The 72,089-nt window shown below is 36.5% G+C and overlaps 4 protein-coding genes, 1 long non-coding RNA gene and 1 pseudogene across 7 annotated transcripts in view; 3 read left to right on the forward strand and 3 right to left on the reverse strand.

Moving 5' to 3' along the window:
• Window positions 1-9,039: 9,039 nt before the first annotated feature.
• Window positions 9,040-14,471, reverse strand: LOC142641595 (cytokinin dehydrogenase 3-like). Its single transcript, XM_075816047.1, has 5 exons — window positions 13,852-14,471; window positions 10,938-11,065; window positions 10,413-10,679; window positions 9,620-9,891; window positions 9,040-9,491 (listed from the first exon to the last, which is right to left on the reverse strand). Exons 1-5 carry the CDS (start codon window positions 14,447-14,449, stop codon window positions 9,197-9,199), a joined length of 1,560 nt encoding a protein of 519 aa, XP_075672162.1. The 5' UTR covers window positions 14,450-14,471; the 3' UTR covers window positions 9,040-9,196.
• A 6,098-nt stretch (window positions 14,472-20,569) lies between these two features.
• LOC142638655 (indole-3-acetic acid-amido synthetase GH3.10) lies at window positions 20,570-24,482 on the reverse strand. 3 transcript variants are annotated; one of them, XM_075812707.1, is made up of 5 exons: window positions 23,896-24,481; window positions 23,383-23,484; window positions 22,986-23,209; window positions 22,389-22,685; window positions 20,570-21,259 (listed from the first exon to the last, which is right to left on the reverse strand). In XM_075812707.1, exons 1-5 carry the CDS (start codon window positions 24,246-24,248, stop codon window positions 20,724-20,726), a joined length of 1,512 nt encoding a protein of 503 aa, XP_075668822.1. In that variant the 5' UTR covers window positions 24,249-24,481; the 3' UTR covers window positions 20,570-20,723. The 3 variants fall into 3 exon arrangements, with proteins under 3 accessions (XP_075668822.1, XP_075668821.1, XP_075668820.1); XM_075812706.1 differs by having other exon boundaries at window positions 22,389-23,209; window positions 23,407-23,484; window positions 23,896-24,482; XM_075812705.1 differs by having other exon boundaries at window positions 22,389-23,209.
• Window positions 24,483-25,760: 1,278 nt separating this feature from the next.
• On the forward strand, window positions 25,761-33,694 carry LOC142637994 (uncharacterized). Its single transcript, XR_012844950.1, has 2 exons — window positions 25,761-26,026; window positions 33,260-33,694. It is a non-coding gene; the product is annotated as an uncharacterized LOC142637994 (long non-coding RNA).
• A 10,438-nt stretch (window positions 33,695-44,132) lies between these two features.
• On the reverse strand, window positions 44,133-45,810 carry LOC142638652 (uncharacterized; annotated as a pseudogene).
• An 11,583-nt stretch (window positions 45,811-57,393) lies between these two features.
• Window positions 57,394-57,852, forward strand: LOC142639866 (uncharacterized). The gene has a single exon (XM_075814003.1). It carries the CDS (start codon window positions 57,394-57,396, stop codon window positions 57,850-57,852), a length of 459 nt encoding a protein of 152 aa, XP_075670118.1.
• An 11,265-nt stretch (window positions 57,853-69,117) lies between these two features.
• LOC142637963 (uncharacterized) overlaps window positions 69,118-72,089 on the forward strand; it is a 3,898-nt gene continuing 926 nt past the window's right edge. The window contains exons 1-5 of the mRNA XM_075811950.1: window positions 69,118-69,664; window positions 70,178-70,318; window positions 70,414-70,527; window positions 70,610-70,783; window positions 71,475-71,590. Coding sequence (XP_075668065.1) covers window positions 69,230-69,664; window positions 70,178-70,318; window positions 70,414-70,527; window positions 70,610-70,783; window positions 71,475-71,590 — 980 coding nt within the window. The 5' untranslated portion in view covers window positions 69,118-69,229. The remainder of the gene's footprint in view (window positions 69,665-70,177; window positions 70,319-70,413; window positions 70,528-70,609; window positions 70,784-71,474; window positions 71,591-72,089) is intronic.

Consider the following 72,089-nt stretch of genomic DNA (forward strand, 5'->3'; position numbering starts at 1 on the left):
GTCTTTACTCTAAATGTATTAAAGACACCAAAAATTAATAAATAAATAAATAAATAAAAACAAAAAATTTCGAGATGAAGGCTGAAGCCGCGACTGTTAGAAGCAGAGCTGCTTCCTTAATTCTACATCCTGTCTCCATCTCTGCTGTAATGTCTTGTATTTACTATTTAGTGCATTGTCTATTCCGTCCTTTGCTTGACAAGTGTCCTACAACTACATGTGATAGGAGGGTCCATTGATGGGCTTGAAATTAATAATCTCAATTCTCCAGCTCATTTTTTCAGTTTCAACGTCGACCATTACATTTTATGCATGATATGAAGGGCCTGTTTGTGATGGTCCAAAATGTATAGTAAGGTCAATTTAATTGGCTCTGCCAGCCTGAGCCCGGAGATGCAGTGGAAGAAAGAAAGAAAGGGCCACTGCATATCAAGTTGACTGAATTGTGCAATGTCATATATACATCAGTGTATTCATTATTGTACCACATTTGTACAAGTTCTTTACTCAGTTATCAGAACTTGGACAGCCATACATATTGACCAAGACCAAGTGCACAAATATATTCATTCATTTATTTAATATTTATAATTTAGGGTCCGTCTCCCCTCCCGTTCTCTCCATTTTCTTTTAATTTTTATGAATGACACGTGGTTAAGAAGTAATTTTTTCAAACAACTATTTTTTAGTTAATTACATGTATTTTCACACACTTTTTTTTTTTTATGTATTTTCACAAATATTTTCAAACAAAAATTTTTAATTTTTAAACACATGTACCAAACGGACCCTCAAATCTCTCTATTTTTCTAATCTTATTTTCTTTGGCTGTCCTCTTCTCTCTCTCCATTTTATATTTTTATAAATGACACATGGCAAAGAAGTAATCTAACGATTAGAAAAACGCCAACTTAGTGCCCGTTTAGTATATGTGTCTAAACATATATTTTTAGTTTTTAAACAACATTACATGTATTCTCACATACTTTTTTACTCACACATATTTTCAAAAAATACAAACAACAATATTACTAGAGCAATGTTACCAAATGGCTCCAATCTCTCTATTTTTCTAATCTTCTTTCCCTCACCTCTCCTCTTCTCTCTACAACGTAACCGCCGTCACTGGGCATCTGTAAGAGGTTGGGCATAGTGCTTCTGATATGTAGTAATACTATTATTCCCTCTTTTTTGTGATCTATATTATGTCTTCAAATAAATTGATATTGGTATTGTTTTCGGATTTTTATATTGTTATATTTAACAATGATTAATATTCATAGATTTGGAAGGTTGTTTTCGCAGCAATTTTTTTTTCTTTTTAATTCTTGTCCTTCTGGGTAAAAGATCTAGAGAAGAGAGAGGTACTGGATTTGATTTGCTTTGGAATCTTGTGTTGAATAAAGCTTCCATTGATGGGTCTCTCATGCTTAGGTGATGGCGATAATTTGCAGAGAGAAGAGGAGAGGTGAGGGAAAGAAGATTAGAAAAATAGAGAGATTGGGACCGTTTGGTAACATTGCTCTAGTAATATTGGTGTTTGTATTTTTTGAAAATATGTGTGAGTAAAAAAGTGTGTGAGAATACATATAATGTTATTTAAAAACTAAAAACATTTACTTAGACACATATACTAAACGGGCACTGAGTTGGCGTTTTTTTAGTCGTTAGATTACTTCTTTGCCATGTGTCATTTATAAAAATATAAAATGGAGAGAACGGGAGGGTTTCAAATTGGAGGGGAGCCGGACCCTAAAATTTATCCACAATAAATTCATGTGAATTGGTTGTTTTCACTAAGCGTGTGTTTGGATTAGGCGTTTTGCTTAATTTGCACGTTCAGTGTTTTTTTAGTAGGTCTCATGGATACTATTCACGTACCACCAAACTCACTTTTTTTTTTACAGATTTTTAGGTAAATTTAGGTCCCACAGCACTATTTACACCTTGAAAAATTATTTTGTTACAGTATTTTCGGCAATAAATTTTCAGTTTTTAGTAAATAAGTGGTATCCAAACATACCCTAATTCATCAAGTGGCACACACTTTTTTCCCCTTTAACAAACAATTGAAAATTCACGTAAAATGAATGAGTTTATACCATTTTAAAACTAGCTAGGCCAGAAGTTTTTAATATTGTCAATTAAATCTCAAACTTATGAGACACTTTTAATTAAAAACCTTTGTCCATTTCCATTATTTTGGGGAGTAATGGAGTAGCAAAAAGAAAAAAACCGTTGTTAAAACTCTGCGTTCATGTAGTTAACCAATTTCAATTTTTTAGCATAAAGATTCATTTTCACTTTCTCATTCTAAACCAAACTCTTTCTATACCGTTTATATTATTTTTTTAGTTATACCATTTATATTTAATGAATGCTAAATTGGTTTACAAACAAACCCTAAGTGATACGAATAGTTTTATCAAGGGTTTTTCACTTTTTATTTGTTTTTTTTACCATCCAAAAATATAGAGATGAATGGAAGTTTCAAACTGAAATGATTTTACTTTAATTGAGAAAACAAAAAACTTTTGACCCAATCTGAACTATGGTGTAATCTTCAAGTCTTTTAATTTCATGATTGAAAAGAATGAAAATTAAATGAGAGAAACAAGGACAATTTTACTTATTGAGCATACTCAGCACTTTATTATACTGATGTTATTTTGAGGATAAAATAAAGGTACTAAACTCAGATGATATTTTGAGGAAGGGAAAAATTTGGGTCTAGTGTTCACTGGACCATCATGATGGTGACGCATGACGGGTCTAAAATGCACTGAAACACTGGACCCTAGCCAAATACTTGAAGTAAAAGAAGACATTGCTCATGCATTGTGCTATTGTAAGCCATATTGTGCTAAACCTGCATATTAGGGGCAAGACTTGCAGAGTTTGGGTCCAATGTTTATTGGACCATATGGTGACCCATGATGGGTCCAGGGGCAAGATTTGCAAAGTTTGGGTCCAATGTGTATTGGACATATATATGGTGACCTGTGATGGGTCCAGTGCACTGAATCACTGGATCTCTGCCAAGTCCTTTGAAAAAAAGAAGGAACTGGCCATGTACTAGTGTAAATCACACTTGGTGACTTGCGCCGAACTTGAATATTTACACAGTTCATGTTGAACTAGGCATCTATGCGCACGACCTACAAAATTCGGGTCCAATGTACAATGGACCAGTCATAGGGGTGACATGTGACGAGTTTAGTTTACTGAAGTATTGGACCTAAGCCGAAGTACTTAGAGAAAAATAGAAGAAGAAGGAACTGGTCATGTGCTACTGTCGCGCTTGTGACTTGCACCAAACCTGCATATTTACACAGCTCATGTTGAACTAGGCATCGATTAATATTGACCCTGTTGGAGATGATGGGACGGGACAGAAGAAAGGGTCCACCATGACCACTAGAAATTTCTTTTTAGTTTAAAAAGCTAGCTAGCACTGGCCCAGGATAATGTTCACCTTAGAGGACTCACAACAGTCTATTTTAGACTCACCAACACACAAAAGCTATTTTTTTAGCTTCAGGCTTCCGTACGAGGATTCGTACGGTTGGTGAAGCTAAAAATTGGATATATTATTTTAATTCCAACTTTTATTATATATACTTTTTCTAATTCTGCCCGTTCCTTATCTCACTTGCTCTCCTCTCATTGTCATCCTCTCTCCTCAGCTCTCATAAAAACTCTCAAACTCTCTCAAAACAACAAGCAATCGTCCAAAACCATTTCACAAGAAGCACAGTTTTTAGCCTTTCAAAAAAAAAAAAAAAAAAAACGATTTATACAGATATTCATAAATACCAGTGTTGAAGAGTAAAGAGAGAGAGTTTGAGTGTGTACAGGACGCCACGCCACTGCTGCCAAATTTCCGATGATCATCGTGCAGTGACGCCTCCTCAGCATAGTCGTCCGATCTGCTTCTCGCGTATTTGATATTGCTTTCTGACTGTATTTTACACTGTAATCTGTATTTTGTGATATTGGTAAGGTTAGTACTTCCAAGTTTAGAGGGTCTGGTAACGTGGGCGACATGGCGAGTGATGTGTGGGTATGTGACTGTGTAGTCCGTGTGCATTGGGTCAGTGGGTTTAGCCGTTTTGGAGTAATTTTGAATTATAGCAAATATATATTTTATTGTGAAGTTTATATTATTCTATTGTATTAACCGTTCAAATAAATTTACAAATTAATTAGATAAAATAGGTACAATAACCCTTTTTTTTTTTTTAGTGTCGAATAACTAAAAAAAATAACTCAAGGCGATGTTCTTTCATATATATATATATATATATATATATATATATATATATATATATATGTGGGTCCCAAGTGCTGGCCATTCATGTAATGTGAAGCCACCGGTGTATTTATCTTCTTAAGTCAAACAAAGAAATCAGAATCAACCCATTCGCCGCATTAAACTTTTCATTTACTACATGATATACTTTTTCGTTGTCAAAATTTATCAATACAAAATATCTTTTTTGGACAGATTTGATTCTTAAGCCATAACATGTTGGACTCATATAATGATCCTCGAAAAAAGGGGCAAAATAGGTATGTATTTTTAATTTTAAAACTTTGTAGTAAAATATTTTTTAAAAAACGGGATAAAACCTTAAGCATAAACGTCCAGGAAATGGAGGAAGAAATACATGCATATAAAAATATTTAAAATCCATGAATAGACACATCTAGCCAAGACAATCCAATATTTTGGACGAGTTGAACGTGAACGTTGAAGACGTCTTGTCTAAAGACAAACGTAAACCGTCCAGCCCATGGACGAGAAAAAGAACTGGCTAAGTCAAATCTCTGGACGATCAAAACTGGTAAAACCAGTGCCATTTGTAATTTGCAAGACAAATTATTCATATAAAATCTAAAGGATGTTTTTAACATGGACGAGCTAAGGGTCCTCATGAGTGGACGAACTACACTTAGAGCCAGTATAATAAATATAAAAAGTGAGGGATTCGTCCATGCAATAATATTTTCAATATTAAATAAAAAGTAATGGAAATAAAATTTCATTCATCAAAGTTTCATAAAGGGTAGACGACCACCATCCAAAAATCCTTGTAAAGTAAACGCCTAAGAGGCAATTGTTTGGAAACTCGTCCTAAGTATTATGGACGAGTGAAATGTACTCCAATGATTTTGAATGGTCCTAAACAATGGACCTCATAAAAAGAGAGAAAATTAAAGGTAAATTTTATCTTCAGTGTAGGGGTTTTTTTCCAACGTTAGACTCGTCTTGGGTAGGCTTGGTGGTGGCATCATCCTCAATGTTAATATCTTCTGAACTCGTTTGGAGGAGGGAGCTTGTAGCAACATCAAGGTTGAGCTTAATGGGGCTAAAGTCAACCTTGGAGAAGTTTTCTATAGCGTCCATTCTGAAGTCTTCAAAGTCTGCTGCATAGTTAGTGTCTAGCAGATTAGTAAATTGTTTGGAGGCTCTGAACTCTACCATAGCGTCTTCTTTAGCCTTCTTAAGAAGGGTACTCAACTCATCATTTCTTTCTAAGAGGTGGTCAAGACGAGTGTCCTTCTCAATGGCATCAGTCTTCAACTCCTCAACCAGGTGCTGCAACTCCTTGGCCTTGTCTTTGACCTTAGCTGCCACCTCAGCCCAACCCTTGCAGTCGTTCTTGACCTCTTGAATTCTCTTCTCAAGAAGGATCCTCGTCTTGTCCATCTCCATGGCCTGCCTATACGCAGCTATGAACTTCGACATGGCCTACACAAGTGATTAAAGAGTTCTGTTAAGAATAATAATAAAAAATGAAATTGCTACTAGGGCAAGACGAGATAAAAGTATTTACCTTGAAAAGATCATGAACACCAGAGTGCTCAAATTCTCTTAAGGACATGTCGTAGCACACAGCCACGTCTTCACTAGTTACAGCCTTTCCAAACCTCTCCCAAGCCAAGTCTTCATTTTCTAGAAGGTTCATAGGGACCCTCCGGGAAGGTTCAGACAAGGTGGGGGTAGTGGTCTTGGTCGGAGTGACATCAACGGGGATAGACGAGTCAACATCAACAATTGGGATGGACGGTTGGGAGGAAGGAGGATTAGGCTTAATAGTCTCAGGCCTAGACGATCCGTGCTTCGCCTTTTTCCATCGACGACTAGGAAGGTTTCCCAAATCTAGCGTCTTGGGCAAGGATTTTCTTTTACCTCCAACAGAAAGACGAGGCTGGGATTGAGCCTCAGGCCTGGGTGCCTCATCCGCCACCTCCTTCCCTTTATTTTCCTTCATAGTTGCCATCCCTAAAAGAAAAGCATAGTGTTAGAAAGTGTAAGTCAAATAATACTTACGAAATTTCTAAGTAAAAAAGAAAATTCACGTTTGCGAACAGTAAGCTCGTGAGTAAGGGCTTCAGTAGATGGCCCAGGACCAGTCCCCACGTAGATAGACGTTGAAGGGTCACCAATGAGTGGAAACCCCTATCAGCGTATAGATGAGCTCGGTGGACGCGGTCACGGTAGAATTTACTTAAAGAAGGTCGTCTAATAGCTGTTAAAAAAAAAAGAAAAAGAGAGAGAGAGAGAATAAGTTTAGATGATTACAAGGAAAAGATAAAAACACCTAAAAAAAAAAAGGAGAGCAACAAAGCAAATCAAAGCATACCTTCAAGACGAAGGTTCCCTAATTCTCTAGTGTGAGGGGAAAATAGATCCTTACCAACCTCAACAAGATGCCCATTCCAAAAACCAGAGACGAAGAAAAACTCTGTTTTCCAATTTCTGTCAAATGTAGCCAATGACTTAAATCAATCTACAGTCATTGCCCTTAGCCGTAAATTGATAAAAGCCCAAGGATTGACTAATCTTTGAAGGTTTGTAACAGTAGAGAAACTCGTCCACAGTAAGAGGATGGTTCCCTTCAAATACTTCCCTCCACAAAATTTGCATAGAGACGACGAGTCTCCACGCATTAGGGTTAAATTGGCAAACTCCTAAACCTAAGCTAGTAGGTAATTCTCTAGAAAAGGCATTTAGGGGTAACCTAAGTCCCCCTAGAAGGTAAGCCTCATAAATGTCTATCCCAAAACGGGGCTGGCAGCACCATTCCCCATGGACGGCTAACCTAGGGTTAAGGTCGGCTGGGATTTGGTATCAACTCCTAAGGGCAGCCAATCTCTTCTCGTCCATCTTGGAAGGAATGCCTACAGCATAACTTTACACGATTTCTACTTCGTTTGAAGGAGGGGATGAAGGAATACTCGTCGAGGTGCCAGCCCCAGAAGTTGCCCTCGTTCTAAGATGTTCCTAAAAAACCTAGAGAGGAACTCTAGGAACACTAGAGGTGTACTCTTCCGTGGTATTACCACTATTTATAGGCGTTGAAATTAGCATCTGAAACGACGTGACCAACCAGAGAGCGCCGCCTAGCGTTTTTCTTGAAAAACTAAATCGACACGGTAGGTCCCAATGAAATCATGACACGTGGCACGATATGGGATGATAACTTCAACCATAGAAATTGTGATACATGGAATGACGTCCAACTACTAGTATAAAGGCACACGTCCAAAGACAACAATAAATTCTCCAGCACTCTGGAAGACCCTTGGACAAGGGGCCAACTGATGGTGAACTAAAAATTAAACCAACTCCAATTCGTCCATAAGAGTCGTCCATGAAGTGTCCCAACGTAAAAAGGTTGTCCATAGTAGGATGGTCGTCCATAGGCGTGAGGGTCATCCATGAGGAAAGCGCATGGACGACCTCCCCCGCCCCCCCCCCCCCCCCAACACTTGGGAAAATTCTAGGAAAATTTATCCACACAAAATAGCAAATCGAACCACATGTCATTATCCCAAGGCACGAGTAAAACCCCGGTTCATCACTATATCTTTTAACTAAGTACTCAGCTTCCAATGACAGTTATAGAAGATGAAGATAAAATATAATTCCCATGGTGGTTGTAGAAGTTATCCTTGAATCCTCTGACCTCCTCAAAAACAGGGGAAGTTACAAATTAAATTACTGCTTCGTGAGCACTCTATAGGTATTGTTATTTGTTTAGAGTTGTTTATGTGAGACATTTTGTTTGTTTTTGGTGTTAGAACTTAAAATTTGGTATTTGTGCGTTGTAACTTTTAAACTTTGAACTTTGTTTATATATTTATAATTTGGTACTTTGCATTTTATTAGTAATTTGTGTCAAGAACTGATTTTATTAATTTCTTTTAATATATATTATTAATTAAAATTATAGATATTTTTTAGTATATTTTTTTTAATAAGAAAGTTGGATTTTATGATCCTTGTGCCGATTCTACAATTTGATCGCCAGAATCCTATCACCGATCCCGTGTAGTATCTCTATCCTTATAACTTTGCTCATGTGAGCCACGAGAAAAAAAGAAAAGAGAAGAGAAGTATCTTCGTATTGAGAAACCCAATAGGCCCCTTATTACACTTCTTTTTTTGAGGGGGACTAAACTAGTCTTTTTAATCATTACACTAATTAATTTCTTTGTAAATTAAAACTAGAATCACACGAAACATGACCTAAGGAGGCGTTTGGTATGGAGTAAAATTATAAAATCCTCAGGAATGTTGAAAGATTTCCTAATTAATATTCTCATATTTAGTTCCAAATCACACAAGGAAAAAAGTTATATTTTTTTATAATTGGACAATTTTACCCATTCCACGTTACCCTTTAACCAATAACAATAAAATTTAAAAATAATGATTGTAAATTGACATTTAAATAATTGTTTAAATATTATATTTCATTAAAAAAGACCTTTTAAAAAAAATAAAAGACTTAATATTATGTTTATGAATCGGAGAATATTTTGAAAAAAAAAAAAACTTGCAACATTTCTAGAAATAAACCAAATATAAGGATCTTATATTTAAAGGAAATTTATTAGATTCATATTCAAACTAAAAATAGAAATATTCACATTCCCCGACTTTCGAAATTGTGAGGCATCACATTTCTAAGAATTTAACACTAAGATTAATGTGGATTCATCCAAATTAAGAAAAATTATTAGGTATTTTTGAAGTATTATAAATGCGTACTCCCTCCTCTCACATAAATGGTGGGTCCCACCATGAATTTAATTAGTAAGACCCACCATTCATGTGAGATGAGAGAGTACGCATTTATGGTATTCTGGAAATACACAATAATTTCCTTCAAACTAAACACCCCTAATTGTTATTGAATATTCTCTGTCCTGGAGATAGTATCATTTTAGGGTCGAACAGAGCTTTTCGTGCTCTAAAAGATTCCCATTTCGAGCCAAAATGATTTATCCAATCTTCCTGTGTTTCATAATGTCCAAGATACGGCTTAACTTTAATACCGGCATCATCACAGAATTGTAATATCTCTTTGTTTTGGTTATCATATGCCTCCCATTTATTGAATCCACTTGAATGCAGCATACTTACAACGTAGAAAACATCTTCATCCGGTATAACCACAGACATCTTATCATCCCACCTACAATTAAACATATAAAATTTACTTATATAATAATCAAATGAAAAAAAAAAGAGCAAAATCATACATATTTTTTAGTATTTAAATTTTAAATAATAGGTGCATATATAGTAACTTAAAGATCTTACTTGTTTCGGTTCATGGGGTAAATTAGGACAATTCCTGCGGGAATTTTTTGCTTAAGAATGATGTTCTTCAAAACACCCGAATTGAAATCCAAGATACGAGATTCAGGTACAAAGAGATTCAACCATGGATGAGGAACTTCCCATTGTCCTTTTGATCTAAGAAATAGCTCCGAACTTCTGACTCTATTCAAGAATTCCATGTATGTTACATCTTTCTCGAACATAAAATCAGGTTGAAAGCCTAGGTTCCCTTTGAGCAAGTCTAGTAGCTCCTACACAAGAAAGAAAGGGAATAAATAATAGTGATCAAATCATTATATAACTTTTGGGTGTTTCTTAGTTTCTTGCATGAGCAAATCATTAATTCTTGGCTCCACCCTATATGTATATATGTGTATATATTATTTTATTATTTGACCAGCACTCATTTTTCTTCTTTCTCATCTTTATTACGAAAGGGAATATCATGTTTCGGATGTATATACTTATCTTTCTTACAGCACGAGACCCACTTGTTGTGAGAGATAAGCATATAATTCAAAACATGCATGATATCTTTTTGCCTTTGTTAGACACTTAGACTATGATTAATGCTTATTAAGAAGGACAAAATGACTCCACTTTACCCCGACTTGTTCTTTTTTCCTTTGCGGGTTTTTTTGACCCTGAACAAAGAGCGAGATAGGAACAAGGCACTGAGATGATATGATTATGCCCCATCCATTTAACACACATTTATCATGGAAATGAAGGACAGAAATTATACTGAGAATTGAGATTGCAGTTAATGTACCTTTTCCACCCTACTTTCTCTGTCATAATAATAATATTTGGCTGCTTCTAGGCAGTAGATGATGCCATATTTGGTTACTAGCGAATTTATTCTTGCGTAGGCAGATACTGGGTAAAAGGAAAGATCTTGAGGACCTTGGTTTAGTAGAAGCATACCTTCTAAATAATTAAGCGCTTTGTTGTCCCTCCTTTCATTTTTTGATATCAAACTTTCTTGATCTCTAGTAAACGCAGAGAAGTCGCTGTAAAACAGTCGTAACCACTTAACCTACAAACAAATTCATTGCAATTAAAACAAATTAAACATACTAAAATGATAAACATGAATAGGAAATAAGCACATCTGACAATCTGAAATTCCTAATTTTTTTCGAAGTTATTTATTATTTGGTTTTTTGCTTACAACAAGTGCAACATTGAGAATTTGACTTCAAGTTCTCTCCATGGAAAAACAAAATCAAGTAATATCACTGAATTTTAAGGTTCGTGAATATCACAGCCTATTTGGGGTGTACTTAAAACGTACCCTTTTTGGAGCTGGCTCTAGGGCAACCCTTGCTCTGGTTATAATCCCAAATTGACCTAAGCCTCCAAGCACCGCATAATATAGCTCGGAGTTTTCCTTTGGCGAGCAAGTCGAAAATTCACCTTTCCCTATGTGAAAGAAAGATAACCTCATATAAGGTAAAGCCCTATAAACAACTAATAAATGTTAGAAAACTTAAATAAGTACTAAAAAAGATCTAAAAAAAAAAGGATTTGTTATCAATAAAACTAGGGGCATAACAAAAATTCAAAACAATTTCACCCAATTTGTCTATTGCCTCACATATGAATCAACCACAATTTTAAAATTTAAATTCTCTTTAGTGGTCCATGTGCAAGGTGATATGCGAATTGGATATTTTGAAATTGTTGTAATTGTAACTTCAAATGTTTTACATGTAGATTTAAGAATCTAAACTTAAAAATATATAAAAAGACTCATATTAAAAATGATTGTACTTCTATAAAAAAACTTCAAATGTTTTAACCTATTAAAAACTATTTTAAATTCAGATAAACTACTTCTAGTCTATTCTATTTAAATTCCTTTTAAAACCACTTCCAATTTATTTTATAGTAATCCAGATTTTTTTATAAAAAATTATTATTAGTTCGTACATAAATTTCAATAAAAGAGTATACCATGTTCTAAGAATTGGTTGTTCATATCTTATGTGAAAAATACATACATGAAATAAATTTATTGCATCACAATAACAAATATTATATATATATATATATATATATATATATATATTTTGATAAGTAACAAATATTATATTATGAACTAAGAAGTAAGAAGATAATTTTTTTTTCTAACAAAAAATAAACAAGAATGAACAACTTGCTTGTCCTAACAAACAATATTATGATGACAAGGCTTTTTAAAGAGTTAACATAATATAAGAAGGGTCATCAATGATATTTAACTTATGCAAGAATTTTATATGCATCTAATTATATTATGTAAAATATTATCCACATATTTATAAGGATACAAACTAACAACTGTGTAAACTTTTACAGGGGAATTTCTTGAATCAAGAAAATTACGGGACTTAATATAATCAAACCCACGACACCCTAGCACGTAAACTTTTTGCAAGAGACTTCGTATTATCAAAATATTGAATGGAGCAGATCAAACTAATTGATTATATTATTCCATTAGTTGACGAACTGAGAAGAGTCAACACTTCTATTTCGTTTAATTAATTAGCTAATGAAATACTAAATAAATTAAAGTCAACCCTACTTTTTAGTCCGGAAGGGATTGATCTGTACACAATTTTTTTTTTTTAACTTTTAATAATTTTATAACTACAATCATGGGGGTGGAGGAGGGTGGTAGATTTAAATCATGCATGGATGTCTTTATTAAAAACATGGGAGTGCTAGTTGAGTTATATTCTTGCAAATGTTCTACTTCAACTAAATTCACTTGTATGAAATCAACGTAGTGAAAAGGGTTTTATATTCCCCAATTTCTCATTATTGAATTTAATTGAAGAACAATATCTAATATATGTACAATGTCTAAAAAGTTGTACCTAAATTTTGTTCAATATTATATATTTTTAAGTTTAACCACAAAAGGACTAGATTATAATTTTTTATTTGCTTCTTTTGTTTTGGATGATAAATAATATTTAGTATTCAAGAACTGTAGTTGAGCCACAAGTAAATCATGGCGCCATGGCCCTCTCAAAAAATTTAATTTTTTTTCACATTGTAATTTATTTATATTTACAAGTAGCCAAGTCATATATTCCTTTAAATAGTGGAATACATAATTCTAAATATAAACACAATAATAATGAATGTATTTCAATAAAAACCATAATTGCTAAATAACCTAATTCCTATTAAGAATGATCATAATCTGTAAATCTTTCCCATGCATTACAGATTGTCAACTAGTAATTAACTTGTAATCATTAGGCAAACTAATACAATCATAAATTTTTCATAATATATGTCAAGCGATGACATATGCACATAATACACAAATATATGTGTGTGCATGCGTACACATGTGTCATCACTTGCGGGGCAGACTTAAGGTCCCCAATTGCATAAGTAAAAAACCTCCAAAATTATATAAAAATATCTTAAAATTAAAGAATGATACTTTTATAAAAGAAGAAAAAAAAAAAAGGTGAGCTATGCATTTTTTCTCCTCACCTCCAAGAAGGCCTCTATATATATTTTGTCGACAAAATTTTCCTAACAACTTATGAAAGAGATGTAAATAAAACCCAAATACAAAAACTTAATTAATAATTTTACATATAAAAAACGTAGAACGGTTTTAATAAAAAAAATGTATATAAAATAGTAAGTCAAATAAATTGTATTTAATCATTATTTAGTAAAAAAACCTACTAAAATTTTTCAACTTAGGCCCTGGATCACTTGACATATATTTTGGCAATCCCCTTAATTTAAGGTTTAACCACAATCCCCTAAATTCCTAATCCTGGATTTCGAGGTAGGGGGTCTAGGTAGAAAGATAAAGGACATATGATTGGTTGTAAAATATTTTATATTATTTGTAATAAGTTTATTTTTTATTGTTTTATATATAAAAATTTTTGCTAATGATTTGGGGACTATGGTTATTTGGGCTGATATTGTGATATTGTTTGGGCTAATTGTGGAATTGTTTGAGTTGATTTATAGAGAGAGGATAATATTTTGGAGGTGGGGAATTTTATTTTCCTTGGCCTCAATTTACAATTTTTTTTTTCCTCTTGGTACAACTCAAGGTGTCAGTGTCCACTTAGGTCATAGTGTGGCTCCGTCCTTGACAGCAACATTAATTACTTAAAGGCCTTGCATTAGTAAGTCCATAATCCATAGAAAAATGAGAAAAGTATAGAGAATTTACATACCGGTGATAACATCAAGTTCATAAACATTACTGATCTGAGGACCAAAACGAAAAGATTGGCCACTGATCCCTGCATTGGACAGTGTCCCTCCAACAGTAAGGTACAAGTAGTCAACCCAAGAGACTGGTGAAAGGCCATACTGTAGTGTTGTATTCAACACATCAATCCAAAGTTGCTCGCCTCCGACATCAGCATAGGACCCCAAAGAAGAGTCGCTCGAGACAATTATTCCAGACCCATTTAAACGGTTTTCCAAAGAGGTCATGTTGACCACAACACCATCACGAGCCAAAGATTGTCCCCATGTGGAATGAGCTTGACCTCTAGCTGCTACGTTAATGGGAACAGAATTATTGTAGGCATATTTTACTAAGCTTGCAATATCATCTATGGAGTTTGGATAAAAAACAGCAGCTGGGATTTCTTGAACTATATGGCCAAAATCACTAGAGGCTATTTTGATGGTCTCAGAATCATTATGAAATCTATCAGCAATATCATTGGGTGGGAGCAAGGTTATTGCCAATGCGTTGGACATAAAAAAAGTTACAATGAATATCGTCATGAAATTTTTTGGAATTGTGATGTGTTTAGCCATTTTTCAGAGAGCAAATAATGACTATAGAAGTGGTGGTATATGGTGGAGGAGGCACAGGTGGTAGAAGGAATTTATACACATAGAAGCTAGGTTACATAATATTTTTCTTGTTTGTCCAAAAAAAAAAAAAAAAAAAAGGAGAAGCAAGATTGCATGAGTACATGGTAAATCTCGGTTGATTAGGAATTAATTATATTTGCTTTGACTTTCTAAAGAGGTCGGTTTATTTATTTATTATTTTACCCTTTATAAATATATATATTTATGTACATAGAGGTCGGCTCAATTTGTAGTCTTAAGACTTTTATATATGCACGCAATAAGAAGACTTTTTTTTTTTTTGGTTGGGAATCCGCAAGAAGAGGACTTGAGATTTTTAACTTGTATTCTTCCTCAAAAATACGCAAGGAGATGACATGGGATTGGGAACCATAGTTTACATTCATTCTCTGTGGTCATAAGACATAAATTACACCAATAAATTAAGGATTCTAGCTACTAGCTAGCATGCGTTTCTTGAATTAATGAGCACTTAATGAGTATATATAATACATATTAAGAAATATTAACTGATGCAAGAAATATTAACTGATGCTCTAAGGGTATTAATTTAAAAAATATTTTTAAAAATATTTTTATGAAAAAGAGAGTAACTGATTTATTTAACGGCTTTTATATTTCATATAAAAGTAATATTAAAACTTTTCCAAAAACATTTATTAAAAAATATTCTAAAGATACCCAATAATCAAACCTATATACATTTATAACAAATTAGCATATAATTACCTTTGCATTAATTTATAGCTCATCACATTGAGTAATTACTACCCAAATTAGGTTATGACTTTTCTTGAACGATACATATTTATTTGACACTGATTTTATAATAGAATTCTAAAACATATTATGCATCATTGCTACTGCAAAATCTTTCCTTTCCTTTTGTAATTGGTTCTTTGACTTTGTCAAGTTGACTTTTATTTTTTATTTTTTATTTATAAATCAAAATTGACTTTCTTTAAAGTTAATAAAAATTATTCTTATATTGGTTTTACTAGAGATCTCTTAAGATTTTTTTTTATAAAAAAAACTTTAGCAAATCTATTAAGATTCTAAGAAATTCTTATATTTGATTTATTATAAAAATTGGTTCCAATTATTTCAACTAGCAATTTTTTTTTTTTTTTTTTTTTTTTTACATTTTGTTTGTTTTGATGAAAATTTTCTTGTAAAAATAGTTTTTCAATGTTTAGTAGCATAAAAAAAAAATTAAAAGAAAACTATCTTAGTCAATAAAAAAACCTTAATAAAATTATAACGCTATTAAAAACCCTATTTTAGATATTGTTTTCCTATATTTTGAAAAACAACTCAATTTCATATCACGCTAAATAAAAGAAGTAAATGGTAATATGGAAACTATTAAAGACAAATATATTTTCATTTTTAAGGTTGTTACCATATTCTCAAAAAAAAAAAAAAAAAGGTTGGTACCAAAAATAAGAAAAAAAGATGTTTTTTTTAAGCCAAAAAAAAAAAGATGTTTTCCAAAAACTATTGATTGAGAATGACTTATATTTAAGAAAACGACAGTGTTGAAACAAATGGAGTGATATCAATGAATAAGAGATCAGGAGTTTAATCCCCGCGGATCTCGACTATACAAAAAACTAATTGGTATTTTGGCCTAATGATAAAACGAAATAATCATAGAGAGAAATTTTTATGTAAAAAAAAAAAAAAATCTTATAAAAAAATTGCTATGTATTTGAAACACTATCGTTTCTATCTTCTATCTATAATAATAATAATAAAAAAAAAATCTTACAAAAATTATTTATTATTCTCAAAATAACTTAGATTTACCAACATGTACAGTATCAAGTCACCCTTTGGTTACTTACCTCTCATTTGGGGGGGGGGGGGGGGAATGTCACTTTTTTGGCGTCTTTCTAAAAAGAAATAATGAGAAAAATAACATGCAATATAAATCAAGTCAAATTTCTTACAAAATTAGTATAACATTTCATATAATAATTTTAAATTCATTTTTTTCATGGCATATCTCAACATCATGCCTTATCAACAAAAATAATTTGTTAATTTTTTTAACATCTAATTCAATCCTAAATAATTTTCAAAAAAAAAAAAAAATCCTAAATAAGAGATACATATAATAATAAAAATATCACTTTCATATTTCTATATTTATCAAAAACATTTAATATATAATTGTTTTTGTGAAGTAAGATTAATTTTATTTCTATTGGTTAAAAGGCATAGAGAAATGGACTAAATAATGAGAAAAATGACATATACTATAAAAGTAATATTATAGATACAAACTATTTTACAACATTTTTACAAATTACTGATGTGACAAATTTTTACTTGTTCTAATATGGGCCCATCATTAATATCACATTTTTACTTATAATAATTATTTGAAAAATGCTAAAGTCACACCAGCAGTTTGTATAAATAGTGTAAAATAGTTTGTATATGTCGCATATCCTAACAGCATGCCTTGTTAATAAAATTTTCACTTTATATAATTTTTTCCCTATAATTTAGGCTTCGTTTGGGAGTTCATAAGGGAAGGGAATGGAATAGAATGGAATAAAATGATTATAAGGGAATAGAAATAAATAGAATGGAATGGAATGTATTTAAGTAAGGGAAAAGAATGGAATGGAATGGAATTAAGTAACCTTGATTGGATATTTTAAAATAAAGGAATGGAAAAGAATGAAAATGAATGGAATGTAAGTAATCTTGTTTGGAAGTAACATGGAGGGAATGAAATGATATTATTTTATGACAATATTACTATTAGACCCATATTTTAAAATAAATGGTTGAATAAATAAGAGTATTTTGGGAGTTTTAGTAAAAAGCTCATTAAATCTAATTCCATTCCTTCCCATTCCTCCCAATTTCGAGGGGAATGAAAATTTAAGGTTTTAAGGGAATAGAGAGGAATGAGTGTTCCCTCCTACCCATTCCATTCCCTCCCACTTAAACTCCCAAATAAGGGAATAGATTTTCCATTCCCTCCGTTAAAACTCCCAAACAAGGGAAGGGAAGAATATTATAAAATTATTCTTTTTATTCATTTCCATTTCATTCCATTCTCTCCTCCCAAATGAGGCCTTAGATGCCAACTTTTTACATAGGAATCCGCATTCTACAAAAAGTGAGATTTAGTGGGAATTTATATACTCACAAGCATGTGCATTTCTTTGTGTGACTTAGGATACGTTTGGTAGAATGTAATAGACACTACAATGTAATAGTTATTTTTATGATTTAATTATTCAATAGTTTGGTTATATTTATATTACAGGAAATAGTCATTCCTTATGGATAGTCATTCTTTAAAATGAGGAATAATTATTCATCTCTAAATGAGCGGTAATAACTATTCCTTAGTAGGTGTATTAATTTCTTAAATTAATATATTTTCAAATAAACAAACTTTCCATATGCACATAACAATTATGAAAATATAAGATATAAAAGATAAATAATCTCTCTTTCAAACTTAAAAAATATTATTTTTTAGTAAATATAATTATATGAGTAAGATATTTCCTAAAATATATCTTAAGTTTGATTTGAAGTGCTTTCATTCCATTATCTTCAGGGTTCTATTATTGTGTTATCACCAAATAAATAAATAGTAATAAGTATTATATTAAATCATCTTTTATTACTTGTAATACCTATTCCTATTCTTATGTAATTACCGTTATTGTCTACCAAACGTGCTCTTAGGAATCTTTCAACATTAATTACTTATGTGGTCAATATATATCTACTCTAGAGAAATATATAATTACGTACCTCCACATTCTTCGTTCTATATATAAGTTAAAAAGTTGTTCTCGTTATTACTTTCTAGTATGGCCTTGATTAGAGGGTTTCAGTTAGCTCAACTGGTAAAGTTTCTGATGGTTGTATAAGAGATTTGGGGTTCAATCCCCGCCTACACCAAAAACTGATTGGTGTCTTGGTTTGATAATAAAGAACTATCATCAGAAGCGGATGCCATAAGTTGAAATTCTCTAAAAAAAAAGAGTATGACCTTGATTATCGTCAAACATATCACCGTGGAATAAAACAATTACTTTTTCACTCGTTGTGGTGCCTTAAATGCCTTCTGTAGTGCATAAAACCATAATAAATTTATGATACCATGTTGAAGCCAATACTCATCACGTTTTGTCCTTTAATTTATCAAGTTTTGATGAACTATACCAAGCCTTTGTCAGAATGTAATTAAAATTTTTAAATGCTATTTGGGGGAGGGGGGGGTGGGGGGAATAATTTCGAAGCATAATTTTACTCAATTTTTGTTTTGTTCTTTTTTTCCCCCCAATGAGTAGGAGCTAAAGATTCGAATCCAAATTCTCCGAGACTTGGACAATGTCACTAACCTCAAAATTCTTGACTACTCAAAGTTATTATTTGGAAATTCACCTATTAAATATTGATTTATTTTGTTTGGATTAATGAGAAAAATAATTCGATTATTTTGTAATAGAACCCCCCATTACTACTATTCATATTATCATCATCACACAGCCACTACCCTCCTCGTAGTTGCCAATGTCACCCACCATTGCTACCATCATCACCGAACAACCACCTTCATCACTCACCAGTCATCAGTTTCGCACAACTACTACCACCACTATTGTGAAAAATTGGTTATAAGCAAGATTAAAGAATAGGGTAATCAACACAAATTTTATGTAGTTCAGAAGTTTGCCTATGTCCATGGGAGTGAGCACCTAATACTCTACTATTGGAGAGATTAGGGTTACAATAGTATTTATATATATCATAACTCTATTATGTATAAATTGCCAAAATACACTTTATTTTATTATATGAGAAAGGGTTACAACTGTGTTTATGGGCTCCACTAAGCTACACCCATCCCCTTAGGGCAATTGATCTAGAAACAAATATGAGCCAACTCCAACAACCACAACTTGACATTGGTTTTACCACTACTACTACTATTGCCCTCACTATTGCCACACCGTTGCCATTGCAGGTAACCAATATCATGATACCATATCATTATTGTTATTTTGCAATATGATTGAAATTTCCATAATTTGAATCTCATCATTTTGAAAAATTTATGAATGTTTCAAGTTCTTCATGTAAAAATGCAAAAATAGAGACAAAGAAAATAAAGGGAACGCCAATTTTAGCATGGTTTCCTCTTAAAAAAAATTAGCATGTTTTGACCAAGACATCCCACATTCATGGAGTCTCTTATTTTTCTATTTTATAGTATTTTTTTTTGTTACAATGTCTTGTTAATTTGTACTTTGTATACACAAATTTGGGAGATAAATGATTCTATAAAAAAAAGGAAAAGGGAGACAAATATTCTTTATAAAAAAAAAATGCAAATTGCACACCTTAAGTTTAACTAAAATTCATTTCAATCCTTTAAATTTATTTTCGTTCAATTGAGTTATTTAAGTTTCAAATTTATTCAATTTAGATCTTCCATCTAATTCTCTAAAAATATTTCCATAAAATAATATTTTTACACATGAAAAAGTCTATAAAATTATTTTATAGATTTTTTATATGTTTTTTCATTAGTTAATTGCATATTTAACAACAAATTTTTGACGGAATTGGATGCAAGGCTTGAATTAAATAAATTTAAAACTTAAAGAATTCAATTGAACAAAAGTAAAGTTAAAAGATTAAAATAAATTTCAGTCAAACATAATGGTGCAATTTACATTTTAGCTATAAAAAAAAAAAAAAGGAAAAAAAAAAAGAGTCCCTACAATGCTCAATTTGTTCTTGTGTTTGTAACTATTACATTCCTATTAAATTTTATTGAGCTGAGCACACAGATACGGTTTTATTTTGGTTGATGAGTTTTCCTTATTTGTTTGGTCTTCCTTAGCAAATTGGATTGGTGAACCTCCCTGTCTATTTGGCCTTCAAAACTTCATCGAAAGTAAAATATTGATGTCCTAATTTCCTCTTGCCTTCGGGAAGTTGTATTTTGTTGTTACAACCTAGGTAGTTTCTTCATGCATATGCACCCAACTAAATCAATTTTTACCCAATCAGTGATCAACGAATAAGACATAAACTACCAAAATGATTTTTGTTTTTAATTTTTATTACACTTGAAAATTGTGAAAAAAAAAAAAAAAAACTCTTGGCTTTGGCACTTTTCTTTTGGAAACAACCCAGCAAAGATGAATTTCTTTCTCTGCCTATTTCAACCATAAGCTATGCTGTAAACCCTTTTAATGGTACAAACATTAAGAATTCTCAGGATGACCTGGTTGCTAGTGCACCTAGGGGTCTTAAATTGGCTCATTGCTGCCCCATTGCCTATGAAGTAATCTAAAATCTTCGTGAATGTCCCTGTTTCCACAATGCAAAGCTCTAGTGGCCCAATTGAATTAGTTTTCCTAGAAACAACATACCCATGATCAACAAATGATGCATCCATTTCCCGGCAACACTCGCTAAGAACTTGCTCTTCCACTTCTCCTTTAATCTCCCAGTAAATTATATAGTGACCTGGTTGGTTAGCTATATCAGCATGACTAGTGAAATCAACCAGCTCCACTCCAGCCTTACTCAGCAGCTGAGACCCTCTTTCCACTACTAATTGAAGGTCCTTCTCAGTATTTTTGTCAATGTTTACCGTCAAAATTAGCTTTCTCCTGCATACAAAGTTCAATTTAGGGGTTCCTTTGTGAAAACCTGCCACTTCCACCACATCCCCTAACCTGTACCTGTACAACCCTGCATACAATTTAATAGTCAGTACCAATAATGCCAATGCCTGTGTGAAAACTGCACAACATGTTATTGATTCTTGTAAGAACATAATGGGATTCTGATCTTCAGAAACTGTAGAATTACTCTAAAGAGTAAAATTAAAAATTAAAAAAGTAAAAAGAAAAGAAGGAAACCAAAGTGTGATTAATTTGTGACCGCACAAACCATACCACAATAAGCAAAAAACAATTACTTAGACCAATGATACTATGGTTTTAAATTTATCCACGTATCCTTGTTCTCCAAATGTCTTGAATTGTATTGGTGAATCATTAATATAAAAAGGAGAATTAGATTTGGCCAAGATCTTTTTGCCTGCATATGGTCTTAACAGTACTCATATATGTCAAATCGAAGCTTAGCTTGTAGTAGGAAAACAAAGCAGAGGAGTACAAACATATCTAATCCATTGTCTCTAGTATAGATTATAATGTCAGGAAAATTCACCGATAGAGACTATGATGGTATAAACATTTCATGATCAAATGACTAAAGAATTCGCTTAGGATCGAGCAGTTAGGTAACTGTACAAATCAAAAAGATATAGAACAAGCATAATTAAAATTTGAGACTTACTTGAGTTATATACAGAAATAGGTATCACTCTATATCCTATTTTTTCTTCAAAAATAATCTATATCCTATGTTTTATTTTTTATAAAAAGGAAATAAAGAAATGATAAGGTATAGTCGGAATAAAAAATGAATGAATACAAATTTTTCTGTCCCACAATGAGTGGTCCACTTAATGCTCAGGATATCATTTATGTCAAGTTTCTCTATTATTATCAAACTTTTCAAAACTAATTAATTTGGTCTCTAAAACCAATTTACTTTCTAAAACAATTAAGAAAAAAACAATTAAATGGTCTAACCGTGTTTGAGACTAAGTTAGTTTTAGAAACCAAATTTGTTAATTTTAAAAAGTTTTAAACCTAGTTAGGATTAGTTTAACCCTCGGATGTGTTAGTGGAATTTACTGTTAATTTTATTATTATCATTTTAAAGAAAGTAGAAAACTCAAATTGAGGCCAAAGATTCTAAAAGAAAGTAGAACACTCAAATTGAGGCCAAAGATTCTAAAATGACTTACCAGTAAAAGTGGTAAGGACAATCTCGTACTGTTGTCCAAGCTTGACATGGGAGAGTGGGACAGGTTTATCTTCTATGAAGTCATCAATAGCTGAATGGTAATCTTCCTTCTGCCTATAGAGTGGAATGAACTCATAGTAAGAGAAAGTGGGTACTACTGCGAAGGTCACGTTCTCTGGGGGTAGATGGGGATCCACATTCACCCCAATCCAGCTCTCAGTTGAACCATAGTCAGCGCTCACTAGTGGCAACTCTCCTGCATAATGCCTTAGTTTTTTCAAGTAATGTTGCATTGAACCTGTCATTATAGAATACACGTACTTAGCATTTGGCCAAAGCCTAGAAATTAGACCACACCAATCCAAATTTTGTAATTCTTGGCAACACCCTTCGATTTTGGATGCCAAACTTGGGTTGGGGGAGATGATTTCCAAGACAGCTTCTCGCATTTCCGGTATATTGATTCTTGGACTAAGAGTTCCTTCTCTGATATCATTGCATAACTCTTGCCACTGCTCTTCAAATGTGCTAAATGCCTGCACTATGCTATAGGCAAAAGTGGAAGTTATAAACTCTACTTGGTTAGAAAAGAAGAGACCTAGAAGGAGATGACAGTAGTTAGATTGTTTGTAATCTCCACTGGAAATTACTTCTTCTGGGCTGCAAGTGAAAGACTTAGTTTTTTCCTGTTTGATCTTAAACTCTTGGCTTGCAAAGTAGTGGGTTGTGGCTGTTCCTGTTGCTAACCCTCCCTTTGTTTTGAACTGTTTACTACTGTAAATGAGCTCAAGAATTCTCCCTCCTTCTCTTATTGGATAAACCCTACAGTTATACATAAAGAAAGATATACAAAATATACCAAAAAAAAAAAAAAAAAAAAGGAATAAAGGCATGCAGCACTAGCAATTAGCAAACTATACATGTTAAAAAGGAAATTTATGGCGATAGTTATTTATGATACAAGAAAAAAGATATTGACAAAAAGTGAGATGAACCTTGATCTATAAGCAGCTGCCAACCTAAAAATCTGAAGGGTGGTCTGGGCGCTATGCCCTGTAAAGGGTACGTATTTCTGTCTCCCATCTGTTGTTCCAGAACTACAAAACCATGACCATGGATTACAGTAAATTACACATGTGAAAGGTGTGGAACCTAGTACAAATATTTTTCAACAAGATTGGAGGGAATATAGCAGAGACTTCTTTACAAAGTGAAAAAAAAAAAAAAAAAAAAAACCGAAACGAAACAAAAGCTAGTGGTTTACTTTCAAATCAATGTCATAAAATCATCATAAAAATTCAGAACAACTTCTAGGCACCCCATAAAATCAGATAAGAGATGGGAGCCAAAAAAAGGAGCAAATTACAGCCCTAAACTTAAATTCTATATTCTGATTCCTTTTCAAAGATGATAATTCCAAAAGAAGATATAGTAAAAGCTAAAATGAAGCTCAAACCAAAAGAAAAAAAAAAAGAAATAAAAGAAGGTATTTATTATTTAATATTTACCTTAAGGAGAGAGTTGTTATGGGTTGTTGAGTGAGTAAAGGAGCTTTGTCCCCATCTGCAATTCTCTGAATATAAGGATCTAAATCTGCATGGGAGGCAAGGGGCACTGTGGAAGTGAAGAGTGATTCCAATGCACATGCATCCATGTTTTGGATGTTTAAGTTGTCTCTCTGCTCCCCAAACCATTTTTTGAGATATTCCACACCATAGTTCAGCTGAAGAATTTGGCGAAGTGTCTGAGTCTGAACATGTCCGGCGTTCTCACACGCGTTCTCGAACCAGTCGATAATGTCATCATGCTCGTGGTTGCCATTGCTTTTGCTATAATAACTCACTGGCACAGCTGGTTCCATTATGGATTTTGGTGATGCAGCATATCAGAAATGAAAAAAAAAAAAAAGAAGTTGTTATAGATGGGTTGGGGAGGGGAGGGGGTACTTTTTATGAAGAACCAAGGGCAAGGAGCCCACAAATTGAAAGATCCTTATCTTGGGCTATGGTTATGTGTAGATAGAGCTTTGTCCCTTATAGTATAGCTCAAAAGACCTCTCCTAATATTTTTCGGTCTAGCTCCATTGTGTAATGGTACGATTGTTTAGAGACCACAAGAAATAGTGTTATCATATTTTGAGAGAGAGAGAGAGAGAGAGAGAGAGAGAGAGATTCTTCTTTGAAAAGATATGTGGACTAATGCGGCCAGGGGACCAAAACCCACGAGCCTTGACAGCTCGACACACCTTGTTATTTTTTCCCTCCAATTTATGAGCCACCATTTGAAAATGATACGTGTTTCGTGTCATCTTTCATGTCTCTATCCCTTGTTTTTTAAACATTTGGTATTTTCGAAGTATGGTGAAATTGTATTTTATTCCTTTATATTTATAATTGATTCTATCATAAATATAATAGATGAATTTCACCATCACTATAAAATATGCGGGTTATAGCCGTGTTAATTTGCAAAAATGCGACTATAGCTTGCATATAGCCGCGTTTTAAGTAACTGTGACTTAAAGTATTCAACGATAGTTGTGTGTTTAAAACGCAGCTATAGGATATGTCTATAACTGCGTTTTTGGGTGTTTATAGTCCCATTTTTTTAGTTAGGAGCTATTGTCGTGTTTTAAACATGTGGCTGTAGGACCAATCGAATCAATTTTTTTTTTTTTTTTTTTTAATCTGACCTATGGCCGTGTTTGGAAAATGTGGCTTTAGCTTACCTATAGCCACGTTTTTCAAACACGGTTATAAATTTAGTTTGTAGCCGCGTTTAAAATACGCGGCTTTAGTTTTTCTATAGTCGCGCTTTTATAACGTAGCTTCAGCTTTGCCTATAGCTGCAAGTTAAAAACGCGGCTTTAGGGTTGGTATAAATAGTAACACAAAAATCTAATCAGACCTTTTGTTCACCAAACACGTCACTCTAGCTCCCATTGTAGATCAGATCTCTCACTCTCACTCTTCGATCTCAAGCTTTCACCCTCCATCTGTCACTCTCACTCTCAATCTCTCTTAGTCACCACTCTAACTCCAGCTTTGCCTATAGCCGCTGAGCTCCTTTCCCCTCGGCGGAGCTTCGACCCACTTCATTGAACTCCTTCCTCATCTTTAGTTAGGATCTATTGCCGCATTTTAAACACGTGGCTATATGACTAACCAAATCATTTTTTTTTAATCTGACCTATGGCCGTGTTTGAAAAATGTGGCTTTAGCTTACCTATAGCCACATTTTTTAAACGCAGCTATAAATTTAATTTGTAGCCGTGTTTTTAAAACGTGGCTTTAGCTTTGCCTATAGCTGCAAGTTACAAACGTAGCTTTAGCGTTAGTATAAATACTAACACAAAAATTTGATTAGACCTTTTGTTCACCAAACACGTCACTCTAGCTCCCATCGTAGATCAGATCTCTCACTCTCACTCTTCGATCTCAAGCGCTCACCCTCCATTTGTCACTCTCACTCTCAATCTCTCTTAGTCACCACTCTAACTCCAGCTTTGCCTATAGCCGCTGAGCTCCTTTCCCCTCTACGGAGCTTCGATCCACTTCACCGAGCTCCTTCCTTATCTTTCTTTGTGTCCATCACCATCACCGAGCTCCTTCCTCATCCCCTTCTTTCTCTCTTTAACTGGTGAGCCTCTCTTTCTCGCTGTAACTTTTATCTATTTATATGTATGTATTTATGTCGCATGCTTAGTAGTGATTGATTGATCTAAAGTTTTAGTCTTTGTTTGAAAAATGTAATTTCAGTTTCTGGGTTTCTTTGTTTTGATCGCCCTTTAATCAATTTTTGCTTCTTTAAAAAAAAAGTTCTAATGATTCTGTATTGAGATGGGTATTGAGATGGGCATTGTGAAAATAGAAGCAGTTATTCAGGGTTTAATGAAATACTTATTTACTGATAAAGATCAGCTACTGTTCATAAAACTTACCTTAGGAGCCAAATAGCTAATGTAATGTGGGATTTTCTTTTAGATTTTTTTTTTTGAGAATTTTTTTTTATACCTTTTAGATTACCACAGCTCTCGTTGAACATGTCTTCCTCCAATGCCATTAGAGAAGTCAGAGAATTGAGAGAATAGTATTGGATAAAGTATAATAATTGTTATGTAGAATTTAGATTAGAGTAGGTGAGGGGGAGAAAAGAGAGTAGAAAGTTTGGTTTGATTTCTACTATTTGTTACTTTCCCAACGTCAGATATGATAGCACGGCAGCACTCCTATCATTTCCCCCACTTCTTAATTATTATCTTCTTTTGGGTATGTTTTTATTGCTTTAATTATTATTTTATTATATTTTCCTATTTGTCTATTAGATCAAGCATTTAGTGGTCTGGAATTTTGCTGCATTATATGTTGTTGTGGGTGACTCTTATAATATGTATGACCTCATATATTATTTATAACTAGTCACGTACTAGCTCGTTGCACATGATAATTTTTTAAAAATGGTCTTATTAAATATTTTATTAATACTATAATTTTAGTTATTAACTATTAGTTTTTCATTAGTTTTTAAGTTAATAAAAACCTTAAATATACCTTCTTTTTTTTTAACCTTTATACTCTATATATTCCTTTTTTTTGAATGCGTAAAATTATAGACTACTACTCCATAATGATAATGGCTAATTAATTTTATATTTTTTTTAGTGATCTCATTTGTAAGGCTTCTTACCATTATCATATATTTACGAAATGATGATTTGCATAACAAAGACAATAAATGAGAAGTAGCATTATTCATTAGATTTTCGAAAGTAATAGTGTATGAAGATTATATATATATATATATATATATAGTATAAATAAGGTTAAATGAAAGGTCAAAAAATGGATTTTTAAATTTTCTAACTTTATTTCTTATGTAATTTCTACTACTATCAGAGAATAACTCTTTTTTAGTTATGATTAATATGGTTTCCATAGTTAGAGTTTGATTAGTTTTAAATTTAAATTTAGTATTATGATTGTATTTATTTGTTGATTGTTGATTTAATTTTTTAAGTGAATTTAACGGTTTATGTTACTACACTGTAAAGTTTTTAATGTTCTTTACATGGTAATCTCTATTTTATTTTATAAAAAGTTGTAAAATATTTTACCTTTGAAAATTTGGTAAAACATTTTCCAAAAGCATATAGTGGCTTCTCCTCCCCCATTTGGTTGCTAGGTCACCAGTTTGGTGGCTAGACACTCTACTTTAACGATCGGTGACAACGGTTAGGCGGCCAGAGACTTCGCTACAATGGTCTGGTGTTCGGTAACTCCACTCATCGATGTCTGTAAACATCACACCGGCAACCGGTGTCGGCAGTTTGATCATTGGAGATACCACACCGACAATGATCGTCGACATTCCGATTGCCAGAGCCACCGCTTTAACTGGCAGTTGCAGTGATCTGGTCACCGGATCTTCGATACCAGTTGCTTTAGTATTGAGACATCGATTTTGGTGGTTTGCAAGCCCAAAAAGCCTACGAAATAGAAATACATAAACTTGAAGTGACACCAATATGGTGCTGGCTAAAACTCCTATGATACTTAAATTAGTACTCTATTCCAAGAAACAAATATCAAAGTGTAAGGAGTTTCTCTCATACATAGGAGACAAAGACATCAAACACTCATTTTCAAGCTTGAATTCGTATCATAACTCATGTAAAACTAATAAAGCTCATTTGCTAGAATTTAGCTAGGGTTAGAGTTAGTTAGAAGTTAGTTAGTTATAGTTTGTTAGAAAAGTGCACATGTAAAAAATTAAACACAAGGGGATATCCTTTAAAGCACATCCCTAATTAGTTTTTCAATAGTAATGAGCTATGTATGGCCACTTAGAATGAGGCATTGAGTGTATAAATCAAGCCATGTACTCATCATTTTTTATCAGTGAAACTATATTCAAGTTGTTATTTAGTTTTTTGTTTTCTCTCTAGTCTTTCTCTTGGAGCTAAAGACTCCATTGAAATAATATCATTCTTGAAGGTGGTGACTCTCTTGAAGTAGTCACAATCCATTCAACCATTAACTACTCATAAAAACCATTGAGCACCCAAAAGCCTAAATCAAGCCTAAACACCCACTTACTAATCTCTAACCTGAAAACCATCACCAACTACTAAATCCACCCTAACCCCCAACATTGTACTCAAACCCTAAGAGCCTTAGACAAAAAATCACAGTATCTCAATCATCAAGAACTATGCCCAAAGACATGAACCAAATGGTAGGTGGTGTTCATGCTCTCAACCTATTGAAACCCACCAAAAGGTAAACATTTGCTAGATTTGCAAAGCCAAATGGCCTCTTGTCAGATGGATGGAGAGACCTTTGTGTGGTATCAAGAAGCAAAAAAAACAAAAAAATCAGGAATTTTCCATGAGTTGGGAGGTGTTCATTGGCACCTTATAAGATGGGTTTTGATCAATAGCCAATGATGCACCAATGGAGACTTTTAAAAGGTTGAGAGAAACCTCTACAATGGCTAGCTATAAGGCACCCTTCAAAGCTCTTGTCTAACTTTTTTAAAAATTAATTCTTCAAGAATCAATTGTTCAAATTTTGGAGAGCTTCAATATCATAATCAACGAACCACCAAAGATGTAAGATCTAACAAAAAAAATTGTTAAAGATCAAAGGAGATCCAAAAGTCAACAAATCAATCACTTGAGGCCAATAAATCATCAAAGGAGTCCAAGTGGTGTGTTGGTAACATTGCTAGTCTTGGTTCTTAATTGAGGGTGAGATCTCAGGTTCTACACTCCACGACACTCAATTATCTATTTTTTAAAATAAAGTCAACTCTTTGACCCAGTTGAGTCGGCTTACGGTTCAAATTGTTTTTCGGGTCGAACCACGATTCAAGGAATTTTCTCAGATTCTTCAAATAGTCGGTTCTAACACATAGAGAGGGTTTGGATCCACGTTCACGTCTGCGTTTCTCTTCATTGCGCGTTTTCAGCTTTTTTTTTTTTTTTTTTTTTTTTTTCAGCCGCTGTTGTTGACCAATTCTCCTCATGAACAATGCATCCGTGCACTGTTCATGGACCCACAAATTTCACTTTTCAGCAACTTTTTCATTAAAAATGGGTCCCACAGCACTATTTACACATTTAAAAATTATTTTGCTACAGTGTTTTCAGTTTTCAGTTTTCAATTTTCAGCAATAAGTTCTATCCAAACGGACCCATAATAAACCAGTTTTATACTCGTTCCATGGTTAACCCAATCGGATCGGCAAGTCCAATTTGGGTTTGAAAACCTTGCAACAAAGACATAGAAAATGGTTTGTCAATAACACAATCTATAAATTAATAACTTTTATCCTAAAAGAATTTAATACTTTTTTTAATCTAAAGAAATAGATGCCCTATAATGTAGAAACTAATGCTAAGAACACGTGAACAAAGTATGATATTATAAGACAGGGAAAATGTAAGTATAAATGGAAAACTCTATTGGTTTAGGATGGAAAAGTAGGGGATAAAAAATCATGAGGAAATGAAAAAGTGGAGAATGGAAAGAGAAATTCTATGTTCACAACATTTTCGCAATACTTTCACAAAAAAATCATAAGTGACAGGTTATTACAGATTGTTATTGGTGAAAAAAAAGTAATTTTAGTGATAGGTTTAAATTAGAACTAATAATAATTTACCACGTATGATTTGTTGTGAAGTACCTTAAATATCTTGTGGACATAGCATTTCTCGAATGGAAAATATTTAATTGTTCCTCATGTGTGTTTGGTTGGGGGTGAAAAGTGGAGAATAAAAAACATTTATTTTTATTAATCTCTATAAATTTACTCTTATGCCCCTGTTACATAATATTAAAAAAAAAATTATAATATAAAAAATCTAATATTTAAAAGAAAAAAAAAATCTAATAACTTTTTTAATCAAAAGTGATAATAGCCATATAAAGTATAAACTAAAGCCAAGGGGGAGTGAATAGAATATTTTAATATAAGATATGGAAAATGTAAGTATAAATGACAAACTCTATTGGTTTGAGTGGAAAAGTAAGGGACAAAAAATCGCGAGGAAATGGAAAATTGGAGGATGAAAAACTTTTTTGTTTCGTTAAAATGAAAAATGAGAGTATAGAAAATATAATCTCTATAAATTTATTCTCATGCCTCTATTACATAATATATAAAAAATTACAATTTATAATATAAGAAAAACCTAATATTTAAAAGAAAAAAATATGATCATTAGTTAAAAAAAAGAAAATAATGATGCTTGGAGGGAGGAGAGGGACATATAGGCAAATTAGTATCTAAGCCCCTCAATCTCCCCATTTTCTCCCCAATTCCAGGAGACTGTGTATTGGTAGAAAACAGACAAAGAATTAGTAGGCCAAAGGTGAAAACAACTATGTGACTATGCATCTACCATTTTCTTTCCCCGTTTCTCCTTGCCAACCAAACAACTCTTCTGTAAGCGCACAATTGCATCTGGCCCCAAGAACAGTTACGGGCTCAGGCCCAATGAGCCTTAAACAATATGAATTTGTAGAGTGTGGGCTTGAAACCCAGGTTAGAAGTGTTTGAGGATTAAATGACAAGTCAAAGATTGCAAACACTTGAAAACAACAAGGAATATTGTAAATCAACCTCCTCGGACGTAAGCCGAGAGTTGTTCTTATATTATCTCTTCCTCTTTTTTCTTTTCCTTTTGGATTACAAAAAAGTCCGTCCCCCCCTTTCTATTCTAGGTTTCTCCTTAAATACTCTTCTTTTTGATACTTTGTACACGTGTTGCCCCAACTCCCCCTTAGCCTAGATATTTCTTTTCTCAGTGCCTTTGAATAGTAACCAGAAGTTTCCCTTCCACTGTTCAGGTGTCACTTCCCCATTAATGCGGCCAGGGTGGTAGGTGCAGGGTCTTTAATGTGGAGGTGGCAACCTTTATCTTTGGTATTTCTCTGACATCGGTGCTTCCAAGACATTCAAGGGTTCACCCCTTTTAACCATTGGTCTTGACCGTGTCATTCCCTAGCCTTTACCATGAAGTCCCTGGTTCTCCGGTGTCCGTCCGAGGAGAAATTCACCCTCGGCTGGATCCTCGGATCCTTGGCGTATGGGCCGACCCGTAGTACTAACAAATTCTAAATCCAAGAGCAGGTCGGCCTTCTTTAGCATGGCCCAAAGGCCCACATTCCCATCAGGGTCTTTTTACCCCCCACATCTTCTACCCAAAATCCCCCCTATTTTCCTCTCTCATTTTCCACTCTCATTTTCCATCTCCCATAAATCACCCAACCAAACATACACTACAAAACAAACTAAACATTGAAGCATATATTGATCATTTATTTTAGAATTTTTTTTTACAAAAAATTGAAAAAATTATCAAAATTTTTTTCTTTATAAATTTTTTAAAAATAGTTTACTAATGAATGAACGGTTGTGCATTAGTAAAAATGCATATAAAAATAGAAAACAGTTATAATTATTTGTTTGAATTATAGAGTTATCCCACTTAGAGCATCAGTATTCGGGCTAGTATAACTCATAATATGCTATATTTTAGCATCAAAGCACAAAAAACATGCATTACCCGAACTTCCAATTGTAAATTTTTTTACAATCTTGCTACAATGTTGTTTTGTATGACGTTACTATAGCATATTGTATAATATTAAATTAGTTTTTTCTCTCTTTGTTTCCCACTCGATCTCTTTGTCTCCCACTCTCTGTGTCTTTCCGTGTCATATTTTCTCTTATTCTCTCTCTCTCTCCCCTTCAGTCCTCAGTCCCTTTCTCACATCTCTCTCCATTCAAAGCTTGCCATTGGATTTTTGCTATGGATTTTTGTCTTTTGGGTTCGGATGGGTTGGATTTGGATTCCAATGGGGTTTGGGTTGGATTTGGATTGGTTGGTTTGAGTTGGCGTGGTGAGTGTGGTGGTGGCGTGGTGGTAATTGAGTTGTTTTTGCTATGAGTTTGTTGGGTGTTTGGTGGGTGTCGTGGTTAAGGTGTGGAGATTGGCTTTTGTGGTGGAGGCGTGGAGATCGTGGAGTTGTGGTTGTGGCTAGGTAACGTGGGGTCATGAATTGTGGGTTTTGGTGGAGCTGTAGAGGTCGTGGGTTTTGAAATTAAAGGAAAAGCATTGTTATTGATTCCATTCCGTTCCGGCCGGAACGGCCGGAATTTTTCGTTCCGGTATGCAAACCGGTACCGGAATACCCAACGTTCCACCTCGGGCCAGATTTCGGGCCATTCCGGTCCATTCCGGCCATTCCGGTCCATTCCGGCCAATTCCGGCCGAGATGTGAATTCCGGCCGGTACATGATTTGGCCTATGGAAAAAAAAAAAAAAAAAAAAAAAAAAAAAAATTTGATGGCTAATATTATGTTATAAATTTTGTTGGCTTATTAGTTATTAATTATTATGTGCTTATGTAATGAGTAATGACTTGTTATAAATCTTCTTATTGTTTGATGTTGTATTGAGGTTTAAGACATAAAAGTTAAGACTAAATGTTTTGTATTATTTGATGTTTAGTTATTGTCTTGTAAATCTTCTTATTGTGTGATGTTAAATAGATGTTATATTGATGTTTAAGACTTAAGAGTTAAGACTAAATGATTTGTATTATTTGAAATTTAGTTATTTATTTATTAGAATTGACAATTTTATGTTTTACAAGAATATATATAATTTAATTTTTAGGAACCCGAAACACCTTAAAACGGTACGCCGAAATCGGCCGGTACCGAAATATTCCATTCCACTGGACAAACCGAAACGGGGTCCGAAACGGTATTAATAACAATGAGGAAAAGAACCTATCTTCTTCTTTTTTTTTTCTTTTTTTTTTTTTATTTTTTTTTATAACTTTATGGGTATTTCAGAGACGGATCAATCTCAAGTTAGCCAAGTAGAAGGGCGTGCAACCAAAAACCAACATGAATCTGAAGAGGTTTCAACAGAGTTGAAATTTAGTAAGAGGCTAGCATCACCAAAAAGAGGAAAGCAAGTGAAAACTATGGCAACCTCTTTGTGCCATCAAGAACTAGTGGAGTCGAAAGAATGAAAATTAAAAGCCGTGAGGAGAATGACGTTGTTTCATTGGACTTAAGGCTTGGCCTTGACCCTTGGGTTATCAAGAAAAGGATTGAGGCAAGTGATATTGGAAATTTGTGAAGTCTGTTGTTGGCTGCAGAAGTTAGGGGGAGAAGAAAAGAGAGAGAAGAGAGATAATTTTATATTATTTTATTTTATAATTTATATTGTTTTGATATGTTGTAGGTTAAAATAAAAGTTGGGATGTTAAATATATTGTAAAATAATAAGGACTTGTAAATGTCGTTTTAACGACAAGAGTTTTTAGTTTTTACATCTCAGTTTTTGGACTCATGTACTATATTGTCAACCTACTTTCTACACTTTCGTCCTTTAATATAGCCACGTGGGTTTCTCTAAAACTTTCTCTACTAGATATTTCCCACTACCTCCAAAATTGGGTGTCCACATTATTGTCTATTTGTGTGTGTGTGTGTGTCTATTTCCTTTCTTCTTTTCTGATCTATAATTCTTTCTCCTCTCTCTCTCTCTCTCGACAAAATAATGAAAGAGGCTGTGACGATGGCTTTGTTGATGTTAAGAGTGTGGATGTTTTGAGTATAGCTAAAAAGGGTCATTTTTTTTTGTTTGAAACCTAGTAGATCTGGCTTTTATTTTTTTATCTTTCCTGTTTGGTATTGAGAAAATGAGGGAGAAGGGTCCGTTTTTTGGTTTGAAACCCAGTAGATCTAGCTTTTATTTTTTAATCTTTATTGTTTGGTTATGTATTTTAGCTTCATTTTAGCTTTGCTTTTGCATTTTAGCTTCTGAGTTTTGGATTGGAATTTGGAATTCTCTTTATTATTTTCATTTTAGCTTCATCAATCAGAGGCAACTGGAGATTTGAAGCTATGGGTTCTCTTGCAGTTGTAGTACAGGAAAAAGAAGAAAAAATTTGAGTTTTAACGCCATTTGTTTGAGTTGTTAAATTGGATAGATGTCAAAATTTTAAGTAGGGAACCTAAGGTATTGTACCTAAATTTTGCCCATATAATTTAATATCACCCTCAATAAATTAAAATACTTAATATCTCAACTAAAAAAAAAAAAAAACCTATATGGACAAACGTGTAATATTTATAAGCCAATAAAATCTCCATCCAATCTTGTATTTAGATCTTTGTTGGCTCCTCGTTTCCCACATTTTCTCCACATGATTTCCGGGGTTTGATGATCAATCTCTCTACTAGGCCAAGGTTGCTTTCGTCAAAAAAGATAAAAAAAAAAAAAAAAAACTCTACTAGGCCAGAAATTGTACAAATTTCTATTGATATATGGCTTTTGGCTTGCCCTTTTCTTTTCTTTTTCTTCTTTTTTTCAGTTTTGGATAATACTATCAGAATGACTTTTGACTTTTGGCTTTTGGCTATGCCACAAAATGGCTCTGTTACCCATATGTCTTTCATTTTTAATGCCCTTCGAAAACTAATTAAGGAGAATGAAATATATATAAATTATCTGAAGTTTAGTGGAACATCAATCATTTATTGGAAAGGTATTCCACCATGTCACTCTGTCAGTATCATTTACATGTTTCAAAATCCTATAAACTTTATTCAAAGATTTCTATAGCCATCCAACCATATGTAATATCCATTCAGGGGATAAAAAAACAGAAGAAGAAGAAGTAATATCTAGATATTGCTATCGATTTTTTTTGTGTCAAGTATCAACTTGTTATGCCGATTTTTTCAGTGGGCTGAAATTGTCTAAAAAGAAGAACTGACCGAGGAAGCAACTAGCCTGAGGAAGGTGCTCGGACAGGGATCATCCGAAGAAATTGGGAAGGAGTCTGCACAAAGCCAAGGGCGCTGATCCGAGGAAGATAGTAGTATTCAATGTGGATAAGATGAAAGGGGAAATTATCTTAAATGCACTGCACCAACCAAATTTGCCGCATTATTGGCCAAATAACACCAAAACAGTGTCATCACAACCTGTTACTTATCCGGCATAGTCTCAAAAGGAGGTGAAAGGAAGGATGAGACAAATATCTTCATAGATAATCAACAACCATCCAAGTGGAGGGCCAAGATCAAAGTTGGGGTATTATAAAAGGGAAGAGATTCCCAATGGACGGGGATTAGATCATAATTGAGAGAGAGAGAGAGAGTAAGAGAGAAAATAGAATTGACTAGTGAAATTCTTGTTTTTCTTCGCGAAGTGTAGAGGCTCCTTGATCATTTTGAGGAAGAATAAAATAAACAGATTCTTTTTTTTATTATTTATCCTTTTTCAATCATTTTCTACCTGTTAATCCTTAAATAAAAATTATCATTATAAGATCAATTGTTGGTCCAGAACTCCAACTCTACAAATTCATTGTTGTGAACCTTGGTCCAAGCCTAATACCTTTTTGGGCCCTTAGATTTTTGTCCCACATAAACATAATAAATATTCTGTTGGTTTCAATTAGCTTAGCCAGTAAAGTTTTTTTCTGGGGTTTGAACCTTACTTATTTAAAAAATTGATTGGTGTCTCGATCTAGTGATAAAAAAAAATTATTATAAAACAAATGTCATAGGTTAAAATTTTATCATATCTATTTAAAAAAATTATAATAAATATTTCATCACCGATTAAATGTCAATTAGATGTTTAGGTATTTAAAAACATTGCTCAAGGGGGTGGGGCCTAATAGACCCAATGCAGGATTTCAGTCCAACCAAAGGAGCCATAAGGCCCATGGTCAAGTCCACCAGGGTCGGTGGGATAAGGCATCTCGAGTCCTCTACCCAAAGTGAGTTTCAACTCAGATAAACTTAGGGGTGTCAATGTTCAACCCTACCCGTGAACACGACATGAACCCAACACGGTTTTTCCAAGTTAGGGTTGGGCCTTAATGGGTTTGGGTCATAAACAGGTCAACCTGAAAGCGACACGATAAGAAACGTGTCATAAGCAGGTCAACCCGTATAACCCGCAATAGACATGTTTGACATGCTAATTTATTTGTGTCAAGCCGAAATGACCCACTTAACACAATCCGTTTAACTTGTATAACAAATAAATATTCATTTTATTTTAGATTTGTCAAATACATTTTATATCCAACATATATTTTAAATGTAAAAAGAAAAGTAAGTAATTACAAAAATTTACAAGGGATATAATTGAAAATTGAAACTTTACAAACCCTAGATCTCTAAACCCTACAAACCCTAAATCTCTAAACCTTGTTATAAATATCTTTTTTTTTTTTTTTTCCAGCAACACTGCTCTTCTCACGCCCAATTCTCAAACTCAAAGTGTCAACTCTCAAACCGGTTATTGCTCTTTCTCTCTCTCTCTGAAGTGTATGTACTTCTTTTGGAGTGTAAAAAACTTATTTCTAGATGAATGTTATATTTTTGTTAAACTTTATTATTTTGAATGTGGGTTGAAGACTTGAAGTGTATGCACTACTTTTGGGATGTAAAAAAAAAACTATTTCTAGATGGATGTTATATTTAATATTATGTAGGTTGAAATGAGTTGTGTTACATTCATGTGAACCCAACACGACTTGTTTATTAAACGTGTCAAATGGGTTGAGTCAGGTCAACCCGCCTTATTAACAGGTCGGGTTAGGGTTGAAAGATTATGACACGATTATTAAATGGGCCGGGTTAGGGTTGAGCCATTTAATCGAATACCCCTACCTCCACACGACATGAACTCGACACGCTAACCCGAATTGACACTTCTAGATAAACTCCACAAAAGATCCCAAGCCCTTCTAATGGATGTTCGACTGCTAGGCCTTTTTCGGATGTTAGTCCCAACGGACCTTAGTGGCCAACTTGTCTTGAGATAACGAAGCTGTCTTTTTGTGGACATATTCTCTTTAGGACAAAACTTAGGTATAGTACTTAGATATTGTTCTTTAGAAGCATCTTTTAAAATTCAGTCATATGGCTTTTTCCTTATGGGATGGAAGTGCATTTTTAATGGGTAAAATTTAGGTACAATACTTAGATGATGTTCCTTAAGTTCTCTTTTTAAGATTCTTCTATGTGGATTTTTTCTTATGAAATGGAAGTGTATTTTTTAATTAAGTAACCACATGACCGAATTTTAAAAGGGGAACTTAAGGAACAACACCTAAAATACTGTACCTAAGTTTTGTCCATTTTTAGTTAAGTACTACCACCACATGACTGAATTTTAAATAAGAAACTTAAGGAATAACACCTAAATATTGTAGCTAAGTTTTGCCATTTTCATTAACTGCCTAAGGGGGTGGTTCCATCTCTCTTGAGTCACTCACCTACTTGCAAAAGGCAACAATATTTTCCTATTATTTTAAACGGGAATTTTTTCTTTTCTTTTTTTGGAGTTTAAATTATTGTTCCATCGATTATTATTTTTTCTTGGTAACGTCAAGGATTTCAGATTCTCAATAATTTTGGCCATAACTTGCTTGATAGAGTCTATATAACCTTCTTCTGTGGACCAAGCATGAGCCGTTGAAAGAGAGTTCCAATGCTATTGGCTTACATCAGTAGAAAAAAGACAAAACAAAAAGGGACTACTCTAGATAGCAGCATCAACGGGACCACTAATCATAATTTGATAAGATTACCAATTCAATTCAGCAATTACATGCTTTGGTTTATTAGCACAAGTAGGTTATTCAACAAGAGGGTGATTTTGAACAGAACCAACATCATTCATGTGAAATGAGCCAATTAGTTGGTTCCATCAAGTTTTTATTGTCCAGAGATCTAAACAATTCTTTGTCGTTAATAATCCCCCAATGATAAATCAGGAAGTCAATTTATGTTGCATTCACATATTACCTTGTCACCAAATAGCAAGAAGGATATTTTAGAATGAAATCGCACTAGAAATTTGAAAAAAGAAATGCGGTTTGCCGCAAAAAGGTAATATCCAACACTCCAAATTGGGCTTTTATCACTAAATGTACAGTTTTAAACTTTTAGGAAAAAATATTATTAAAAAGTCTCTACTCAAAGTTATTTTATTAGATAGTTCATTTTTAACAAATTTAAGTTTCAAGCATATAGCTTCTCGTGTGAATCGTTTGACGTGGTATTTTCAATTAGACAACGGCTATCTGCTTGGAATTCGAGCTTAGCAAACTCAAGTCACAATAAAACAAAGTAACTTTGGGCTGAGACTTTTTAGTAATATTTTCTTTTGCAAAAAATGATTATTTGGCAAAAAATTGCCCTCCAAATTGAAAATGAAAATTGGCCGTGAGAACCTGCGTAGATTTATATACACTCCCAAATGATCTTGAAATCCCAAATTGTACTTTTGAAGCAACGCCAAAAAGAGGATCCTCCAACGCATAGCAGGAAATAAATAAATAAAGAAAAAAAAGAAAAACCACATAGTAAATTTACGACACAATCAAAGAAAATAGGCAATCAAGTTCAACAAATGTAAATTTGTTAAGAGTGGGATGTAATCTGTGCAAGGAGAATTAATAAGAGTCTAGATATCATGTTTCATGCAAGTCACGTTTGATTGTAGCAGCAGGAGTTTGGCGAATCTGAAGTGCCATCAGGATACTAGAACAATCAAAATTGACAGAGACTAACGCAGTAAAGCCACAATGTAAGGGATTTCAGAGTTCAAGTCACAGAATTGCTTCATTAAAACTGTAAAAGGACAACGATATATGGACAGTACTTAAAAAGTAGGTAATGTTTTAAGTGAAAGAAAACAACAACAGTCTTTAAATCGGGGGAGACTATTTTACATCACATCCCCAAGTGCAGGGCTACCACACATACAGGAGTTCTCACTTTCTTTGGTTTATTTTTTTGGGGGGGGGATGATATTGGGGGACCATTTTGAATATTATTCAAAGTCGATTTCACTAAAGCATGAGCCAACTTTCTTGCCATAACCAACAAAACCATTGTCCCTGCATTAATTCTGATTTGTACGTAACAATGGAGCCATACTATCATATCTATGTTCTCCCCTGAACAATGGGCCATCACCTGCAAGAGCTAATGCCCTATACTTTTGTAACCATTGAAGCTTGCAAACAACACGACCCCATGGTCTTCTTATCTCATATAAAACTTGAGATGGGTAGCACAAGCAAAGATTTATTTTAATTTCTTTTTGGACAACGATTTTATTTTCAATTTAGGCCCTAGTATTTAATTTGGTTAAATGTTTTATTTAAAGTCTAGGATGTTTTTGTCATTCAATAAGTAAGATTTCCTACATCAGTTATAATAAGAGTTTAGTGTTCCTTTTCTATAGCTAAGCGTTGTTACACCTTTCAAATTGGAGTTTATTTTGATGAATGAAAGTTTCAGTTGAAATTGTCTTCATGGTCTCATGTCGAATTCAGCCTACCCAAGGTGCCGATTTTTAGTGGTTTTCTTCACTTGGTATTGACTTCAAAATTAAGTTTAGATGTTGACCCATAGGCTCTATCCTTTATTTTTCTGTCTTTTAATTTCACTGTTGAATGATTCTAATATGTGCTGCATAACAACTACAACTATTTTTTTTAGAAGATGCGTAGAAATCACTTCAATCTTCTTGTCATTTTGGTCATGGAAATTGGGAAATGTGAAAGTGATTAAGCAAATGAAAGTCCCTAATTAAGTCTTGAGTGGTAGCTAAATAGTACGCCTAACACAGCTAGAAAAGCACTAGTTTTATGGTATCCTAAGTCCTAACACATGTAAGCACTTATTCAAGAATATTGTTAAAGAGTACCTAACGATTAATAAGCAGAGTCAATGTTGCTCATTTAATGCATTTTAGAGGACCCAAACCTCATTCAACAACAACTTCCATCTGTTTGGATTGGAAACAAGAAAAGCCTTATGGCCATTCTTGGCAGTCTAAAGCAACATCACCTATCTATATGTTTGTCATATCTGAAAATCACAGAGCATTCACTCTTAACACTTTGTCATTCTGCATAATTCTAGAAAGTATTGTAAGTTTGTAACTTGTAAGTTTGCTAGAATGAGTTTGTCACTGAAACATCTTTATTGATATTTCCGTTGTCTCACGTCAGCAACACTTATTTCAAGTGTCTTTTACTGACAGCTATTGAGTATTGTCAAGTGGGCTCCTGACTACTGAGGGAAACACCAGGTTCACTGAAATTAGATTGAATTCTTATTCAATAACTTTTTTTTTTTATGGGTCTTATTCAATAACTAATTGAGCATCCTATGCTATGCCAGTTAATTGGTCATGTTTAATAGAAAAGCTGTAACGAGGACCCAACAGTGGTCCAGGTAGGGCTGAAGCTTTGTGCTTATAATTTATTATACAATAAAAAGGTGCCCACCCAACCTCCCCCTCTCCACAAGTTTCTGGAGCTAGGCCTTTCTGCTAATTACTTACTATTGTTATTGGGACCTACAACATGGCATTTTTTTTTGTTGAGAAACTACAACATGGCATTAAGTTCAACATTTTTGTGCACTCCAATCCCATAATTCTTCAAATACAAAGAATGCAATCAGAAATATAAAAGTCAAAGAGACATGGTGATCTGCACAAGAAGCTAAATTTGTTGGCATTTTCTGCTTCAGCTTAATTAATACTGGATAATCACTCAAAAAAAAAAAAATACTGGATAAGGAAAATTTTCAAGAACTCCATCTATCAGATTGTCATATGGAACAAATTTATGTGAGAATAAACTCAAACTATATAAGATATTTATTCCCAAGAAGCCAAATGTTATGCAGCAGGCAATGGAAGCAGGAAAAGAAATTGGTAGTGTACGGAAACAAGATGAAGGTAAAATTGATTTTTTTTTTTTTTTCTAATTGGAAATATATGTTAACTGAACAAAAAAATTCAGGAAAGACTGGTATATTCACCCACCTTTCTTTCTTTTTTAGAAATTTTCAATCTATGGCGTTCACTTCTAATGATAGCTCTTAATTATCAGACCAAGACACTTATCGAATTTTGGTGTAGACGGAACTGAACCTCAGATCTCTTATTCAATCATCAAAAGTTTTACCAATTGGACTAACTGAAACCAATGGTATATTCAACCACTGATGTAAAGGCAACGGGAAGACAGATTTATTATATTTTATTATTTTATGTATCAAAGACAATTTTGTAATTTCATAATGTTCAGAATAGGCTGAGCTACTCATCCATTAGATCTTTTGGGTTTTATTTTAAGTTTGGATATTTAATTGGGCTTAGTAGTAAAAGCCTAAAAAGTCCAAGTCCAAGTCTTATTAGAGTTTTAAGAAATCCTAGTTCAACTAGGATTATGTATTAATCTTCTATTTAAAGAGTTGTAGTACTTTATATTGAGATAATGAATGTTTTCAGAATTTAAGAATTATGAAGCTTTTTTTATGGTTTGTGTGATGCAGCCTTCTCCAAGGTGCGATGCCAAGTAATCCTAGATGTGATGCTTAGGAAGTTTAGGTATGATGCCTAGAATTTATCTATTTTCTTTAATTTTATTATTTACGTTTACTGTTCATAGCAACCCAAATCTTGATTTGAACCTTTATTTTCATTCTCAAACCCTATTAATCCTTATCCCCTTTGGAAACCTATAATCTCTATTATTTTCTAGCCTATTTTCCGCCAAAATCTAACCTTAATTCTTCAAAACCCGAGCTATCTAGATCTGCCCCCAAGAGTTATAAATCAGGTTTTGTTTGTTCCCCTTGTCCTATGTCACCCACACTTGGCTTGAAAATGATACAATGATTGTAGTGTTGAAATCTGAAAGAGTAAAGAAAATTTTAAAAGTGGCTTCCACAAATAGTTATTGGTTTTCTTAGTAACAAAGTTGTAACTATGACTACACGTCATATTTCTGTGGCCCAAACTAACAGGTCGGCTGCATGTATATCTTTACAGAAGAAACATTTTGGGTAATCTACACATGTATTGGCCAATATACTCTGAATGGAGGGTGTTTGAATGAGCAAACTGCCTTGGGCCCTTGAGACACTATGAAGAAAAAGTCCATCAAATATTGCATGGGACATACTTTGAAATTTCATATTGATAATTGTCACACTCAGAAAGAGTTACGGAATGCAGAAGGCTATGTCTAATCATGACGCTATTGCAGCAACACAGCCTATCATTTAAGGTAGTCATGTTCCAATGTCCCAGTCTTTCTGAACCAAGGTACCCACACCGTGCCCCAAGAGGTGTGTGGGCGTTGAAGACTTATGAAACAAAGCCACAAACATAAGAAAGCAGACATGGGGATACTTCACCTATTGCAACATTGTCTCACTTCTCTTTTCAAGTAAAGCAATTGCAGTAGTTTTATAATGTTGAACTACTAGCAAGATTGGGCAAAACAGTTCCCTTTTTTATTTTTGATAATTTAATTGTTACATCTAAGGATGAGAGATTTGAACCCTAATTCTCCTAATAAAAAAAGAGTTGGCTAGGACACTAAGTGACAAGGATCTTGACCTGAACAAAAGAAATCTATACCATATAAATTTTGAATAGTACCCAATATTATTCACAGTGAAAATTCTATATGATTGTCTTCCGTTGCGAAATTGTAATATTAACGAAAAACTATGTTAGTATTTGTCTTCTTTACTTGTTTATCTAACTCACAAACTCAAATCATCCAAGGGACAGTTCACCTTAAGTCAAGGAGCAACATGTTAGAGATGCTTTAAGCTTTACAGGTGAAAGAATATTTAAGTAGACAAAGGACAACCACCATTATCTAACTAATCTAGTTCATACTTGAGGGAGAACATCTTTGCTCATTTGCATCATGGAGAATAACTTATTGAAGAGGTAAAGCTTCAACTTGGTTGGGCCACTTCAAAATTAACCTGCCCCTCAATTTTGCCCTTAGAATAATAGTTAGGAAATCCATATGCAGCTACGTTATTTCTGAATCTGCGAAAATCAAGTGCAGTCAAATCCTAGTTGACTCCAACCTTTGCTTTCGTCCACAATAGAAAAAAAAATGTAGGATGACTAAAGAGAGGGGGACACATTTTCAACCTCCTTATGTAATCTGGATGCATTTGTAAGGACATAAGATGTATTGGCCCTCATCAGGGATAAATCCCATTAACTCTTTTGGTCACTTCTTTAGTAACCCTAAGAAGACCACAATATTGTCTCCCTTTGATAGCATGGGAAAAATCCACTTAAATACACATTTTTTAATTGATTGTTTATATATTATTAGAAGTTCATAATGAGATCAAGGAAGAAACGTTACCTGGCATGCTGAATTGTTGACCCAAAGATTTCATTACAATCCTATTGAAGAACCAAGCAGTTAAAGACTATCAATGAGTGGCATCTGATACCATTATGAGCCAACACACAATTCATAAAACTTACTAAGCATTTAGATCATTTGTGTGAGGGAGAATTTATTTGTTAATTGAATGATAAAGTGCAGGGATGAACTGGAGAGTCAAGAACAGCTCCACATCTTTACATGGTAAACAAGCAAACAATTTGATGAGAATTTAAGCACTTAGCCAAAAACTACTGCCTAAGTTACAAAGCCAAAAATCTGCCTAAAAACTCAAATTGTCAAATATAGAAAAAATGTAGAATGACTAATGCGAGGGGGACACATTTTCAACCTCCTTATGTAATCCGGATGCAATTGTAAGGACATAAGATAAGATACATTGGCCAAAAACTAACTGCCTAAATTACGAAGCCAAATATACGCCTAAAAACTCAATTGTCAAATATAGTCCAGAACTTCACTCACCCTTTGGTGCTGCCCATTCTATCATATCCAATTCCAATCTTACTATCCGTGAACGTCATGGCTAAGTCTGCATTGTCGCTTTCCAAAAGGCATTGATTAATATAGTACGAACTATACTTGGTATTTCTCTGCCCCAATCAACAATCCCATCAGCCAACTGATAGGCCTTGATGCGGCCAGCTTTGCAGTGTCTTGGGGAGAATTCCCAATTGAGCTAGCTCATTTTAATATTTTTCAATCCCTAACTACCTTGCCTGAAAGAAAAAGGTCAATTGAAAGAGTCTTAAAAGAAGCTGCAGTTCATGTAATACCCTTAATGATCCTCATGTCCCACATCTTCAGTGATTCTTCACTTCTATGCTTATTGAACAGTCCCTGATAAGCACTGTATATGTATTAAAAGTCTGATCACAACCTTCTTCCTCCATACTCTTAAAGAGATTTAATGCTTCATCAATTTTCTCACACTTAGCTAGGGCATTAATAAGGTCATTGTAGCAATACGAATCCTGTGGGCATCCCTTCTACAATCATTTCCTCAAAGAGCCTTTCAGCTTCATTGACTCTCACAGCCTTTCCAAGACTATCAATTAAACTAGAATAAAACATATCATTAGCCATCACCACCCCATTACCTCTAAAACTCAAATTATTCCATGGCTTCCTCAATCTGCCACTCTTACACAATCCATTAACAATAATCCCATATACCCTCACTTGTTCCATGCTCCCAATTTTTGCATAGGAATCAATCTGCGCCATATAAATTGCTACATTCACATTATAACCCTTCTAAATCATACTCTCTTTTATTTTTTTAACACAGCATATCCTTCTGCACACTTCCCATCCTTACATAGCCCACCAATCACTAAACTACATGCATGATGTGGAGTTTCCAACCTCTTCTATTCCATTTCATGATATAGACCCAAACAAGCATCAAATCCCCATCCGAATAACAAGCCTGCATCGAAGTCATATAAGCACTCATATCAAGCTCCGCATTCCTCACCTCCATATCCCTTAAATCTCTCCATTCCCTTCTTTGTCTTCCCTGCTATTCCCTTCAATCATTGTATTAGTGGTCACAACATCCAGTCCAATCCTCTCAGTTTCCATTGACTCTAAGGACTCTTTCAACTCTGTCAATCATCATTGATTCACCAACCCATTCACCAGTAATTTAAACGAATACAAAGCGGGTTCAATCCTATTCTCCTTCATTCTACGCCGCACCCACAACAATTCCGCAACCAGTCCCACACTCCCTAAGCTCTTAAATAAAAAAATTAGCCGCTGAAACAGTCATCACGAGACACATTGATATATAAATATATATATATATATATATATATATATATATATTCTGAATGAAACTCATTTATTTAAGCTCCTTATGAACACACACAATGACACAATCCTATCTACATCATCACATAAAGATAAAACCTCACTCAAAGACACAAACACATGCAATACTCTATGGACATAACTGTTTTGCTTAGCAGCCTAAGAAAAGAGCCTTATAGCAATAATATCAGGGTTTTCATGAAGCTTATTAGACTATAAAACAAATGAAACAAAGTTAGGGGACAACCTGATCAAGAATTTGTGGCAGCAAGACTCTAAGTTGGGCTCCATGTCCAGGCTCATCAAGAGATGGCAACCTGCAATTTACTAAGAAAAATTCCCAACGGGGGAAAAATTGATCTTTTCAGTTAACACTTTTCACACGTTCAGGGTAAAATTGCCCTTTTCCATGCTCACGACCTAGCTTGAAATTCACGTCATAATGGGTAATTGGAAATTCGGTGTCAAAAGTGGTCATTTTCTTGGTTCAAATTTTAGTTTTTAATCCAATTAATCCTACAAAAATAAAAAATAAATGATCATCATCGGTTGAAATGATTTCAAAGTGTACTTTGAGAAAAGTTTATCTAACTTTTTGCTGAAAGTATCATCGATAAAAGACAACCCATTCACCAGTAATTTAAACGAATAGCTGTGAGACACGCGTGAGATACATAAATAGTAAGAAAAATAAGCAATAGACTGACTTATAATCCAATCCTAAACAAATACTAAATGTATAGAATGATAATTAGTTAATTATTAAGATGGCAATAGGGTAGGATGAGGTTGAATTAGATGTGCCTCATTCCTCTTTGGGGTTAGGAAACTTGTGCGGAGCATAAGTGGATAGGTTAAGTTTGAAGTGAATTAGAGGTATTTTGTCATCTTTAACATTAATATGGTAAAAGATGATGAAACAAGGTAGGGAATTGACAGTCAAGAGAGTGCTAAGAGAGAGTGAAAGCAAGTGTTTTGGGAGATGATAATAGAATATGCACAAAAAAATAAATCATAAATAAGATTTGTAAAAGATTAGGGCAAGCAAAACCTCCCAACCTCGTCACCTCTTCAAAGCAAGAAAAACCCGTACGAAGTAGCATGGGTCAAGTGGGAAGGATAATTTTTGTCATCGTTTAGATTTTTTTTTTTTAAATTTTATGGGAAGATTAAAATTTTATTCATAAATTGAAATAAAAACTACATCCTATAGAAGAGCTTATTCTAAAAAATAAGGACTTTATTCAATTTAAGTAGAGAAGTCTAATGCCTAAAGCATGTTTTACTAATAAATTGACTAGTCTGATCTATTACCTTGCCTATGTACATGAGAAAATTCAACCCAACAGAAGTCCCTACAAAAGGCAAGCATACTCGAGACAACTAAAGCCACAAAGGAGGGGGGGGGGGGTGAAGATAGTTCACTTTCTCAGTACATAATAAGGGAGTCACCTTCCAGGATAAACTCTTGGATACTGACGTCCTTTGCAAACTCTAGGCTAGCTTCTGAAACCTTTGCTTCCACTTATACCGCCCCCAAGGGTGTGTAAATTTTCTTACTCAGTGTTGCTTCCACCATACCCTTGTCATCTCTAATAATGGCTTCCACAAAGAAGATAGCCCAATTGACATTGATTTTGAACAACAATGTCAATGGGGGAGACCAAGAGACTGAAGGTAGCACAGGTGGTTTTGGACTAGAAGATATATCTGCGTTATATTCTGCTAGGCATGGATGGAACCACTCTTTGACTTGGGGGGCAATGCCCTCCCCCCCCCCCCCCCCAAATTTTTTCCTTTATTTTTATTTTTATTTTAATATCACTAGTATATGTAGGTACAAATTTTAGCTATTTTATTATATAAAATTACACTTTGCCCACTTTCAATAATATCATTGATTGTTTTAAGAGTAATGCTATAACCACAAACTTTTCTACAACATTTTTACAAATTGTTGAGATAAAAAATTCTTATTAATTCGCATTTGGGCCTACCATTTATATCACTTTTTTACTTATCAATATCCATTCACCACATGAGTAATTTGTAAAAATAATTTTATACTTACTCAGTAATAGACACGTGCATTAAAGACAAAGACAAAAAGAAGAAGAAGAAGAAGAGAAATACCCTCAACGGCTAAGCTGCTGCACATAGCCAGTAACAAAGCCGCCCTCCCTAACTCCAAGTTCTAGCTCTGTCGCTGTTGCCAAGTACTACAAAAGCCCACTGCATGAAAGGGAGACCACTTTTCTTTATTCCCCCATGCCAAACCTCATTCTAATTGAACCATAAAGCCCACACAATGGTGGCAACCATGGATACTTTTTCCTCCTCACCACACTTAACCATCAACAATGCCACATTAAGTCTAGAAAAGATTGAAATTGTATAGACCTGCAGGAAACCATTAGCTTCAAAAACCTCCACACCTACTAAGCTTTTGGATAAGTCTAGAAAAAATGGCCCAAAGTTTCGTGCTTTATACATAACACCACTAAGGCATGGGAGAATGCATAGGTGGTTGAATCTGGAACTTACATGTGGAATTGTTGTGAGCAAAGTAAGAAGAAGCATTGGCTAAGGGATTTTGTTTTGGTCCGTGCTAAAGGCATGATTACCTTGGGAAGGAAGGAAGTAAGATTTGCACCTGACATGGTAGTGAAGCTATCACAAAAAATGAGATAGTGACTTTCTGAGGTTAGAAATTATGAGAACACCCATTATTGGTTGAATGCATGTTAGACTACATCAGAGACACATGTATCAATCACAGTACTCTTGATGTCCCTCTCAATGTCTAGGACTTGTTTCCCAAGCAATGGCAAAGTCACCTACCCATGGGTCCCAGTGCTACCTTGGTGCAATTCTTAACATCACAGCTGTGAAAGGATCCAAAATAAAGAAATGACGACTTAACACCTGTCTTTGTACTTAGCTATATTCCTCAGATTATAAGAGGGACACACAACTATAGTTTTAAGCAAGAACTCAAGTAGATATCTGTAGAAGAAAGTAGAGAGTTGGTAGGAAAAAAGAACAACCTTGTTGTAAGAAATTGATCTCTTTTCACACATAATACATTCTGAATAGAGCAAGAAAACTACATTCTTGCTCACATCGTGGTTTTTCATCCCTCTCCTAGGGTTTTCCACGTACATCATGTGTCTCTTTCATCATCAGTTACTTCTTCTTGTTTAAATGTGCATCTTGTTCATGTCCTACCATCACTTTCTTCTTCTTGTTTGAGGGTCATGTCAAAGTTAGCATCTTTTTAAGCTTTCTCATGTAGATGTACTGTTGGATAACTTATTTTACTTCCCTATATAAACTCAAATCTAACTTGCACGTACAGACTCCATTCAACATTGATCACAAAAACTGTGTTCTATAACATGTCTTCGCATAAGATTATCCTTCATGGGAAGAATATCACGACATGCTCTCCAACAAAAATGACTAATCTTGTGTGTAAAATAGGGATCTTCCATAAGTGCACTACAGACATTGAACAAGCCATTTGAGGTTGAAAGCTCAATTTAGTGTGAAAATACTAGAGTTTTTTAGATCCAAAATTAAAAATTACGGCTAGATTGCTTTTACTCTAACTTGACAAAGTGCGGAACAAGAGTAAATATGCGCAATGAAATGATAACATTACTTTAAGCCATATCCAACCACAATGGACAATAAAAGTAAAGGTTAAAGAGTAGGGAAGAGAGATGCAAACACAAGATAATACCAAGACATGTTATCGAAAAGGAAACTGAAGAACTTGGCGAAAAACCTCTTCGCGACCCTCCAAGTCGAAATCAATCCACTAGAGAATAAAGTTGGAGAACACGAATAACAAAAGACCTTCCAAGCCTAGTCTACCCCATGTACTTGAGCCCTCCAAGCTCCTGCTACCAAAGGACTTCTAGCAGTCTTGTCTTCTCTAACTTTCTAGATCTCGCAATTTAGCCCGATTGCATTCGCCACTAAATAGCTCATTCCAATGCTTCCCAACAGTACCAAAACTACACTTAGCACTTAGATTGGGTGTGGTAAGTGTTTGGGCTAAGAATATCTCAAGGATGTAGAGATGAAGAGGTAGGAGTAGAGGAAAACCAAGAAGAAATGTATAGATGATTGTGGGTATAACAATCTCTAACTCTCAAGTGTATTTGCTAGGGTTTTCTATCTGAAAAGCACTTTTTACAATTCGTGGATAATGAGGGTATTTATAATGTGGGTAAAGAATTTGGTAAAATATTTTATCTTTTTGCCAAACAGAATGTTCCGCGGGTACCTTGCGAGATGGCCCTTCTAATGAAGTACTTGCAAACTTGATAGCTTGGCGCGACTTTTTAGCTTCTAGTCATGTGCTACACACATGGCCTTTCGCGGGTATAGATGCTCATTTTTTGGAAGCTCAGCAGGAGGAAGAAGCCTAACAACGTGGGCAGAAGAAAGTTGGATAGAAAAGCCATTAAGCCTAAGCGGCAGGAATAATGGATCATGGGTCCATAAAGTAAACAAATAGACCTTGAAGAAGTAAATGGACCTAAAAAGGCCTAGAAAGAGAGAAGTAGCAAACCCATGAGCTGTATGGATGTAAAAAGTGAGAATGAGCCACAACTGCCACAACAAGACCAAAACAATGTAAGTAAAGAAAGTAAGGGGCAATGGAGAATCCATAAGCCCCAAGGATGAAATATAAAGTACTTGGGCCAAGGAAGCTCAAGGAGTTAGTAAAGAGCCCATGGGAAGCACAGAATTAGAAAGGGCCAAGGATGCCCTAAGAAAGTAAATGGGCCACGGATGCCTAAAAGGAAGTAAGCGGGACGCAAGAGCCCACAAGTAATGTAGTAAAAGGCCCAATGAGTTTATTGGGCCATCAGAAAGGGATGAACAGCAAGCCTAAAGAGGCCCAGCAGTCTTGGGTCAAGTAAACATCATGGCAGGCATGGCAGAATGATGTGGCAGGAAGTAATATCAAGGCTAAGAATAGAACACGGAGAATGACACGAAGGAGGGGAAGCCTACAATCGGGCAAAGCCCAGCAAGCCATAAAGAATGAGAAATCAACAAAATAGCCCACGCCGTAAGAAGTCAAGAACAAACGGTAAAACAGGCAGACGGACCTTCAAATCGCGGTAAGCGCATGAGCAGCAGGTAGATTTTGGACGAGCATGGAAGTAAGACACGTGCAAGGCCCAGACACCACCAGCTTGTAACCAGTCAATACAGGAAGTGGTGGGTCATGGGTCAGAGGTAAGAGGGCATGGTTTGGCGGTGGGGAGGGGGAAAAATCCATTTTTGTGTTTCTTGCTCAGGCTTTTTTGGAGGCAGTGTCTTGCTGGGATGACATACCGCCCAAAAGAAGTAAAGTTGTGTTGGAACCACTAGGTGCATGCCATAAGGGACAGAGAGGAAGAGAGTACTTACACCGTGGCAGGTAAGAATGCCACGGTAAGCAAACAAACAAAATAGTCTTCTTTGTCTGGTGAGGTGGAGTGGCGTGGTTAGCACAGGTAAGTGGCGCTAGCTGGACGACTGACCAATCAATAATGGTCAGCAAGGACGCCCACACCAGACAAAGACGTTTAAGGGCTACAATGGTAAAAATCAACCACAACAGGCATTATATAAGGAACTCCTACTGTGCACAGGAGGGGGACGACAACAATAATCTAAACAGAGAGAACCACAAGGACTAGGTAAAAACACGAAGAGATTAAAAACGGGAGGGAAAAGAAAGAAAGAATCAAAGAGAAAAAGAAAAACAAAAAAGAGAAAATAGTACAACAGGCATGCACCGAATAGGATGATTTCCCCCTCTCCCTCTCCAATCACGCTCTCTGCTAAAAGCAAGACGTTCATTTGGACACAAGTCATTTAGGGCCCGTTCCCTCAAAGTAGTTAATTTCTTCACCGGAAAGATTATTCTCATTGAGGAAATGGTTTTTCCTTCCTGACTAAGACCTCGTGACATAACTCTGCATGGAAAACTAATAATTCTTTGTGATTCAATAAGCTTATTATCACCTGTTCTGTATTTATTTGTATTGTCCTCTCATAAAACATGTATTTCTTGTAATGACTCACTATTTGTTTTGTCTAAGTGGTGAATGAATCTTTGTTATTATCTTATTTGTATCTGCCTACCGTAATTGTCATAATAGCTCTGCTTGCCAGAGGCATGTGATCAAAACCTGGGCTAAACCAGGCACAGTTTGTGCACAAGCCGGATCAAGGTGGGTTGCAATTAGACCAGTCTCAACTCCTTGATCCAGAACACCTTAGGCTTAGTACAGTAGGAACCAGTCCAACCTAATACCACACAAAAGGCCCGCTACATTTAATTGGTGACTTTAGTGGGGAGTTGGGAAGTAGACAAGGACAAAGATTGTCGCAAACAAATGCCGTCAAAATCCAGGACAACGCAAAACATGAGCGCTGTGCCCTCTCAGGCAGAGTCGAGGCCAACAATGCCTCATCAGCCTAACCAGGCGGAAGGTGTTAATGGGTTGGGGGCTGGACCCTAATTGCAAGCAAAGATTCCTGCTGACAAAGCCAATGCTTTTGTTGAGGTGTTGCAAGCGCTACAACATTCATAACAGCAGATGATGAAGGAAATCCGTTAGCTGAAGATAGAAAAGACGAAAGAGAAAGGAAGCCAGCATGTCTCAGAGCATGCAACAAACAAAGAGAAGACGCTAGTCGAAGGTGCTCCGCAGAATGAAGGACAGTGATACATCACCATGGCCGAGGTAGTGGCTCTCTTAGAGCAGGAGAGGGCCAGAGCGCCCAAGGAGAGATTCTATGCACGGAGGCCTCCTTATCCATTGAGAGTGCTTAGCAAGTCATGCCTTGAAAGGTATGAACCACGTGCTTTCGCGCAATATGATGACAGGAAAGGAAGTGTTGTTGAGCACGTGAGCAAATTTATTGATACTTTTGGCCTTTATGTGGCAGACGTGGACTTAAGTCTTCGGGAATTCTCTAAATCGCTATGTGACTGTGCCTACACCTGGTACATCGGTCTGAAACCAGGATCAATCCCAACTTGGGATGACATGGTGGATGTATTTTGCACTAAGTACTTCCACGGAGAAGAAATGGTGACGCTCGTGACTTTGCAAGCTACCAAGCAAAGAAACAGTGAAGATTTAATGGAGTATATCAAGAGATTCAGAGACATAGCACTTGATTGCTATGACCATTGTAAGGGAAAAACATTGGTAGAGATGTGTATGAAGAATATGATCAGGGAATATAGAGCTGTTCTAGAAAATTTGGAGATTTCCTAATTTGCGCAGCTGTTACAGAAGGCCAGAAAGACCGCTCAATCGATAAGGCTAAGTTCTGACAAAAGAAATGCCTCGCAAGCCATAGTAGCATCCACTGGCGAGAGGAAGAGGAAAACTGATGGGAGGGAGTACGATACCATGCACCCCAAATGAGCTAGATGCGCTCCTAGACAGGTGGATAGCAGATGGAGTCTTTAAGCCCAATCAAATCTCTAGGAAGCCCACAAAAGAAGAGCGGAGGGACCCACGCTTCTGTCGCTTACACAACTATCTGCAACATCCTACCATAGAATGTTGGGCACTTCGCAGACTGGTACACCGCAGGATCAAAGAAGGGACCCTGGAGCTGTCGTAGCAAGAAGTTCAAAGGAATTCATTCCCAAATCACAAAGGAAAGGGTGTAGCAGCGACAGTAATTTGTGCAGATCCAGGGGAAGACGAGGAGGAGAATCTAGCCCTGCCTATCGTGGCAATCACCACCCGATAGAAGAGCTCCAAATTCAAAAATTTGTTTGACCAACTAGGCTTTACAGTGAAAGAGTGAAAGATAGCCACGGAGGCCCTGGTGAGTATTGCCTCTAGAGCAGAAGTTGAATGTTTGTTGGCGGAGGTTACAGATGACAGAGCTCTCTTGCAAGAATCAAGTGAAATCACTTTCAGTAATGAGGATATGGAAGTGGGGTGCCCCGACCACAAGAGGTCCCTTTACTTAGTCGTATCAATAAATTAGATCCCTAACAAGAGAGCCTTGATGGATACAGGGGCTTCGGTAAACTTCGTCCTATTAAGCACCCTGCAAGCGGAGGGGATTTCAGATAGAAAGATCCAAGGGTGCCCAATGGAAGTGATTGGATTTGGAGGAAGTGGCAAATATACCATAGGCCACATTCAACTATGGTTGAAGGTAGGCCCTATAGCGACTCTAGCTCGGTTCCACATGGTAAAGTCAGAGGTCTCATATCATGTGCTTTTGGGAAGGCCATGGTTTCATAAACATCGGTTGGTACCATCCACCTACCACCAATGCGTGAAAGGAAGGTTGAATGGCAGAATGATACGTATAGCGGCAAACCTGTTGCCGTTTGAGCAGGCAGAGACCTATCTAGTAGAAACCATGTTTTATGACCAATGGGCACTATCTAGGGAAAGCTTAGTGTAAAAACAGGCACCTTTGTCCCTAGGTGGAAGGACATTCAGGGTGACCTAGAGTCTGATTTGAGAAAATTACTATCTCAGAAGAAGAAGAGAAAAGAAGCACCTACTACTGAGCCAAATGACACATTACAATGCCTCAGGGTCCGAGGACCTGATGGCAGGATTGTGTATAAACTATGAAGGTACGTGGGGCCTATGAGTGAAACACAAGTGGGCCTCAGACAAGAGTGGCAACACAAAAGCCTGGTGTGTTACGTAGCTCAAGAAGGCTTAGAAAAAGAAAGTAATGAAGAGAAAGATGAGGAGGTTATGGCAAATAAGGATGTACATGTTATGGCAGAAGAGGAGTTAGAAGAAGTCAACTTGGGATCAGACTCACAGGAACCAAGACCCATCTCAATCAGTTCAAAGTTGTTAGGAATGGAAAAGTCAAAATTAATATGGCTATTAAAGGAGTACAAAGATGTTTTTGCATGGGAATATGGCGAAATGCCAGGATTGGATCCTGGGCTGGTAGTGTATACGCTGAATGTGAATCCGGAGGCTAGGCCAAATGCCAGGATATTCCATACCAAAATAGAAGGGCAGATAGTCAAAGAGGTACAAAAGCTGTTAGCCTCAGGATTCATCAATGCCATCAAACATCCACGCTGGTTGTCTAACATAGTGCCAGTAAAGAAAAAGAACGGGCAGATAAGTTGTTGCGTAGACTTCAAAAATCTCAACAGGGTTTGCCCAAAAGATGAATTCCCACTACCAAACATGGACTTACTGATAGATTCTGTGGCAGGAAGCGCCATGTTTTCCTTCATGGATGGATTCAGTGGGTACAATCAGATCTGAATGGCGCTAAAGGACGCAGAGAAAACTGCTTTTAGAACCCCTATAGGCAACTCTTACTATACAGTAATGCCATTTGGGTTAAAGAATGCAGGTGCAACTTATCAACGGACAATGACGGCTATATTCCATGACATGATGCATCAAGAATTAGAAGACTATGTGGATGACATAGTGGTAAAATCAAGGAAGCGAGAAGAACATGTCCAAGTGTTGAGGAAGGTATTTGAAAGCTGTTGAACTTTCAAGCTAAGAATGAACCCTCTCAAGTGCGCATTCGGAGTGTCTTCAGGAAAATTCTTGGGTTTCCAAGTTCACAGCAGAGGAATAGACGTAGACCCGGCCAAAGTTACAGCTATAGCAACTATAAAGCCTTCAGCCACAGTAAAGGAATTAAAAAGCTTTTTGAGGAAGGTCTCATATATCTGAAGATTCATCCCCGGATTGGCATCCATTACCTCTGCTATCGACAAACTGCTCAAAAAGGGGCAAAAATTTGAATGGGGAGAGGCGTAGCAGGCAGCCTTTAAAAGGCTACAACAAATTATGATGAACCTTCTTACTGTGCAAACTCCAATCCGCAAAAAGCCACTGTTGTTGTACTTAGCCACCAACCAGTATGCCGTAGGCGCGTTGATCGTCAAGAGGATGGAGATGGTATGGAACAACCAGTTTATTACATCAGCCAAGCTCTAAAAGACACAGAAACTCTTTACCCAAGGGCAGAGAGGGCATGCTTGGCTATCGTGTATGCCTCGCAAAGGTTACGTCATTATTTCTTGGCCTACGAGGTATGGCTGATGACTAAGTCCCACGCCATGAAAGCCTTATTATAACAGCCAATTCTTTCTAGCAGAATATCCTAGTGGTTGCTACAATTGTCACAGTATGATCTAAAGGCGAGAACACCCAATGCAGTAAAAAGCTAGGCTATAGCGAATCTGTTAGCATAGTTCCCAAGAGAAGAAGAATTCCTGCTAGATGATGAAGTCCCAGGAGAAGTAGCCGTGGCAGAAGAAGTCGGAGAACGGTGGGTGATGAAATTTGATGGGTCTTCTACCACCCAATCAGGGGGAGTGAGAGTAGTTCTGTATCATGAAGAAGATAAGGTTGTGGCATTATCATTCAAATTAGAATTCCCATGTTCAAACAACACGGTAGAATATGAAGCCTATCTAACTAGGTTAGCCACAGCCCTTGAAATGGGGGTCAAGCACTTCAGAGTAATAGGAGATTCGAACTTAGTAGTCTGCCTGACCAAAGGAAGCTTCTCTTTAAAGAAACCCAGTCTAGCCCCGTATAGGGCAATGGCCCAGAAGATGGAGGACAAGTTTTCGATCTTTGAAATAGAGCACACTTCGAGGAGTGAAAATCGGTTCGCAGATGCGCTGGCCGCGTTAGGCTCACAAATAGTCTTCGAAGGGGATAGCACCAGGATAGAAGTTAGCAAGAGGAAAGAGTCTATTATCAAAGTATTGAAAGAAAAGTTCTAGGAGGAACAGTGTGAAGAAGATTGGCTGAATCCCATAAGGGAGATCTTGATGAAGGAAGGAGAAGCTGCAGAGTTAAAGGTACTAAAGGATTACGCCCTGGTAAGAGGAGAGCTTTACTGCAAGACGCTAGGTGGGGTCTTGTCTAGATGCGTGGGGCAAGAAGAGGCCCAGAGAAAGTTGAGGGAAGTGCATGATAAGACTTGTGGATCCAGTGGAGAGATCAACCTTTACCGCAGACTTTAAAGAGCAGGCTTTTATTGGCCAAGTATGGGAAAAGAAGGGAACCAAGTCCAAGTCCAATGCGAGACCTGCCAGCTTGCGGCAGATAGGGAAGAAAGCTATGCTGTGTTTGTCAGCAAAGATTGGAGAAAACCATCCACCCAGTACTTAGCAGAAGGCATCCTGCCACAAAGCACAATGAACGGTACAAGCTTAAGAGGCTAGCGACACGTTACTTCTTACACAACGGGATCCTTTTCAAGAAAGGGTATGACGGAGACCCATTACGCTGTTTGGGCCCTGAGGAAGTAAAAGATATGATAAAGGAAGTGCACACGGGAGAATGTGGGGAACACCAGGGGAAGAGGAAGTCATACAGATGCTTGCTGCAGATGGGTTATTACTGGCCTGCCATGAAAAAGGATACGGTAGAATTTGTGAAAAAATGTCACAGCTGTCAAGTACAAGCCAACTTAATTTACACCAGCCCACAGAATCTACACAGTATGGTTACCCCATGGCCATTCCATACCTGGGGGCTTGATTTGGTAGGGTCAGTTATCCTACCATCACGTGGATACATATGGATCCTGGTGGCTACAGAGTATTTCACTAAGTGGGTAGAGGCAATGCCACTTCACAAAGCCACGAGAGGAGTAGTGGCAAACTTCATTAAGGAAAAGATAATTGTAAGGTTCGAGATACCTCATAGAATTATCAGCGACAATGACACGCCATTTGTCAACAGTTATGTGAGGAAGATGCTGGAATTCTAACAGGTCAAACACCATCGATCATCACCTTACTACTCGCAAGGAAATGGGCAAGCGGAGGCGACAAAAAAAACTTTCATAAAGATCATTAGCAAAATGAGTCAAGAGTATATAGGAGGATGGGCAATGCATCTGCCAGACGCCCTTTGGGCCTACAAAAATTCGCCGAAGTCAACCACAAGATTGTCACCCTTCTCTTTAGTCTACGGAACAGAAGTGATGAGCCCAATAAAAGTAATGATCCATTCCTTACGGGTTATGCAAATGAAGGAGAACGAAAAGGAGAAGGAGGTCTTTGCGGCAGAAAGGTATGAGGACGTAGAAGGGCTCGACGAGAAGAGAGAAGAAGCTCAAGAGCGCAGTTGCAAATACAGACGAAGGATGACAGAAGCCTACGGCAGGATGACTAAAGAAAGAGTGTTCGCAGAAGGACAACTCATGTTAAAGGTGGCAGACTACGTCAGGCGAGGCATGGCAGGACCGTCTAAGTTTGCATGGGAAGGACCCTTTGTAATAAGAAATGTGCATCCCACTGGGTATTACCGTGTGACCTAGATGGATGGCAAAGACTTGATGGGTCCCATCAATGGGAAGTGGCTGAAGTGTTATTATGTGTAGAATGAGGAAGAATGAGAGGTTACGAAATCACCCATTTTTGTTTAATGAGTCTTATGTTTCCCTTTTGTTTATGTTTTAAGTGACTATATCACAAAACAAATAATTGTAACGTGCTTTCATGAAATATGCAATAAAAAGTTACGAAGTATTATAAAACATTCTATGTCATAGCAGTAGCAAAAAAAAAAGAAAAAAAAAGAAACAATAACCAAGTGTAGCATTTTATAGTTACAAAACTCAAATTGTGGCAAACTTGCCAAATGAGTGCTAAAAAAAGGGAAATATAAAGGGTACTAGATAGAAAAGGAAGGGAACCACATCATCATCAACGAATCCCAGAGATAAGGGTCTAGTCTCCAAAACGGCTAGAACCATCAATGCTGGAAAGAATGCGTGTGTCAATGGTATCAATGGCAGTCTGAACCTTCCTCATGAAAAAAGGAACGAGCGATCTCACGAAGATGATCCAGGATGAACTCTACAGCGAACCCCACACTAACAAGCTTTTGAATCGTGGCGTTCCACTGCAAGATCCTCTCGGTAGAAACGGTGTCAACAAAATTTTGCTCAATGTCATTCATCACACTCCCTAGTAGCTTCAGAAAGTGCTCCCTAGTAGAACGACCATATCAGAATCCCCACATAAAGTCGTCGCGGCTGCTGTAAATCGCCATGAGGTGAGAAGCACAATCCTCAGGTATCCTAAAACCATGAAAGTCGACATAGGGAGGACCAGAACCCCAGAAGTCTGCAGGATCGAGGTCATTGACCTTGTGTTGGTCGAAGCGGGTAAAGAAGGCTGCAGCCTCACTCGTCGGATCCGGCACTGTGGCAGAACTGCTACCCACCTCAAACTAAGAAGGAACGGTGGGAAGCAGACTTGGCAAAAAGTGTAAAGAGTGGAATAAGAAAACACGAGGCAAGCAAATTGAAATTCATAGTGAATGGGTGAGGAAAAGAAGAGGAAAAAAGAAACTCACTAGGGCTTGTAAGAATGGGGGCTGTAGGAACGGCAGAAACTGGTGCTACAGGTGCGGGTAGGAGAAGTGGCTGTAGGCATATCTTTGTCTGCTGCAACATCTTTGTCTGCTGCAACTCCTGGCTCTTCAGAGGTCTCTACAATAAAAATTGGACATGCAAAATAAAAGGGAGACTGCAGCAAGGGGAGTGACACAGATATATATATATATATATATATATAGAAGTGATAGCAAAAAAAAAAAAAAAGGGAAGGGAAGTTCAGCAATATGGAGAGAAACGTGCCTATGAATTCGGCCTTGTGCTCAGCGCCTTCCTCTTCTTCTCCTTCAGATTCAGAAATCCTCTTCTTCTTGGCAGGTTCATCATCAGGGTCCTCAAGAACATCCTCAGACTCCTCAGAAGACAAGTTCACATCAGGACCACGTGTAGCAGAACTGGGGATGGAAGAAGGGGTAGCTACTAAGGAGGAGCCATCCTTTACGGCTTGGGATAGAGCCATGAAAGGGTGGTTGGTAGAGATAATAAGGGGTGTGACCGGAGAGACAGTCTCGGCCTGGACAGCAGCAGCAGGAACGGCCCCTTCTCAGGAAGTAGGTGTCGCGGTAGGAATGGGAACGGTTTCACTAATTCCCACGGTAGGAATTCCCTGTGGGGTAGTAGGAGTGGCAGAAGTCATAGCAAGGAACACCACATCGACCTCGCCAAAGAAACCCTCCATAGGTGTACCCATGGAGGCAAAAATCTCTTCAACCGTGGGGCAATACACAAAGATGGGTTTAGGCTCAGCCTGAGAAACAAGGAGGAAGGTTAATGACATGTGTAAAAAAAAAAAAAAAATGGGGGGGAGGGGGAAGTAAAAGGGAAGAAAGAGACATACTTCAAACTTGGGCTCGTTGAGTGAAATAGGGTAGGTAGCAGATAAGTCCTCCTTGTACTTAGATTGTAAAAAGAAAAAAAAAAAAAAGACGAGAAGAAGGAGACAACCCAACAGGAGCACAGAGTTAGCTGCAAGAAGAATCCTATACAAGAATAATAAAGAACAGGAAAGGTTAGAGATGACATACTCTCCGTTCAGTAGTGGTGGGTGCTTGAGGAGGAGAAGTCTTCCTTTTACTGCCTCAGGTCTTGCTGGAAGGAGGAGCATCAGCAGATGGCCAAGGAATGGTGGGCCTGGTCTTGCTTGCGGCAAAACGATTGCTGGAATGGGTGCGAACAGAGAGAAGAGTAGTGCTCTCTAATACAATGTTACTCATAAGAGGAAGGTCACTTTCAAAAGGTACAATATCCGAGCAAGTCTTAGAGGAATCATCACTTGCCTTCTTCTTCGCAGACTTGGACTTGGTGGAACTCTTCTTCTTGGGCATGGGGACATTGATCACCTTCACCCTCTTTTCCCAGCCCACAGGATAATCACCGGCATACCAATACCGCCCTCTCTCCTCCTTGACCCACTCGAATATGGCAAAACAACTTTGTTTCCTAGCATACACCAACACAGACGCAGAAGGCAGAAGTAATGGAGGGTTGGCAGAGACAATTGCGCCAAGCCCATCAGGAGGGATGAAGGAAAATTTAAGACTACCTAACAACTCCTTCTCAAATGAAATCATCATTGCTTGCCAATACCCGTGCATAACAACGGTACAAAGACCTTCCCTTTGCGAGCTTGGAATGGTAATTGCGGTAAAGCACTGGCTCCAAAACTTAAAAGCAGTATGCCGTAGGAATGGCTGGATGGAAGTGGGAGACTCCATAAGAAAAGAGATATCATTAGGAATGTCCTAATCCAGCTCGAATTGCCTTCTCACCCGGTTAACAGGATAGTGTACACATCTGATGCCTTCATTCGCCAAGTAAGGCAACCACCCAGCATTAGTGGTTGCCAAGCATGTGATACCCCTCTCCTCAAAGCTGGTCAACAGGGTAGTGGTGCCAACAACATCAACAAATGTACCCATCACATAATCCACACATGTGTAGCCTGTACCTAAATTCCAATATACCCTCCATGAAAACCCAACTCCCTTATTAAAGAATTCAACAGTAGGATGATCAATCTGTTTTAAACCAGCCCAATGAAAAGCCAAAGGAAAATCGAAATCAAACTTGCCACAGAAGTCCGTGATGACCTTTGGACACGAGCTGTACTTCTCCTTAGCAAATCGGACGGGCCTACACTTTGCTAGATGCCTAGCGCAATGCTCATACAACAAGTGCTACAGGATGGTACTATGAATAGAAATGGTGACTATATGGCAGGAACCTGCTTGACTCTTATCGCTCCGCATAATATCTAACTGGACATACAAATGTCCCAAGAACATGGGTGCTAGTGACAGACTCACCCTAGCAGAAATCTTAATAGCCAACCGAAAGTACAGAAGCTTCACAACATAGTGGGGATGAGAGCCAAAGACAAACTTACAGAGCCAGAATGTGATGAAGGCCGCACGGCTGGCAACGGCGGTGAGCTTTGAAGGGGAACCAATCCAAAATGATAACTTTGCATTACCACTCATTCTTTTCTTCAACTCAGCCTCCACAGCCTCTTTCTCCGGACAAAGTTCTAGAGTGGCAGGATCGACATCGCCGAGGATGGGCAGAAGCAACAGATTCACCATATCCTCCAAAGTCACGGTGATCTCATTGGAGGAGAGAAAGAAAGTGTGGGTAGTGGTGTACCATTGACAGACTAAATGGCAGAGGTTGAATAAGTCTCTGAAGTTAGATAAACAGCAGGATAGAACAATGGCCTTCAAAACACCAGCCTGCTATAGCAATCCCATAAAGCCTGTATCAGACAACTCCCTATCTACCCACTCCTTCCAACCTAAAGTGGCGCCAGACCCAAATTCAAAGTGAATGGGTACGGGGAGTGAAATGCCTTGGCGGATGGTAAGATTGAAAATCGAAGAAGCCAATAGAGCCCAAGAAACGTTTGTGTTATGTCGGCAAAGGGCAAGCCACACACTGCCTGGTGGCGGCGGTGCATAATCACCAGGAACTTTGGGGAAGTGGCCATGGACATCATACTAGGGATCTATGAGGGGGGCGCATTCACTGTTAATATCGCGCTATTCTTCTTCCTCATCGGAATGATCCGATTCGGAATAGGCGACCTCTTTGCCGCCTCACGTGCAGGATGATCATCGACAGCCTCTTTCCCCCTATGACGAGAAGAGGTTTGGCCTTTCGCCGGTGTCATGGAGTATTGGTTGATTGGGGAAGACGGTATGTGGTATTTAGGAAGAAGGACACAGAGAAGAAAAGGGAGAGGTAAGAGTGTTTGTGTCCGAGATATGAATGGACTCAATCTTAAAAACTAGCGCCATTGAGAGTGGTACGAAGGGATGCGATGGGTCAATCATTGGATAAGAAAGGAGTTAATGAAGCGGAGGTTGTGTTTCAAAATAACTGCTAAACTGGAAAATTCGAAGAGACAACACTGTTCACAGCAGGAAAAGAAAAAAAAATGTATGAGTTGGGGTCCACTATTTGAAAAAGCCCGCGAAGGAAAAGAAGAAGAAGAAAACAAAAGGGATAGGAAAGTTTTTATTCACATATGAACTGCAGGAGCATTTCATATGCTCAGGGGGCTAAATGTAGATGCTCAATTTTTGGAAGCCCAGCAGGAGGAAGAAGCCCAACAACATGGGCAGAAGAAAGTTGGATAGAAAAGCCATTCAGCCCAAGCGATAGGAATAATGGATCATGGGTCCATAAAGCAAACAAACATGAAGAAGTTAATGGGCCTAAAAATGCCCATAAAGAGAGAAGTAGCAAACTCATGGGCTGTTTGGATGTAGAAAAGTGAGAATGGGCCACAGCTGCCACAACCGGCCCAAAGCAATATAAGTAAAGAAAGTAAGGGGCAATGGAGAATCTATAAGCCCTAGGGATGAAGTATAAAGTACTTGGGCCAAGGAAGCCCAAGAAGTTAGTAAAAAGCCCATAAAAAGCACAAAATTAGAAAGGGCCAAGGATGCCCTAAGAAAGTAAACGGGGCAAGGATGCCTAAAAAGAAGTAAGTGGGACGCAGGAGCCCGCAAGTAATGTAGTAAAAGGCCTAATAAGTTCATTAGACCATTAGAAAAGGGATGAACAACAAGCCCAAAGAGGCCTAGCGGTCCTGGGTCAAGTAAACATCACTGCAGACATGACAGAATGATGTGACAGGAAGTAATATCAAGGCTAAGAATAGAACACGAAGAATGGCACGAAGGAAGGGAAGCCCACAATTGGGCAAAGCCCAGCAAGCCATAAGGAATGAGAAATCAACAAAACAGCCCACGTTGTAAGAAGTCAAGAACAAATGGCAGAACAGGCAGACGGACCCTCAGACCGCGGTAAGCGCATTAGCAGTAGGCAAATTTTGGAAGAGCATGGAAGTAAGGCACGCGCAAGGCCCAGACACCACTAGCCTGTACCCAGCCAATACAGAAAATGGTGGGTCATGGGTCAGAGTTAAGAGGGCATGGTCTAGCAGTGGGGAGAGGGGAAAACCTATTTTTGTGTTTCCTTGCTCAGGCTCTTTTGGAGACAGTATCCTGCTAGGATGACATACCGCCTAAAAAAAACAAAACTGAGTTGGAACCACTAGGTTCATGCCATGAGAGACGGACAGGAAGAGAATTCTTACACTGTGGCAGGTAAGAATACCACGGAAAGCAAACAAACAAAATAGTCTTCTTTGTCTGGTGAGGTGGAGTGGCGCGACTAGCACAAATAAATGGCGTTGGCTGTGCGACTGACCAATCAGTAATGGTCGGCAAGGACGCCCACACCAAACAAAGACGGTTAAGGGCTAAAATAGTAAAAGCTAGCCACGGTAGGCATTATATAAGGAACCCCTACTGTGCACGAGAAGGGGATGGCAACAGTAATCTAAATAGAGAGAACCACAAGGACAAGGTAAAAACAAGAAGAGATAAAAAAATGAGAGGGAAAAGAAAGAAAGAATCGGAGAGAAAAGGAAAAACAAAAAAGAGAGAATAGTACAGCAGGCATGCACCAAATAGGATGATTTCCCCCTCTCCCTCTCAAACTACGCTTTCTGCTAAAAGCGAGACGCTCATCTGGGCACAAGTCATTTAGGGCCCGTTTCCTCAAAGTAGTTAATTTCTTCACTGGGGAGATTATTTGCATTGAGGAAATGGTTTTTCCTTCCTGACTGACCCTACGACATCTCTGCACGGCAGACCAATATTTCTTTGTGATTCAACAAGATTATTATCATCTGTTCCGTATTTATTTGTATTGCCCTTTCATAAAACATGTGTTTCTTGTAATAACCCACTATTTATTTTGTCTAAGTGGTGAATGAGTCTTTGTTATTATCTTATTTGTATCTGCTTGCCGTAATTGTCATAACAGCTCTGCCTGCCAAAGGCATGTGATTAAAACCTGGGCTAAACCAGGCACAGTTTGCACACAAGTCGGACCAAGGTGGGTTGCAATTGGATCAGTCCTAACTCCCTGATCCAGAAACACCTTGGGCCTAGTACGACAGGAACCAGTCCAGCCCAATACCACACAAAACGCCCGCTATAGCGGGTTACTCTTCTCGCGAGCTAGTTGCGAATTGCACCGATTCATCTTTGAAGCTTGATTCTTCACCAATCTCTCACACTCATCCCTTACAAATAAACTCACATAAATATAAGGAAATGATTGAAGAAATTACAATTAAATCTGGTACGGAATTAAAGTCAATAAAGACTAGTTGGAAATCACAACTTTACAAAGGTTTTAACCGAATAAGCTTGTCATGGGGTATGAAAAAACTCAAATGGATATTTTAATAACTTCAATGTCATGGGAATCATTAGAGATATATTACACATATTAGCCTAATGTATAGGCCCAAACCCATCCTACTTTGTGTACAAGACAAGTCTCCTATTTGTACTAGAAGTCTAAAGTTTAGTTTCCTATATATACTCATGCTATGTATATTATAACATGGGATTTGTACTACATTCTCATGTATAAAAGATTTATACTTTCATGCATTCAGTCACTCCAACTTTGAGTTCAATCACTCCATGTTTTCCCAAACTTTACTTTGAGATCATTCACTTACTTTTAAAAAATATCAACAAAGTACACATTTGGCTCTTTTTTGAAAGCATCATTTGGCTTCAATTACAATAATTAACACAGATAATGCTGTTCAACTATTAATGTGTTTTCCATAGGATGGAGCTGTTTTTAAGGAGATAAACGAGGCTGGTATCGGAGTGATAATTCAGAATGATAAGGGTGAAATTTGGGTGGCCTTGTCTGAAAATATAGTTATGCCTTCGTCAGTTGTGATGGAGGAGATGCTTGCAGCTCAAATGGCAATTCAGTTTGCTCTTGAAACCGACATTTCACACTCTATCTTTGAAGGGGACTCCAAGATTGGTTTTACGGCTATGACCCTTGATGTTATCCCTTTTCTTCCATTGGACACTTTGTTAAAGACACTAAGCCTGTTGCTAGTTCTCTTATGAACTTCTCCTTCTCTCACACTAGAAGGCAGGGCAATTCAGTTGCTTATGCCTTAGCTAGGAGAGGTAGGCTTTCTTCTTCCTTGTTAGTTTAGATGGAGTCTGTTCCTCTAAATGTTTTAATTCTCTTATAATCTTTGTTTTTTTGTTTTTGTTTTTTTTTAACAATGAACGCAGCTCAGTATTGAATCTAAAATAATTCTTTAAATTTTTTTTGATCCACTAACAAAGTTACAATGTAATGTAATGGACCAAAATTTAAGATAGAAAAGGCATAAAATCAAGTGAGAAAAAAGATGCATTTACTCATATGTGTAAATGTGTTACTATTCTAGGTAACTATATTACCGTCTTTAATTTTTCTGGTAAAAAAAAACAAACAAAAAAAGTGTACGTTTTTTTTGAAAGGATCTTACACTAAGCTTATTACTCACTTGTGGTTAGGTTGGGTCTACATTCTAAATTCACATCATGTTGGTTCTTCCAAAATGCTCTAGATTTTAGTCTCCTCCCACTATAAGGCAATTAAAAATTGAGGTTAAGTTTTGATGGAAACTACCAGCTGAAGTTTGTGTTAGAATTTGACTTCATTGTACTCCTAATTAACAAAAAGATAAATAAGAAGATTAAAAATTAATCTTTTTTGTAAAAAAAAAAAAAAAGTATAAGAAAGTTGTGTCTCAACTCTCAACCTTTAACTCAACTATTCTACTTCTTGCCCACAAAACACTTAGGAAAACCTCACAAGTTGATAGTATGGTAATAGAATTTGGTACCCCCAAGTTTACGGTATGTGCTTCAAGTCCATTAAATCTATCACCCGAGTATCCCTGAACATGCGAGAAAAAATCTTAACCTCAAAAAGAAATTACCAAAAAAGTATGTGACGAGTAACTTTCAAAAAAAAAAAGAGAAAGTATGCAATGAGTAATGATCTAAAAAAGACATATAGAAAGAGTTTGACATGGGAGTGAACAAGTTTTTAGTATTCTTTCTTTTTGAGGGGGAAAAAACTATATTTTTAGCATTTAATCATGATGGATAATTATGGTTTAAAGTTCTCCTTGAGTTTCTTATAACTGTTTAATGGCTTATTAATTTTTTTTTTATACAAAATAGAAATTCTACTCTAGCCTAATCTAAGTGTATATGTGTGTGAAACTCCTTTCTAAAAACTTGAATCCTAGCCTTTTGACTTGAAATTGGGTATCCTACCTAATCATTTGAAGGACAATCCAAATCTTTCATTGAAACTCTTCAAAATACCTTCTCAGCTCCAAAATTTGTGGCTACTTTCTCTAACTCTATCAAGACGGCTCCTAGTTCATTATTGTTGATGCTCATTTTAGAGGAGCCCAATAGCAGGAAGAAACCCAACTATATGGGTAGGAAGACAGTTGGTGGATTGAGAGAAGAAACTCATCGAGCCCGAATGGCAGGAATGATGAGTCTTAGGCCCACAAAGTAAACAAATAGGCCTTGAGAAAAGTAAATGGGATTACAAGAGCCCAAAGGAAGAAGCAATAAACTCATGGGAATTATGTGATATAGAAAAGTGAGAATGGGCCGTGACAGGGCCACAATAATGAAGTAAGAACGTAAGAGGTTGTTAGAAAGCCCATGAACCCAAAAGAGTTAGTAAAAGCCCATGGGAATGTAGAGATGGAAACGGGGAGGACACCCAAGGAAGGAAAATGGGCCTAGAATGCCCAACGAGGAAGAAATGGGCCAAAGGAATCCACGAGCAATGTAATGGGCCAAGAAAGCCCAAGGTAACATGACTATAAGCCCAATGACAATATTGAGACATTGTAGCTAAGAAAGGGTCCCAGCAGGCAGGGATCAAATAAAACCATGGTAAAAATAACAGAATGGCGTGGCAGGAACATTGGCAAGCCAACAGAAAGAACAAATGGAGGGCTGATGGAGAGAAAGGCCTGTTATCAAGCAAGGCCCAGCCCTTGGGGGAAGCAAGCCATGAAGGATGGAGGGTCAGAAAATAGTTCACGCCACAAGAGGTCAAGAATGGGTGGCAAAATGCACAGGCAAGCCTCCAGTCCACGACAAACGCATGAGCAGCAGACAAGTCTTGGACATATACGGAATGTGGAGCACGCACAAGCTCAGGCACCACCAACCTGTACTCAGCCAATATAGTGGATCATGGGTCAAAGGTAAGAGAGGGTATGGTTTGGCGATGGGAAGAAGGGAAGGCCTATTCTGGGGTTCCTGCTCAAACTCTTTTAGGGGAAATGTCCTGCTGGGATGGCATACTACCCAAAAGAGGGAGGATGAGTTGAAACCACTAGGTGCATGCTATGAGGGATAGTGAGACAGAAAATACCCATATTGTGGAGGATAAGAATGCCATAGTGGGCAAGCAAACAAAGTAGAACTCTTTGTCTGGTAATAAGGTATGGCACGGCCAACGCAGACAAGTGGTGGTAGTCGAGCAGCTGACAAGCCAGTAAGTGGTCTGGAAGTACACCCACACCTAGACAAAAGTTGTTAAAGGGCAAAATAGAAAAAAAAAGTCACGGCATGCAGTATATAAAAGGCTCTCGCCGTGCATAGGATCATCATGGAAATGCAGTAGCAACCACTGGGGGAGAATCATAGCACCGCCATCACCATAATACTACACGAGTAAGCACTAAGAAAGAAAGAAAAGAGCAAAAAAGAATCAAAATGACAAGACGGAGTAAAAAAAGAAAAAGAGAGTCAAGAAGAGAAATAGAGAGTGTAGAGTAGCAGACATGCACCAATAGGCTAATCCCTTCTCTTCCTCTAAAAGCCTATCCTCTATTGAAGATGAATGATTTTCTTGGGTATAAGTCATTCAGGTCCGTTCCTTCAAAGTGAGTAATTTCTGACAACAAGATTGTCTTGTGAGGTTATTCACGTTAAGGAAGTGGTTACCTTCTTAGTCTTAATCCCGTAATACCACTAAGCATGGCAGACTAATATTTTGATATTATTGTTTATCATAATCATTTCCTTTCTTGTCTTTATAATTTTTGTCTTTGTAATTTCACCCATAGCGTATTTCTTATTACTATATCTTTTTTTTTTTTTGGATTCCCTATTTATTTCATCTAATGGGAAACATATTACCTTTATTATTGTCATACTGTGCTTGTCTGCCATAACCCCTATATAATAGTTTCGCCTACCATGGGCATGTGACCCAAGTTTCAGCAAAGAGGGACATAATTTGTGTACAAGCGACTCAAGGTGGGTTGCAATTGGACCAGTCTCAACTCTCCTATTTAAAACATTCGAGTCTCAGAACGGCAGGAAGCAATCCAGCCCAAAATCACAGAAAGGCCCATCACAATTATTTTGTTAGGAATTTATTTTTGTTAATAGAAAAGTAAACGCTTTGTCTCATACCTTAGCTTGTTGGGCAATATTTTGTAATCGGGATGTGCCTATTAACATCTCTTCCCTCCTTAATTTGGTCTTCCAGCAAGAAGTTAGAGATGAGATTGGGCACCTTTCCTATTCTCTTATACTCCACAATATATATATATATATATATATATATATATATATATATGTTCAATAAAAAATAAAATGTTGTACACCTAGTCACCGACCCAAATAGCAACCTCAAGAGTCATGACGAGTACCACTCCTTTAGCGGCCTTGCTGGTGCTTGGTGATCTACATAACTTGTCCCAAAAAGAAAGAACTCCCCACTTGACCCATTACCCTGGCCTACTAAATGGTGCATTGTACACAATCCCTACGCGAAATAAGAAGAATATTCAAAATTGATTTGAAATTCTCATTTTTCTTTTTATTTTCTTTCTTTCTAAACTTACCATTTGGCACTTGCCATGGCAACTCTTCACAGCACCATCACCACCCATAAACTCTCTCCACACGCAAAATCCATCGCAGAATCCAAGAAAACCAACTTCTCTCCAACTGTCTTCTCCACCCAACTCTTCGCCAACAAGTCCAAGTCCAACCCACCAAATAATTTGAGCTTCTCAACCCAGAAAAGAAGGAACTGGGCCGTTGGGTCAGTCACAGAGGACAGAGAGGTGGTTCCAGTGAAGAATAAACTTGGTGAGGACCAAGAAAGCCGCTTGTTGCTTAATGGGTCTGACGAATTTCAGCCTCTTTCTCCATCTGAGGGAAGAGAAGAAGAACAGGGTGATGATGATTTCGATAGGTTGGTTAGTAAAGCTGTCAATGCTACTATTGTGCTTGGATTTGGGACCTTTGCTGTCACCAAGTTGCTCACCATTGACCTCGATTACTGGCATGTGAGTGGTCTTGTATTAATGGCTTTGTTTATGTTTTCTTGCTTTGTTAGAGATGGGTTTTGTGAGACCTGGCTTTTTTTATTGTTCATTGCATATATATGGGTTTCTCTCTTTGGTTGGCAAGACAGCCTTCAATCGTCAATTTTGTGTTTCTTTTACGTGACAATGTGCTATTGTGACATTATTTTTTGCTTAATTATGTTCTATGGGATGAGAAAGTGGAGAATTGTTTATGTATAACAAATTTCTATTGAATAGATATGAATTTTATATAAAAATTGGATTGACCTTTGACAGACAAATACAATCAAAAAAAATTGATGAGTTATTGTTGGAAGATGTGTTTTTTCATGGAAATTTGTTTTTGTGAGTAGAAATTTTGTCAAAAGAATGAAGAAATGGACAACAATTTAGTTGCTTGCTGTTTTTCGTTAATAAGAACAAAATTGCCCCTGCGGTGATCATATTTTTCCTGGCATGACTAACATGTGCCTTTTTGTTTTGGTTTATCAGGGATGGACCCTTTATGAGATACTGAGGTATGCACCTGAACACAATTGGATTGCCTATGAACAAGCTCTCAAAGCAAACCCTGTTTTATCCAAAATGGCAATAAGTGGGATTGTGTACTCTGTAGGAGATTGGATTGCCCAAGTAAGTATGTGTTTGAAGGAAATTATTTTAAATGAATTTTCTCAGTCAGTGCTAGTTTTTGTTGATCCTTGAGTTTTTTCCCACTGAAATTGCAGTGTTATGAAGGAAAGCCGCTTTTTGAGTTTGACCGGACACGCATGTTTAGATCAGGCTTAGTTGGGTTTACTCTCCATGGATCCCTTTCTCATTATTACTACCAATTTTGTGAGGTGATAATTGTGGTTCATATTTGGCCGGTTGGTTTATTTGTGTATTTCTGCAGATGGCCTGAATTGTTTGCTTTTGTTTCAGGCTCTTTTTCCTTTCCAAGATTGGTGGGTGGTCCCTGCTAAAGTTGCCTTTGACCAAACAGTGTGGGCGGCAATTTGGAACAGCATCTATTTTGTGTTTTTGGGGTTCCTACGTTTTGAATCCCCTACCAATATATATAATGAACTAAAGATGACATTTTCGCCCATGCTGACTGTAAGGAACCATTCCTGTTGTTCTCTACACTTGGTTTACATATCTTTATATTGCGCCTGATCACCATTTGTTCCAATGGTTGTAATCTAGCTTGTGAAATCATACATTTGTCATATGTAGAACACTTTTGAATCTGCAGGACTGAAATTTTCCTCAACTTTAGGACTTATATATCACATGCAAATGTCACTTTTTAGTTTTTATCCTTTATGCATTGGTAAATTTCTCCTCACTTTTGCTGGCACAACATTAGCTTACCAGAAATATAAAAAGGGCAAGGAAAAAATTTTATTAGTTCTAATTGGAGCTTTCAACCTTGTAAATGCTCAACATGGTCTACTTATTTTTTAAATTTTGAAACTTGATTATATGCATACTGAGCTTCTGTAACAACTGAGTGTGGTCTAGACTGCAGCAACTGATATTTACCACCTTTAAAAGTACTTGGAAAGCTCAACATGACTTCAAAAATCTTGAGAGTTCTAAGAACAATAATTTATCAGAAGTTTAAGCACAATAACACAAGAAGTTTATTAACTGATATCTGCTTATGGTTATTATGATTTTGGTGTTATGGTTGCAACTTGCTTCATTTGAGTTCCATCCAACATAGTTCTGTTTGATTTTAACTAGTCAGATATCCAATTTATGAGTGAGGGGAACATCATTTATTGTTAGATTTGGTTTGCAGGCAGGGTGGAAGCTTTGGCCATTTGCCCATTTGATAACCTATGGTGTTATCCCTGTTGAACAAAGGCTTCTTTGGGTGGACTGTGTGGAGCTCATCTGGGTTACCATACTCTCAACGTAAGTATCTAAAATACATCTATTACATCTTGTCGAGTATTTATGTGAGAACTTATGCCAACGCATGCCAAGCTGTTAATAGTTAATCGGTTCAGATTTTAGGCCATTTGGAGTGACATTAACTGCATTATTACATAGTCGGTCATTTGAAGTTGACTTTTTATTTTCTAGTTTATTCATAACAGAAGTCTTTGTGCTTATCTTATCTCTTCTGCCACATCATATGACTATCATCAGTGGTAATGTCAACTTTATGGTTTCCATTATTGTTGAAAAAACATTTGTATCTCATACATATCATGCAGAATGAAAACCAAGATCACCTCTAGTTTTGCACAAGTTACAATTTTACATAAATATTGAAATCAATATTTAAAACTCACAGCGGTCAATTTAATGTATTCTAAATACATCAACATATCAATCAAAAGGCTCTACTTCCGTGATTAAGACTAATCATCTTGGTTGATATGTTATAGTTTTATCAAAAGAAATGTGT

The sequence above is a fragment of the Castanea sativa genome, chromosome 6 (assembly GCF_040712315.1).
Source record: "Castanea sativa cultivar Marrone di Chiusa Pesio chromosome 6, ASM4071231v1".
Lineage (NCBI taxonomy): Eukaryota > Viridiplantae > Streptophyta > Magnoliopsida > Fagales > Fagaceae > Castanea > Castanea sativa.

Coding starts and splice junctions, on each gene's coding strand:
- LOC142641595 (XM_075816047.1), bottom strand. CDS start 14,449: ATGGCTAAACACATCACAATTCCAAAAAATTTCATGACGATATTCATT. Junction 11,066..13,851: donor TGAACTTGATGTTATCACCG/GTATGTAAATTC, acceptor TCTTTCACATAG/GGAAAGGTGAATTTTCGACT. Junction 10,680..10,937: donor TAGAGCCAGCTCCAAAAAGG/GTACGTTTTAAG, acceptor ATTTGTTTGTAG/GTTAAGTGGTTACGACTGTT.
- LOC142638655 (XM_075812705.1), bottom strand. CDS start 24,248: ATGGAACCAGCTGTGCCAGTGAGTTATTATAGCAAAAGCAATGGCAAC. Junction 23,210..23,382: donor GCAGCTGCTTATAGATCAAG/GTTCATCTCACT, acceptor GTATAACTGTAG/GGTTTATCCAATAAGAGAAG. Junction 21,260..22,388: donor TGTCCTTACCACTTTTACTG/GTAAGTCATTTT, acceptor AATTGTATGCAG/GGTTGTACAGGTACAGGTTA.
- LOC142639866 (XM_075814003.1), top strand. CDS start 57,394: ATGAGTCAAGAGTATATAGGAGGATGGGCAATGCATCTGCCAGACGCC.